Source organism: Chelon labrosus, assembly GCF_963514085.1.
Source record: "Chelon labrosus genome assembly, chromosome: 4".
Classification (NCBI taxonomy): domain Eukaryota; kingdom Metazoa; phylum Chordata; class Actinopteri; order Mugiliformes; family Mugilidae; genus Chelon; species Chelon labrosus.
Window position 1 is genome coordinate 24,672,739 of NC_140340.1, and position 60,181 is coordinate 24,732,919.

The 60,181-nt window shown below is 42.4% G+C and overlaps 9 protein-coding genes across 11 annotated transcripts; 3 read left to right on the top strand and 6 right to left on the bottom strand.

Annotated features, from left to right (window-relative positions):
* Nucleotides 1–266: 266 nt before the first annotated feature.
* Nucleotides 267–2,223, bottom strand: LOC311486819 (blue-sensitive opsin-like; the record flags this gene model as incomplete). Its single annotated transcript, XM_084542833.1, has 5 exons — nucleotides 267–368; nucleotides 714–953; nucleotides 1,330–1,495; nucleotides 1,593–1,761; nucleotides 1,845–2,223. The coding sequence occupies 5 exons, from the start codon at nucleotides 2,221–2,223 to the stop codon at nucleotides 267–269; spliced, it is 1,056 nt and encodes a 351-aa protein (XP_084398959.1).
* A 1,003-nt stretch (nucleotides 2,224–3,226) lies between these two features.
* Nucleotides 3,227–6,282, bottom strand: LOC311486820 (blue-sensitive opsin-like). The gene is made up of 5 exons (XM_084542834.1): nucleotides 4,637–6,282; nucleotides 4,385–4,553; nucleotides 4,130–4,295; nucleotides 3,736–3,975; nucleotides 3,227–3,470 (listed from the first exon to the last, which is right to left on the bottom strand). Exons 1-5 carry the CDS (start codon nucleotides 5,013–5,015, stop codon nucleotides 3,369–3,371), a joined length of 1,056 nt encoding a protein of 351 aa, XP_084398960.1. The 5' UTR covers nucleotides 5,016–6,282; the 3' UTR covers nucleotides 3,227–3,368.
* Nucleotides 6,283–10,255: 3,973 nt separating this feature from the next.
* Nucleotides 10,256–24,032, top strand: hcfc1a (host cell factor C1a). 2 transcript variants are annotated; one of them, XM_084542820.1, is made up of 28 exons: nucleotides 10,256–10,462; nucleotides 11,638–11,838; nucleotides 12,383–12,531; nucleotides 13,339–13,499; nucleotides 13,609–13,817; nucleotides 14,021–14,105; nucleotides 14,230–14,336; nucleotides 14,436–14,615; nucleotides 14,704–14,946; nucleotides 15,068–15,216; nucleotides 15,310–15,492; nucleotides 15,584–15,808; nucleotides 16,174–16,278; nucleotides 16,380–16,596; nucleotides 16,805–16,941; nucleotides 17,036–17,183; nucleotides 17,314–17,534; nucleotides 17,797–18,622; nucleotides 18,842–18,984; nucleotides 19,181–19,315; nucleotides 19,425–19,638; nucleotides 19,866–20,141; nucleotides 20,227–20,333; nucleotides 20,425–20,559; nucleotides 20,651–20,836; nucleotides 20,961–21,258; nucleotides 21,355–21,418; nucleotides 21,515–24,032. In XM_084542820.1, the coding sequence occupies exons 2-28, from the start codon at nucleotides 11,643–11,645 to the stop codon at nucleotides 21,552–21,554; spliced, it is 5,139 nt and encodes a 1,712-aa protein (XP_084398946.1). In that variant the 5' UTR covers nucleotides 10,256–10,462; nucleotides 11,638–11,642; the 3' UTR covers nucleotides 21,555–24,032. The 2 variants fall into 2 exon arrangements, with proteins under 2 accessions (XP_084398946.1, XP_084398947.1); XM_084542821.1 differs by having other exon boundaries at nucleotides 18,845–18,984.
* LOC311486824 (ras-related protein rab7) lies at nucleotides 23,831–26,199 on the bottom strand. Its single transcript, XM_084542840.1, has 5 exons — nucleotides 26,080–26,199; nucleotides 25,673–25,799; nucleotides 25,369–25,587; nucleotides 24,060–24,185; nucleotides 23,831–23,958 (listed from the first exon to the last, which is right to left on the bottom strand). Exons 1-5 carry the CDS (start codon nucleotides 26,136–26,138, stop codon nucleotides 23,872–23,874), a joined length of 618 nt encoding a protein of 205 aa, XP_084398966.1. The 5' UTR covers nucleotides 26,139–26,199; the 3' UTR covers nucleotides 23,831–23,871.
* A 4,028-nt stretch (nucleotides 26,200–30,227) lies between these two features.
* On the top strand, nucleotides 30,228–35,541 carry gata1a (GATA binding protein 1a). Its single transcript, XM_084542830.1, has 6 exons — nucleotides 30,228–30,367; nucleotides 32,188–32,422; nucleotides 32,520–33,020; nucleotides 33,318–33,463; nucleotides 33,572–33,697; nucleotides 33,781–35,541. The coding sequence occupies exons 2-6, from the start codon at nucleotides 32,206–32,208 to the stop codon at nucleotides 34,066–34,068; spliced, it is 1,278 nt and encodes a 425-aa protein (XP_084398956.1). The 5' UTR covers nucleotides 30,228–30,367; nucleotides 32,188–32,205; the 3' UTR covers nucleotides 34,069–35,541.
* A 2,878-nt stretch (nucleotides 35,542–38,419) lies between these two features.
* LOC311486823 (bcl-2-like protein 1) lies at nucleotides 38,420–41,614 on the bottom strand. 2 transcript variants are annotated; one of them, XM_084542838.1, is made up of 3 exons: nucleotides 40,986–41,614; nucleotides 39,737–40,384; nucleotides 38,420–39,493 (listed from the first exon to the last, which is right to left on the bottom strand). In XM_084542838.1, the coding sequence occupies exons 2-3, from the start codon at nucleotides 40,250–40,252 to the stop codon at nucleotides 39,353–39,355; spliced, it is 657 nt and encodes a 218-aa protein (XP_084398964.1). In that variant the 5' UTR covers nucleotides 40,253–40,384; nucleotides 40,986–41,614; the 3' UTR covers nucleotides 38,420–39,352. The 2 variants fall into 2 exon arrangements, with proteins under 2 accessions (XP_084398964.1, XP_084398965.1); XM_084542839.1 differs by having other exon boundaries at nucleotides 39,737–41,614.
* A 112-nt stretch (nucleotides 41,615–41,726) lies between these two features.
* adnpa (activity-dependent neuroprotector homeobox a) lies at nucleotides 41,727–45,984 on the bottom strand. The gene is made up of 4 exons (XM_084542823.1): nucleotides 45,623–45,984; nucleotides 44,979–45,091; nucleotides 44,609–44,701; nucleotides 41,727–44,511 (listed from the first exon to the last, which is right to left on the bottom strand). The coding sequence occupies exons 2-4, from the start codon at nucleotides 45,084–45,086 to the stop codon at nucleotides 42,169–42,171; spliced, it is 2,544 nt and encodes an 847-aa protein (XP_084398949.1). The 5' UTR covers nucleotides 45,087–45,091; nucleotides 45,623–45,984; the 3' UTR covers nucleotides 41,727–42,168.
* A 215-nt stretch (nucleotides 45,985–46,199) lies between these two features.
* On the bottom strand, nucleotides 46,200–48,670 carry LOC311486827 (DEP domain-containing mTOR-interacting protein). The gene is made up of 9 exons (XM_084542843.1): nucleotides 48,585–48,670; nucleotides 48,294–48,472; nucleotides 48,066–48,189; nucleotides 47,633–47,811; nucleotides 47,264–47,476; nucleotides 47,042–47,179; nucleotides 46,857–46,927; nucleotides 46,581–46,685; nucleotides 46,200–46,493 (listed from the first exon to the last, which is right to left on the bottom strand). The coding sequence occupies exons 1-9, from the start codon at nucleotides 48,665–48,667 to the stop codon at nucleotides 46,368–46,370; spliced, it is 1,218 nt and encodes a 405-aa protein (XP_084398969.1). The 5' UTR covers nucleotides 48,668–48,670; the 3' UTR covers nucleotides 46,200–46,367.
* Nucleotides 48,671–50,961: 2,291 nt separating this feature from the next.
* Nucleotides 50,962–52,744, top strand: mafbb (v-maf avian musculoaponeurotic fibrosarcoma oncogene homolog Bb). Its single transcript, XM_084542835.1, has one exon. It carries the CDS (start codon nucleotides 51,212–51,214, stop codon nucleotides 52,184–52,186), a length of 975 nt encoding a protein of 324 aa, XP_084398961.1. The 5' UTR covers nucleotides 50,962–51,211; the 3' UTR covers nucleotides 52,187–52,744.
* The last annotated feature ends 7,437 nt before the right edge of the window (nucleotides 52,745–60,181 follow it).

Sequence of the window (60,181 nt, forward strand, 5' to 3'; positions counted from 1 at the left end):
AGGCAACCACAAACTACATACAAGACTCCTAAGGAAAATGTATACAGCAAAAACAGCAAATGTTGAATCCAGTAAATTTCTTTATTTTGCATTTTCAAAAATACACAGACTCGACAAACATGTTTGCATTTTATTTTTTATTGTTTCACTTTTCAGATTACATATATTTATATACTGAATTGAATTGCAATGATAAAGCACATGTACATTCATTGTTATTTACAGTCTTCGAACCACTTGTGGCACAGAAAGTGTACATGTGCATCCTAAGCAGGCCCAACTTTGGAGACTTCAGTTACTGACTGTGTTGTTGAGGAATCCTCCTCACCTCCGCCCATCCCCAGCATCGCCAACATGCACGAACGGAACTGGAAGGGACAAAAACACATCGCTGAAACTGTGGAGCTACGCTGAATTTGTAGAATGGCTAATCATCCAGCAAAAAACAGTCTCCCTAAGGCAGGCCTATCACCTAGCTGCTTATGATTATGCTTATCCCTCACTTATCTTTATCAGGACGCACACACATACAGTAAGTAATGCACACCTCATTAAACAGTGAAAAAGTAATTTAAGACTAAACTGTCAGCCTGAAACAGACATGTACAGGTGAGATACCATGACTGCAGATATGCACTGCACTCAGGCCAAAGGTCGGTGGGATCTCAGATTACTTAATCCACTTTACAAAAATGTGTGACTTTTTAACTGACCTGTTTATTAAAGACAACGTAGATGACAGGGTTGTAGACTGTGGAGGCCTTAGAGAAGCAGGAGGGTATGGTTGCCAGTCTCAGGTCGAACGTCTGCCCACGGTTGTTCACAACCCAAAGAGCAAAGGATGCATAAGGCATCCAGCACACCAGGAAGCCCAGCACCATGACGACCACCATCCTGGTCACCTCCCTCTCTGCCTTCTGGGTGGAGGCTGACTCAGCTTGGGCCTTCGCTGCCTGTTGAAAGAGGGAGGTTTGGGTAAAAACATGCCAGTATGGCAACTGCGGTGACTGCACATGTACACGGTTAAAGTTAATAGTTTTGATCTTAGAAATCCTGCTTGTTAGAGCCATGTCTTTATCAATGCCACAGTATTGCAGGCATTATGAAGACTCACACAATCAGTTAAATCATTTTTGTAGAAGCAAGTGAAGTGATGGATTTGGCTTAAATTTTGGATTTGATGCAAGATATTATGACATGCACGCAACTATACATGTTGCTTATTCATAAAAAAAGATGTTTTTCAGTATTACGAGAAGAGGCTTTTCACTCAACAAAACTGATGGAATTGAAGCTTCACATTAAACTTATTTTTTCATTTTGTCTCACCATTTTCAGTGTAATGAGGAGCTGTGAGTAGCAGAAGATGATTGTGGCAAAGGGGATGGCAAAGCAGAAGCCAAAGAGAAACATCACATAAGATTCGTTGTTGTATTTGTTGCCTGTGGTGTACCAGTCTGGTCCACAGGAGCACTGCAGGCCCTCTGGGATGTACCTGGAGAGATGATCACAAGCACACTGAGTGGACATGCCAGCCTTGCCTTGGCAGCTGTGATCAAGTGTGTGACTAAGTTTCAGTTTCTGTTACCTACCTGCTCCATCCAAACAGTGGAGGAACTGAGGCCATCAGTGCAAACACCCAGGTGAATCCACAGCATGCTAGAGCATGGTCAGGCTTGAAAGCAAAGTTACCAAGTGGCTTGCAGATGACCAGCCATCTTTCAAAAGCTACCACAGCTAGAGACCACAGGCTAACCATACCTGGAATGACAGACAAGTTAACCCCCTTTTTAAGTATAAATCAGTCCAGGAAAAATTTGTTTGTACTACAACTTTAGCCTTACCTCCAAGTGTCGCCACAAAACCTTCAATCTTGCATGCTAGTGGTCCGAAGATGAAATATCTTGAAGCAAAGGAGCAGCAGGCAGTGAAGGAGCCCACACAGGCCACAAGAAGGTTTGCCATAGCCAAATTCACCAGGATGTAGTTGAGGTGGGACCGAAGCTTCTTGTACTTCATGGTGCATGCAATGGTGAGGGCGTTAATTCCAGTGCCGACCACAAATAGGAACAACATGAATCCCGCCATCATGTAGAAGATGCCCGAACCCCCCAAGTGGTCCTGAGGAACCAGGAAAGGGCTAAGTGCTGTGATATTGTCAGTGTCCAAAGCAACCGGTATCCAGAAGTCTTCCGGCAGCTCCATCCCACGAGTGGACCTCATTTTATTTTGTTTGTAGAAATATTTTCCTCACTGATGTTGTAGTTCAAACTGTGTGTCACAAATACTTAAATGAATTACTGTGTGCCACAGTGTCACAATCTTTGCTCTCTCTCTCTCTCTCTCTACTGCTCCTGTCGTGTATTGATGTTTATAAAGGGCCCCAGAAGAACACTTATCCCCATTATCAAGTTAGCCTTTAATTGATTAATTTATTGGGCTTCATTAATTAACTAAGTCTTTTAGTGGTTTCCACTTCTTGTTGTGTGCCGTCACACCAACAACTGAGGACAACCCAGGACAATTTCTGCTGCTGTTCCATTCAAAACAGTGCTGCATATGCAATAATTTTGTTATTTGAGAGACACAGGCTGCACATTTGGTGATGTTTAAGTTTTTTCTAATTGCTGCTGATGAAAATGAGTGCTGAAAGTTATCAACAGCCTCACCATACTGGACTCATAATACAAATTTCAGGACTGAGTCCTTTGTAGAACAATGATCAACATGTGAACGTGACCAGCATCTGAAATAAGAAGCACACACAAGCATGCATGGCCTTGCAAAACTGTGGAACAATCTGTTCCAATGTCCACCCTTTAGCATATACTTACAACCAATCTGGACATCAATACCTGGTTAAACAGGTTAATCCCACTTTCTAAAGGAAGAGCTCAGCAGGTCTTTTCCTGCTAATCGGGTTCCCAATAACATTATGTCTGATAATCTCACTCAAAGCAGAGGGTAATCCACTGTTCTGATTTAACACAAGCTTTGTGTTACCTCTTTGGCATCCTGCCTCCGTCACTGAACTTAAAAGGCTGATGCTGACTGTGAAGTCACAGATATTGATTATTTGTCATTTAGACAGACAGAATGGAAAAGAGCAGTAAAGTATCAGTATATTGGGGAGGCAAACGTATCAAACAGAAATACTAATATAATATTACTGAACACCTTTGGCTGAACATTATTTTATTTCTTTTTTTAAATTTGCTTTGCAAAAGAAATGTGTAAATCATTCCATACATGCAATAACTATGAAATCTATTGCCCAAAACATCATCATGTGCACATATTTACAATACACAAATTCTCAGTCAGCTGTTTAGCAGTCGTTTGAATAAATAATAACATGGATTTCCAGTCTAAGCGGGCCCAACTTTGGAGACTTCGGTGACTGACTGTGTGGTTGATTCTTCATCCTCACCTCCACTCATCCCCAGCATCTTCATCATGCAAGAACGGAACTGAAAGGCAGAAAATAGTTGCTATTGATATTATCAATAGGTAAAATGTCTATGCATGTTTACTCCAAGTGATTGCTTCTTAGGGCATTTTGTGCATTGCTTCGAACAAGAAGACATTTACATGTAAATCTGCCTTGAGTTAATAACCAATCATGCGTGCCTGAAGATTGTGAAGGCATGCAATTTTTTTTTCTGTCTTTTCTGCCTCCCCTTAACTGTGATGGGATTTCAATATAACAGTAATGTAAAAATGCAGCCATCATACCTGTTTATTAAAGAGAACATAAATAATTGGGTTGTAGACTGTAGAGGACTTGGAAAAGATTGCGGGGATAGTAGCAAATCTCAGGTCGAAAGGCTGCCCGCGATTGTTCACAACCCAGAGAGCAAAGACGGTGTAGGGTGTCCAGCACACCAGGAAGCCCAGCACCATGACGACCACCATCCTGGTCACCTCCTTCTCTGCCTTCTGGGTGGAGGCTGACTCAGCTTGGGCCTTTGCTGCCTGTTGAGACAGAGCAGCAAGATGCCTCGCACTGGATTCTACATGTTGATATCCACCCTTTAGTGTATACTTACAACCACCTTTATGTTTTCAGAGCTATAGTTTGTAATCATCAGCACCAGTAAAATGTTTTGTTTTTTTCCTTTTGTCTCACCATTTTCAGTGTAATGAGGAGCTGTGAGTAGCAGAAGATGATTGTGGCGAGTGGAACGGCAAAGCAGAAGCCAAAGAGAAACATCACATAAGATTCGTTGTTGTATTTGTTGCCTGTGGTGTACCAGTCTGGTCCACAGGAGCACTGCAGGCCCTCTGGGATGTACCTGGAGAGATGATCACAAGCACACTGTGCATCCATAGTAACTTTGCATCCCGGCTACTGCAATTGTATGGCTGCGTATTTGGTACCAACCTGCTCCATCCGAACAGTGGTGGAGCTGAGGCAATCAGTGCAAACACCCAGGTGAATCCACAGCATGCTAGAGCATGGTCAGGCTTGAAAATAAAGCTACCGAGTGGCTTGCAGATGACCAGCCATCTTTCAAAAGCTACCACAGCTAGAGACCACAGGCTAACCATACCTGGAACAACAGACAAGTTAATCCCCTTTTTAAGTATAAATCAGTCCAGGAAAAATTTGTTTGTACTACAACTTTAGCCTTACCTCCAAGTGTCGCCACAAAACCTTCAATCTTGCATGCTAGTGGTCCGAAGATGAAATATCTTGAAGCAAAGGAGCAGCAGGCAGTGAAGGAGCCCACACAGGCCACAAGAAGGTTCGCCATAGCCAAATTCACCAGGATGTAGTTGAGGTGGGACCGAAGCTTCTTGTACTGAACAGTGCATGCAATGGTAAGCGCATTGATGAAAGTGCCCATAACAAAAATAAGAAACATGTACACGGCCATTATATAGTAGGTAGTTGGGTTTGCTAGATGGTCCTGGGGAACCAAGAAAGGGCTGAGAGCTGTGATGTTGTCCGTGTCCAAAGAGACAGGGATCCAGAAGTCCTCTGGAAGCTCTGTAACACGGGAGTGCTTCATTTTGCCCAATAAGTGAAGAATAAAGAAAAAAAGATTGAAGTTTAGCTCAGCGTCGTCTGTAGGTGCAGTATGTTGGTGCACTATGGCAGCATGAGAAAGACCTTCGAGTAGATTTATAGGCCTTACGGACACGACAATTAATTAATTAAATGATTGAATAATTAATTGTTTGATTTACTCAGCAATGGGGAATCAACGCTTGGAAGGAGACAATGCAGCTGCTAAATAGAGGAATAAAAACACAAAACCCATTAAATGGTTCATGGGGGTGCATCTGCCATTTCCTGCTCGTACCTCTTTAGTGAGAGACTATTTCATATTAAAGGGCATGATACACAGCACACTGACACACCCCAAACTATACATTTGTACTGACATAAGCATGTATGTTTGAGCAAACAGTTGAAGTTAGGCTTTTCGTGTCCAGAGATGCGTTGGCTCCACTATGGAGGGATGCTGTTTTAGGATCAGATAATCCAGGGACCCACGCTATTACAAGTGCTAATCATAATCTGCTCTGCGTTAACCTGCTTCCTGTAGAATTAAGGTGGGATGATCTCTACCTCCATTATCGTATCAGGATTAGAAAAGGATTACCCCATGTGCATTGTGGATCTACTCACTGGACAGTCTTAGCATTGTTCCAGAATCAAGCGTTGTGTTACGGTGTCACGCTGAAGGTCACTTCCGCCAAGGCAGGCAGGTACAGATAAATATCAGATTAGTCAAAAGACATAAGGAATATTATTATTATAGCCGAAACTTTCTATCTGCCCAGTTCCTGGACACACACACATTTCTCATATGCTGAATAAAATTCAATATAGTCATGAATTATTTGCTATGGAGCCTAGCTATCTCAGACAGAAGAGCATCAGACTTTTAATCTGATGGTTCAGGGTTCAAGTCTCTGTGTCTTTGTTGCTGTGGGGTAGTGCTCCCTGTATACACTGCTGTGCGAATGAATGGATGGGTCACATGCATGAAAAGAATTTCCCTATGTGGGATCAATACAGTACAAATAATAATGATAACTGTATTCAGCTCAGCTACCATATGACCTATGTGGGTCAAATATCTAAAGCAGACAGATAATACAACAGTACATGCAACTGCCTCCTTTATTCTGACAGATGGTCATAAGAAGAGACTTCTTCCCCTCTTAGGAAATGTAAGTAATAAAAGGATGCTCATTTAAGTGTCTGTGCATACAAAATTAATATTAGAGTGGCATCATTACTATTATTGTTATTATTGATATTAACCATTATTGATGTGCATGTTGCAGTTTCTCACACCTCCAATTCAATTCATTCTGTAGACAGGTTTCTGTTGCAAAACAGTGGGCATGTAGTACTTACACAAATTAATAATAATTTGTCATTAATAATGCCTCTTCAGTGCCTGTAATGGAACATATTGACAATTTGCCTTCCAACTTGTTTTGCTCTGCAGTTACTACTATACTATTTATTATGTAAGAAAGGGACTTAGTATGTCCCAGTACATGGTATGTCGGATGCACTACACCAAAAGTACCAGGACCAAACTGTTTTCAGGCTATTCTGACCCACGAACCAAACACGTTAACTTGGTTCCCTCATGTAAATTAAGTTTAAATAATTCAATACACAAAGACCCCAGAAATCATTTATGAACTCGAAGATATTTGTTATTTGGTGGCACTGGAAACAAGTTAAACTGAAGATATAACGCTTGCTTTTCACTCAGGGTTCAGCAGGATGTGGTCTTAGATTAGTCCTGACCATTATACACTGTGGAGAAAAATACACAGCAACACCAGTTGACCCATGTTAGCTGTGAATTTAAAATCCTACATTAATGGCAAAAGTAATGCTGAAACCCCATAGGGAACAGACTTTCAGAATAAAATCTTTCTATATGTCATTGTTTTAACGTGTCAGCAGGTTAATGAGACTTCAATCTGAGTCTTCTGCAACAGCTTGAGTTCAAAAGCGATTAGTAGCAGACAGCACACGGGCTTACAAGAGCTTTAGGTTGTGAGTTTGTTTTTACATCCTCCCGACTACCAGTAGTTCAATTTTGTCCTCTGTGGAGGGCAATTGTAAACCTCAATATCTTCCATTTTTTCAAAAAAAAATAAAAAAAATAAAAAAATGTTTTCAGTATTCTAATTACCTTACAAAGATTGGTGAATTTAAAAAAATGTGATTGGACAATATTTTTTTCCTGGTAGTCAGGAGGATATTTAGTTCATATCTAGTCTTAGTCACAATGACAGCTTGCGCAGCAAACGCAAGGTTTCACAAGTTTACAAGATGCCTGAAACAGGTCAGTTTCCACAAGAAGATGGGAAACAGCTGACTAAGTTTCCAAGAAGTATGTACACAAGACTGCGAGATTTGTTTGATTTAATTGTTTAGACTTCTGATTGTACAACCTCATCTTTTTTGTTTTCATTTGTGACAAATCTGAAAACAGAATATAAGTTCTGACAACTGGTTTCACACAATGTAAGAACAAGAAAAAAGACTGATCTGCTGTGATGGACAATGGTGGGAAAACACATCTTGTCAGCAAACACCCCGCTGCCATAACTCTCGACCCATGTCACCTGTGTGGTTTTACATTATGATATGTTTAGGCTTTCAAAGCTCCCATTATTTCCTCAGATTATTTTTGTTCCTACTGCAGCTGAGAGCAGTATGGAAGGTCACGGTGCTTGTCAGAGCTCCACTGACCTTTTTAACGCTCTGCTGTACTATCTCACTCTCCTGTTCTTTGATTCAGAACTAGTTATTCAACCACCATTCAGACAGTTGCAGTTACTTCTGATTAAAACAAACTAAATTAACTTTTCTGACTTTTGTGGTCCATAAATGAAAAAAATTATCAAAATGAAAACATCACATTACTTTACATCCATCACAATGATGTGACTGAGTCCACCATATTTTTCGTTTTAAGCCAAAAAGGTTTGGAGGTTTTCAGTGTAAGAACTGCTTCCTGCTTCCACTTAAGTTGTGTTACGTGTTCCTGGAAATTTTCAGCCATTTATCCAGCCATTATTATCCAGCCAATGACGTGCCTAATGAGTGTCTGATCTGTCTGACTGTGCCTTCCAAGACATAATCCTTCTCCTACATAACAAAAGTGAAGCACACTGACATATATGTCACTGACCTCAATTTTCTTTTCCTTCACTTTTTCTGAATTGGAAACGTTTTTGAGCTCACTTTAATTTTTCCAGTGGAAAACATAAACAGTCTTATTTGGTTTTGTGGCAAAATATAATACCTTTTACTGTGTCATATCCAGCATTTACATTTCATGCTGACTCAGTGGACCAGTCTGTGGTTCAACCCACTAGCTGTAAGAAAAAGGAAACATCTGCACATGGTTGCTACTTGTTCGTTTCTTTTCCTTATAGATTTAGGTGAAATGAGAAACCAAGTCAATGAACCACGAAGTAAGAAAGGGAAAATGAGTTCTAATATTAGAGGTACATATTTGAAGGTACATCCTCAAGGGAACTCTATCTTAACTGTAAGCATAGATATGTTAAATATCATGTAAACATGTATAAGAAAAAAGTGTTTCTCCTAATGTAAAGAGATCTTTACCAAACAGAGGCTGAACCTTAAACACCACAAAACTGATTGAATGTGCCTTATCTTTACTGTGACCCTTTTATTATCCAGTAGACGTGCAATTAACTGTGGAATGCTTCGTCATTACGAACATTAAACAACTAAATTTAAGGGCTCTCCACACATGGTATATATTTTAACTGATGGGTGATTAGACTTCCTGTCAGGGCATTGTCTCTCTAGCTTTCTCACAGCATTTAGGGTGAGACAAACAAATTACATACTGCATTTGTTGGTACAAGAAGTCCAGTGACCTCACATGATTCCCAACAAAGGAATAGCTTGTTTGTGTTTTGTTATTTTTTTCTTCATTTAAGTGACAGCACACAAAAGTCACTTCTCAAGTATGTAAATGATAAGAGCAAAAACCTTTTGCTTTCCTCCTGTTATAGTTGTGGATTGTTTCTTCATGGGAAGCCACACAAAAAGGAAATACAATCCAAGTGTGCCATCTAATGGACTAAAATCACCTTGCAACAGCTGCTTTTTCTAAACAACATTGAATATTTGAGGGAGACAGACAGTACCGTGTAATGTAAATATATTAATGGGGATTATGTCTGTCATTCAACCAATAAAAAATACAATCAATAACAAAACTAAAAAAACTTTTTAAGTCTAAATTTTTTAAGGTCAGAGGTCAAGTTCAGCTACTCTGAAGTTGTGGCATAAATGACAGATAAATTAAAACTATGTAGTTATTAGCATACACCTTGTATGCACATCAAACAAATACCAACAAGTCAGTTGGTAAGTAGTTTTTACTCATTGGACGGATGTTACTTTGTGTCCACCTCCTTTGTTCCTTCAATGAATCATCACTATTGTCTCTAATTTGTCATGGTTAGACTTCCTCAGTGATCACCTCTAAACTGTCTTCTTACACAACAGTGTATGGTTAATTTAAGGGGGATTACAAGATAGAAGGGAGGCCTGTCAACGCAAGGAGAAGAGTGAATGAGTTTGTACCACAACAAATGACTTAATGCCTCTTACAACCACATTCAGATGGGTTACATTTCTTGTAATGTGAGGTTTGTTAGTGAGCATAAGTTAGTCGTATCTTTTTGTTTTCCAATTTAAAAAATAATAACTTCATTTAGACATTGAGAGCAATATGATGTAGTAGCAGTGTTGACTATTTTCTTGTTTTTTCAGTTTGCCTCCAGCAGATAATGTAAAAACAGGGACGGTTTTGTCAATGATGCTGATGATTTTGTAGTAATGCTGTGTTTATATCAGTGGAGGGCGCACTAATGGCGGACGTGGGCGTGTCAACTTTAATATGTGCTAGCTTTAAAGCTGTAAATTGGTGCACATACAGTATTGTTGTGCATCCATGGGCTTAGCTAACTGGGTTCAGACACGAATAAAATGAGTATCATCCACAATATATTAAAATAAAACGGACCCAGAGCGGATGTCGCCATCTTTAGTAAGGGACAATAACCCTACTGCTATAATACAACTTGATATAAATTGCTTAAACTCGTGATACGGCTACTTTTTAAAAATTTCGCGTGCCGGTTAAAATAGACGCTGATAGAGGACCCCAATCACCGACTCACAATGGCAAATATCAAAACGTGTATGTGCGTTTTTCTTTGAAACGGTCAGTGAGCGGGTCTCTGTCGCCATGTTTAGTTTGGGTGACGCCAACTCTCTTCCATTTTCCTCCGCCTCTGGTTGTCAAGAAGATGGCAGCTTCCAGGCAGGCATGAGAGGAAATACTTCTTCACAAATCGAATGAATTTGGATTATTGCCGCAAGATTAGAGCACATACCGGTGTTTTTGCAATTACTGCATCGAAATAGGTGAGTAGGACTCTTGAGTATTTGTGCTTTGTTTGGTTTGTTATGTTTTGTTGTAGCAAACCGCCCGGCCATTTTTCTTGTGGGAGCTGTAGAAGTAGGCCGATAGTGAAAAGATGGCTGCTTCCAGAGACGGCATGAAACATAATAACACTGGGTTTATGCTGTTTAACTTATTTTAGCCGCGTTTTAATAGTGCTGTTGCAACTACATTTGTTCAAGGTAAATTATGCATGGCAAAATAACGCGAAACTGATTTGAATTTAATTGTGAAATTTGCCGACGCTTTGACAGATGCCAGCCGATCAGCTAACGCTATTAGCCTCGGCAAATTAGGTTGAGCAGCTAGCCGCTAAAGCTAACGGAGCACAGCTAACATTAGAATCAAGTTAGATGATACGATTGTACGTTATATTTTACTATATTTTAGCAGATTATTCGATGGGGGTTAGGGAGCGCCGTTTTCACAACACTTACGACTGTTAAAATTGGCGTATGATTCTTATTAAATATCAATAATTGTGTTAAAGCGGTTGTCAAGAATGCTAAGCTTGCTAGCTACAATATGGCGACTCCCAGAGAGGCATGAAAATAGCCGACGCTTGCTAACGTTTTTAACTGTTGGTTAAGTCGTTGTTGCAGCTATGTATTGTTTTGCTTAATAGGCCTACTATATATCTATTGAATTTGATTTTACTGTAGTGTATTTTTTTTGCCGGTGTAGTGGACTAGCTATCGTGTATTTTTCTTTTTCATTCGCTTCCGCCATTTTTCAGACGGGCAGTAGCGTTAGCGGGGGTTTGTTTGGTTGCAAGATGGCTGCTTCCATGGATTGAATTCAATGGTTAAAAACAACTAAGAAAGAAACTTGCCAACTGGAAAGATTTAATGTATTTCTTAGCACAACTGTAGCGTCAAGTCCGTATCAAGGACTACAAACCGGGAGGTGCTCGAAAGGTTTTGTGATGTTTTTTCTTTTGGGGTTGAATGTATTCATTAACCAAAGCTAACCGCTAACTATTAAGCCGTCCAGCTGCAATTACAGCACTAACAGTTTTAGAAGTTGGTTACACTACATTTTTAAACGCTGCTGTTTTATTTCTATGGTTGTTGATGTGGAAATGGAACAACTCCCCAAGCAGCCAGGACAAATGCTCTTTTATTATTCCCTCCGCCAGAAGTCATGTCTGCCCCTGGCTCCGCGGTGTCTGGGACCACGGCGTCGGTTCTGCAGCCGCGATGGAAACGGGTCCTGGGATGGTCCGGTCCTGTTCCTCGGCCCAGACATGGACACAGAGCTGTGGCCATAAAGGAGCTTATGGTCGTCTTTGGCGGTGGAAACGAAGGAATTGTGGATGAATTACATGTATACAACACCGGTAAGCATAACTTTTAATGTGGAGTTTGCCGATTTTTCTCTCCCGAAGACATCGTGTTTGTATTAGTAAATCTGCAAAAATGAACGAGGTTGATGGAAATCAAGTTAAAGAGGTCTTGGCTTAAAACAAAGTTCAGTATTTATTCGTGATGTGCAGAACTAAGTAGCGCACAGGCCTCAGTAGGCCAAACAGACCCTTGTTTGATTGAAATTCGCGCCCTCTGTCGGTGAAAGGGTTTTAACACATGACAAAAAAGGCGGGCTAAAATAAAATGGATGATGCTGGTTGGTTTAAGAACATCCTCTGCCCCAGTTTCCCGCACAGAAACCAATAAGCACAAAGTCAACTAATATTGTGTGTGTATGTGTGTGTTTCCATCCTTAAATGCAGATATTGGTTTATCTTCCAAACTTGATATTATGTTTGTTTACAGTTTATTCAGAGCCTTGTTTAGGCCATAATTCTTTCCCAGTTTTGAATCACCTGACATAGATACACTCCCTAATGTAACCTCATTGTTTTTTGATTGTGCTTTAATTTCCAGCAACAAACCAGTGGTTTATCCCAGCGGTCCGTGGTGATATTCCCCCTGGTTGTGCTGCATATGGTTTTGTCTGTGATGGCACAAGGTTGCTGGTGTTTGGCGGAATGGTGGAGTATGGAAAGTACAGCAACGATCTCTATGAACTACAGGTAATAACCTCGGTATTTGTATTAAAATTTCACATGACGATAACATAATGCTTCTAAATTAGAACAATAGAAGTTATGTAAAGTGTTGTTTATCCAAGTTTTCTGTCAGTAGCAGGCAGCTATTATAGGAAAAACTAGAAAACATACTCTGCATAGTTTTGATGTTATTTAATAGTCTGTATTCATATGAATGTTTCACTGCTGCATGTTACGGTGCTCTGCCCACCGCATTGCTATAGAAGGCCAAAGTATGTCTATGATCAGTATTATTGAAACAATTGATTCTGATTTGTGAAATGCAGAGAGGGATATGTGTTGTATAGTTGCTGGTGTCATTAAGTCTGTTAATCCTAACTGCATTGGGGAGTTATTCATATTCCACAAATCCTAATTGCTTAACAAAAACAACAATTCTTCCTCACGGTCTTGATTACATTTTAAACTGAGAGTGCAGTCACATTTGGAGGAGTTTACAGATCAGAAAAATGTGATGCCAATCAACCCAAGTTATTCTGCCTCTAAAGTTAATTAAGCATGTTGACGAGTACAAAGACAGTTACAGATGTGTTCTGTTTCTGCTTATAGTATGAAGTAGCTATGTCCCAATCAAAGCCAGGTAATATAAAGTGCTTAAACAACAACGTCAAACATGAATGAAATAATACAAAATTAACTACATGCTTTGTGGGTGGGTGCGTATAGTTTACAGATAATTATTACAAGATTGTCAGAACAAGAAATGAGGTCAACTTGTGACATGCTGCGACATAGTCAACGGATATATTATGACGTTTGATTCTGTTACAGGCCAGCAGATGGGAATGGAAAAAGTTGAAAGCAAAGAACCCGAAGAACGGTCCTCCTCCCTGTCCTCGTCTTGGCCACAGCTTTTCTCTTGTTGGCAACAAATGCTACCTATTTGGTGGACTTGCCAATGACAGCGAGGACCCAAAAAACAACATTCCCAGGTACAGATGTTTTCCAACAGTAGCTCGCACAGCCCTCTGATGCAACACTGCTTGAGATTTTACTTTAGCCCGCAACCTGAGTGTGACCGTTTGTGTTTCCATTTCTCAGATACCTAAACGATCTGTACACACTCGAACTGCGCGCGGGATCCAGCGTGGTTGGATGGGATATACCCATCACATATGGAGTTCTGCCTCCTCCCCGTGAGAGCCACACTGCTGTGGTATACACAGAAAAGACGAGCAGGAAATCTCGCCTGATCATCTATGGAGGAATGAGCGGTTGCCGTCTTGGAGATTTATGGACACTTGATATTGGTAGGCTTCAGAAATGTAAATAGAATATATCAGCACTTAGGGACAGTTATGTTATTTACACCCAAAACAAAGAGAATTTAATGTTTCACCATTTAAGTCCCCTGGATCATGAGGGGATATGAATGTAAAACAATGCCTGGCTGAATTTAAGAATACATTCCTGTTGTATAGAGAGTTAACAGGCTGTATGTCACTATTTCCAGATACCCTGACATGGAACAAACCATCAGTAAGCGGCACAGCGCCACTTCCACGAAGTCTTCACTCGGCAACCACCATCACAAACAAGTAATACGACTACTACACACGCCCATCAATGCAATGATTTTTGGTTTTAATCATTGTTTGAATTCTTTGTTGAAAAAACTATGTCAGCGGGATCTCACTGTGGTTTCAATTTCTCTCTGTGCAGGATGTATGTTTTTGGAGGATGGGTTCCTTTGGTAATGGATGATGTCAAAGTGGCCACACATGAGAAAGAGTGGAAATGCACAAACACTCTTGCCTGCCTAAATCTCGGTTTGTCACAATTTATTTTTTAAATTTATTATAATGAATATATGAAATCTTGAGTGACTTAGGCTATACCAGTGTTAACAATTGTTACTGTTTTTGTAGACACCATGTGTTGGGAGACAGTGTTAATGGATACTCTTGAAGACAACATCCCCAGGGCCCGTGCCGGCCACTGTGCTGTTGCCATCAATTCTAGGCTCTATGTTTGGAGTGGCCGTGATGGTTATCGTAAAGCTTGGAACAACCAAGTCTGTTGCAAAGACCTCTGGTACCTGGAAACAGGTAGGTGTCCTGTGCCATGAGAGACATTAGTGGTCTTGGTTGTCAAATACTTTCATTTTTGTTGAATTTGTTATTTTCCACTTCACAGAGCGACCGCATGCCCCTGCCAGGGTTCAGTTAGTCCGTGCCAACACAAACTCTCTGGAAGTGAGTTGGGGTGCAGTTTCCACAGCTGATACTTACTTGCTGCAGCTGCAGAAGTATGACATCCCTGCAACTCCGGCTGCAGCCTCACCAGTCATGAGCGCAACCCCAACGCAGCCTCTGAACTCTCCAAAGAGCCCCGCACCAGCCACTGCAGCACCCTCTGCTCAGAGCTTACCACAGACGGGTACTATACTAGTCACTCTTAATTCCAAATCTATCAAGTCCATTGTTATCACTGTACCAGGAAGCCCAGTAACTGCACAAAAACACACAAATTCTAATCATTTGCTTCCCTTATTTTACAGCTGTTCTAAAGGTTGCAGCTCAACAGTCTGCCACAGGCGCATCTGTTGTCACAGTTCGCCCCAGCCATCCGGGGAAATCCCCTGTCACTGTGACATCTCTTCCTCCAGGTGTTCGAATGGTTGTGCCTGCCCAGACCACCCAAGGATCGGTATGAGCACATGAGCATGGTTGAGATTAGGTATGAAGTATATTTTCAAATGAACAAACATGCTTACCAGTACTTTATCTTTACTTTTTTTAGCCAATTGGAAGTAGCCCTCAGATGAGTGGCATGGCAGCTTTAGCTGCTGCAGCTGCAGCAACACAGAAGATACCGCCCTCTTCTACAGGCACCGTCCTCAATGTTCCCGCAGGTGCTACCATTCTCAAAACAGTAGCTGTTTCCCCTGGCTCAACCACAGTGAAAATGGCTTCTCCAGTCATGGTACACTTCTTAACAAGTCTTCTCATTTCCAGTATATTGTGTGCAGTCCAGCAATCACAAGTCAGTTGTTAAAACTATTTTGTGCTTGTAGGTCAGTAACCCGGCTACTCGGATGTTGAAGACTGCTGCGGCGCAGGTGGGCACAGCAACAGCGTCCTCTCCAACCACCACAACCAGACCCATCATCACTGTGCACAAGTCTGGTGCAGTCACAGTGGCTCAGCAGGCCCAGGTGGTAACCACTGTGGTGGGAGGAGTCACCAAGACCATCACCCTGGTCAAGAGTCCCCTCACCATGGGCAGCAGTGGCACTCTGGTAAGTACACAGGAAGCCTATACCACAATGTATTGCTGAAATACTACCCTTTGGTGTTTCACTGGCACTCTGTCAATCATGAGGTATTCACATTTTGTATTTTTTGTTGTTTGGTCACAAGATGGTGACAACTCTATTTTGGACCAGTAGAGGAGGGGGTAAAGGTTGGCCTAACGTGACTGTTGGACAGCACTATTAAGAAAACAGGGAGCATGATGATAGTGATCTGCATGACTGTCAGTCAGTTTTGGTTAGATTTATTTATAGAGCCACAGCTTTAGTGGTCCTCCTTCCCAATGTCCTCCCTGTGCTGTCCAATGTTTTCTGGTGACTCATGAACTTGAGTCTCTCTCCTATGTCGGCAGATCTCCAACCTTGGCAAGATGATGTCTGTGGTACAAACCAAGCCAGTGCAGACATCAGCTGTCACAGGCCAGGCTTCCACTAACCCTCTCACACAGATCATACAGGTCAGCTATCTGCATGAGTGAGGAGGTAGCTTAAACTCCTGAGAAAGGCACCAGATGTATTTTTCCCAAATGATCTCCCTAACATGGGCCTTTCTTTCCAGACAAAAGGTCCCCTCCCTGCTGGAACCATCTTGAAGCTGGTGACTTCTGCAGATGGCAAGCCCACAACCATCATCACCACGTCCCAGGCAGGAGGCACAGGAAACAAGCCTACTATCCTCAATATCAGCGGCGTCTCTCCAACCACAACCAAACAGGGCACCACCATCATTAAGACCATCCCCATGTCGGCCATCATGACCCAGCCTGGAGCTACAGGTCTAAACTCAGTTTACAGTGTTAGAACTACATAAGTGCACAACATGCACATAAAGATGTGTCCTAAAAATAGTTGTGAAAAGTTATGTTCCAAGAATTATGGAAGATTAAACAAAACAGCGGACTAGTGATGATGTCTTTTTAAATTGAACTTTTGGCAATTGGTGATGAATGAGGGTTTAATGCATAGATGTATTTGTCCTTGCAGGTGTGACAAGTAGTGCCGGCATGAAAACACCAATCACAATCCTTACCACAAAGGTAATGACCACTGGAACTCCTGGTAAAATCATCACTGCAGTGCCCAAACTTGCCACAGCAGCTGGTCAACAGGGACTGACACAGGTAAACAGACAGACAGTGAACTAATCTTTGTACTTAATTGTGCAACCATTTACATAGTATCTGAGAAAGCCTAACCTGAATCATTTGCCTCTAGGTGGTTTTGAAAGGTGCTCCGGGGCAGCCTGGCACCATTTTGCGCACTGTGCCCATGAGCACGGTGGGTGGTATGCGTCTTGTTACACCAGTGACCGTATCTTCGGTGAAACCCACTGTCACCACTCTGGTTGTCAAGGGGACTACTGGTAAGGATAACTCTTCCTATGATTTGTTTTTAAGTGAATAATTGTTGGTTGACATAGAAATGTTATTGTCATAGATCTTGTACCTTAAACAATGTTCTGTTTTCATCGCTCAATGCCTACTTCCTTACAGGGGTCACAACTCTGGGCACAGTCACTGGTACAGTCTCAAGTAGCTTGGCAGGAGGCACAGTTGACACTTCCAATGCCTCTCTGGTTACTCCCATCACCACACTGGGAACCATTGCTACCCTGTCCAGCCAGGTCATCAGCCCATCTGCCATAACTGTGTCGACTGCTCAGACTAGTCTGACTTCTGCCTCCACACTGCCCTCCTCTACTATCGCAGTGCAGGTAAGACCCAGCAGCTTCAGCTTGCCACATATCTATTTCAGTCATTATGAAGGTACCACAGTAGCATGGGTCTTAAGCTTTAATCACTATATAGTGACTTGAGAAAGTGAAGGGGTTCCTTTCTATTGCCCAGAACGGTTAAATATAGTTGGTGAAATAAATAACAGAATGTGACCTTTGTAGAGACAAGAAAATAAGAGTTTTTGAGGATTTAACACACCATATTTCTTGATGATGGCTGACATTGCTCTATGCTCTTCAGAACCAGCCAACCCAGGTGACTTTGATCACAACTCCAAGTGGTGTAGAAGCTCAACCAGTACAGGATCTACCTGTGTCCATCCTGGCTTCACCAACCTCTGAGCAGCCCAGCTCCACTGACGCTGGAGCTGCTGGAGAGGGCTCTGGGACCGTCACCCTGGTCTGCTCTAACCCGCCCTGCGAGACCCATGAGACGGGAACCACCAATACAGCTACCACCTCGTCTGCCACCATCGGAGCAGGACAGGTCTGTTCTAACCCACCTTGTGAAACCCACGAAACCGGCACCACCAACACAGCCACCACCTCCTCTGCTACAATTGGAGCAGGACAGGTGTGCTCTAACCCACCATGTGAGACCCATGAGACTGGCACCACCAACACAGCCACTACGGCATCTTCGAACATGTCTGCGCTACGCATGTGCTCCAACCCACCGTGCGAGACCCATGAAACCGGGACAACTAACACAGCTACCACAGCCTCATCTAACATGGGAGGAGTCCAGCAGATGTGCTCCAACCCGCCCTGTGAGACCCATGTAACGGGCACCACCAACACATCCACCCAAGCGTCATCCAACATGAATGCAGGCCAGACGGGCACCGTACAGAGCGTGTGCTCCAATCCACCCTGTGAAACCCACGAGACAGGGACCACCAACACGTCGTCCACAGCCACCTCCAGCATGGGAGGAGAACAGACCAGCACAGCAACGGGACTGGTCCAGAGGGTTTGTTCCAACCCACCCTGTGAAACACATGAGACTGGGACCACCAACACAGCCACCACTGCCACCTGCAGCATGGAGACAGGCGATGACACAGGTATACAAACATACTGCATACACTGGCACACAGTTCACCAAATATGTGTTTCAGCCATACTTCTTAATAAATTAATCTTTGGTCATTGCAACGTCTTTTCTACTAACAGAAACAGCAGAATAACATCTACAAGTCAGCTGGTTGACGTTTGTGTTGCATCCAGTAATTACTGGAATTTGTAAGAATTCAATTTTAAATTATGTTTTTATTGCTCATCAGCAGCCCAGCAGACTGAAGAAGGAGCAGAAGGTACCAGCAGCACAGAAGCAGCCTCTACCACTGCAGCAACTGCAACCACCACCCAGGGCAGGGCCATCACTACTGTGACTCAGTCCACACCAGCCCCTGGACCCTCTGTACCTGTAAGAATTCCACTCAATGCCTCTGAATTAGTAGCCGGTCTAAACACTATTCCTGAGTGGTAGTGGTAATAATTAACTCAGCAGATTTATATATTGAGGCTGCATGTCGTGATCTGATGCCATAATGTTAGAGAAATATTTGAATATTTTTCTCTCATTATGAACCTTGCTTTGTTTTATATCTGTTTTCTTCTAGTCGATCTCATCGATCACAGAGGGAGTGAGCACTGCTGCCAGCTCCACAGAGGAACCCATGCAAACTGATGAGGCGGCAGCAGCAGAGGCTGCACCTGCAGAGGAGGGAGCCACTGCTATGGAGACACAAGCAGAGGTGAATAAAGTATAATGGTTACGTCCCCCTCATTTTGAAATTCAAATCAATTCAGTCATGTAGTTTTTTTGCACTCATTTGATGGAACTGTTGTCATGTGTTCATCCAGGGAGAAGGGGAAGCAGCAGCAACGACGGCCTTGAACCTACCCTCAGAGCTGATGTCTGAGGGCCAGGGAGCCACACTAATGGTGACAGGGCTGTCGGATGAGGAGCTAGCTGTGACTGCAGCAGCAGAGGCAGCTGCTCAGGCAGCAGCCACTGAAGAAGCTCAGGCCCTCGCTATCCAGGCTGTTCTCCAGGCAGCTCAGCAAGCTGTAATGAGTGAGTAGAAACTTTGTGTAATAGGACTTGGTTACACCTTTGAACAATACATCTTCAAAGTCTGGCTGTAAAAAAGACATGATGGGCAGATTCCTTTACTTCCAAGCTGTTAACAGCAGAATGATCCTCAGCAGAAACATTGTTTTTTTTAAATTGTTGTTTTTTGTGTTTTGCTATGCAACTAGCATGGAATCTAAACCTATTGCTATTTATTTTATTATTTCCAGATGAGGGTGATGCTGCTGGAGAGAGCCAGCAACCTACCAACATCCCCATAATGCTGACCCAGCAAGAGCTGGCAGCACTAGTCCAACAGCAGCAGCAGCTGCAGGAGGCTCAGGCTGCAGCGCAGCAGGCCACCGTGGATACAAGTTTACCCACCGAGGGTCTGGCTCCTGCTGATAGCCTCAACGACCCCTCTGTCGAGAGCAATGGACACAACGAAATGGCTACCACAGTCACTAGTGCTGTGGCTTCTCTCCTGCCACGTACCACTGCTGAAAGTAAGCCTTGTGCTTTTTTCCTTTACTTTGGATGTTTGGTAATACAGTATATTAACTTTCTTGTATTGCTCTCTTTACTACACAGCACTCGCTCCATCAAGTACATTTGCACCCTCTGTATCGGTGGCAAGTCCAGCCAAGCTGCAAGCTGCAGCTGCTCTGGCAGAGGTTGCCAATGGCATCGAGGGAGAGGTGAGTCATTGTAGTGTTACTACTAAACATCTGATTGATTCAGTCAAAGAAAAATAATTATTATTGATGTTATGTTTTTTCTTTCATACAGAAGCAAGCCCCTCAGCCAACCCCAGTGAAGCCTGTAGTAAAAAAAGAGAACCAGTGGTTTGATGTTGGAATTGTCAAAGTGACAAATATGGTTGTCACCCACTTCTATGTGCCAGCAGACGATTCTCAAGGAGATGTAAGGGTCTTAAGGTTTTCCTTTCATGCTCAGTTGCCTGTGTGTTGGGGTGTTCAAAGAATCTCTAATTCTTTTGGTTTTGGTTTGGTAGGATGACTCTGGTATTATGCCAGACTATGGTCAAATGAAGAAAATGGAGTTGCAGCCTGGAACTGCTTACAAGTTCCGTGTTGCTGGAATCAATGCATGTGGTCGTGGATCTTTCTCTGAGATATCTGCGTTCAAGACCTGCCTACCAGGTTTCCCAGGGGCACCTTGCGCCATCAAAATCAGCAAGGTAAACCCAGAATCCCTTCCACTTGTTGTGCACACAGGTGTGCAAAATGTGACAATGTGATCAGCTGTTCTGTCCATTGAGCCTTTCAGGCATTAAGGAGTATATGTCCCATGTCGCTCAACAGAGCCCAGATGGTGCCCACCTGACCTGGGAGCCTCCCTCTGTGACGTCAGGAAAGATCATCGAGTACTCTGTGTACTTGGCCATCCAGAGCAACCAGACAGCTGAAGCCAAGGCTTCCACCCCAGCCCAGCTAGCCTTCATGCGTGTGTATTGTGGACCCAATCCCTCTTGCTTGGTGCAGTCATCCAGCCTCTCCAACGCCCACATTGACTACACCACCAAGCCAGCCATCATCTTCCGCATCGCCGCCCGCAACGAGAAGGGCTATGGTCCTGCCACTCAAGTTCGATGGCTGCAAGGTAAATGCAGCTTCTCAAACTGTGAAAATACTTAATATTACTTAATGAGCAGTTCATTGATGGTTATATTCTAACAAACTTTTTACGCTTTGATAGAATCTGGCAAAGATGCCTCTTCGGCAAAACCGGCCCCCAAAAGACCGGGCACCTCTCCCGATACGTAAGTACAGTATAATTTGTGTTTGACATATCCCACGCCGACAGCAACAAGTTAAAACATGCTGTACTTATTCTGGTTTTATGTGTCCTCCTGCAGTAAGACTACTGGTCCAAAGAAAGCAAGAACGGACCAGTGAGGTTGCCCAGAGACCCCTCCCAGTCTTTTGTCCTTTTCCACTCGCTGTCCTTTTATCAGGAAGACTGACCTTCACCCCTCCTCCACCTCCTCATCCTCATCCTAATTTCATCCTCCACCCCCACGTCTCAGAGCAAGACAGCAATGGAGGCAGAACAACCATATGAAGCCGAGATGAAAGTCAATCTGAGAGATGTTTCTGTAGATAAAAACCCTCCTTCCTCCTCGTTCTTTTGGTCGTACTATTTTTAGAGCAACACAAACCTAGAAGCACATTATCTTTTTCAGTCACACCCAACTCCATCCTTTAACATCTATTTTTTTGGCTTGTTTCAGTAGTTGAACAGTATAGAGAAGCATTTACATCTTTCACAAACTGGGAGCCAGCCTGAGCGCAATGTTACCTTTTCTTCTTTTTTCTTTTTTTGTCTGTGTTTTGTGAATTCTGGGGGGATGTAGAGAAGAGACTACATGAAATGATGTACAGTGTTGAAAAGGCTGTGGAGGCATTAGTTTAGATGAGAGGAAAAATCGGTATGGAAACAAATAAAGCACTTGTCCTCCACGAATGAGGACATCCATTTTTTTTTTTCCTTTCTTTTTTGCTCAAAACAAATTTGCTTCATCAAGAACCAAGTCTGTACAGTCATCGTACTGGACTCCAGTCTCCTGGTATTGTCATCACTGTGCGCTTTTTACCCCAAGATGAGGACTGGTGGCCGACACTCTTTGAAGTGGACAAAAAAAGAGAGAATGGCAAAGCAAGAGATTTGTAGAGAATGAACGACAGACTTTGCTAGGACTGAGAATTGCAGCACACACAAAAAAAAATCTTGCAAAATCTTCCCAAAAAATTAGCAAGCAATCTTTTGTGTAGTTTATTTTTGTATTTTTTAAGCTTTTTTTTTCTCCTGTGTGTATGTGTATGTTGTGTGCATTTTTAAAGAAAAAAAAACATCACTTTTTTTAACTGTTGTTCATCCCCATAGTTTGTGTTCGTGGACAGATGGGTGGCTGTGTTGAGGTTGCCACTATATTTTTAAAAATCTTCATTCAGTTGGTTGTATGTTCTTGTTATTAACAGATGGCAATGAAAGAAAGACTTTTGTATTTGTTCCAAGTAGAACCGCCGAGGTTATAGGACTGAAGGGAACTTTGAAGTGGACCCAGGGAGAGGAGAGATTTTACTTTGTTTACTACTCAACGTTTGTGTTGCTTCATTTGCCAAACATGGAATTTCACAGGGTATGAAGACAATTTAACATCGAACCCTTATCATACCTTTCACCCATAACATTGAGATCAGTTGTCCGACGCTTTTTATGCTCATGAATGTCGTCTCTCACCACCCCTTCTTTAATTTTTAGAATGGCAAATTATATCAGTAGACCAATTTTTTTCCCCCTACCGTATTGATGTATGTGAATCCATTTAATAATTTTTTTTTTTTTTTTTCTCCTTCCACGGCTCTGTATTTCAGACTACAGACGGTGTGCAAGCTAACTGTGACATGTAAACCCGTATGTCTTTGAATGGGGATGTCTTGGGAAGAAAGCTTACATAGCCGGAGTGTACTCACTTGTAAATTAGTTCGTTCATAGAGCAAGAATAAAACAGACAAAAAAAAAACATCTTGGCCTTTTATATAATTACCTGTAACAAACTGTTTTTACATGTTGGTCATCTCTTGATTGCCTTTTGTGTCTTTGCTTATAAAAGAAACAAATATATATATATAAATATATATAGTCTCCCTGATTGTTCTAATTTGCTTCTGTCGAGCTGATTCACTGTAGTCTGAATCACTGCTAGGTTCATTACAATACAGACTTGTACAGGGAGGAGGTTTCTGACTGGACATGAGTGTATATCTACTTTGTAAGGGCAGGTTCAGATGTGATGGTAACAGTCAGGAAGAGCAGAGCCAAGGCGTCCGCTTGCCAACCTTTTCTATTCGGCTCGCGCCTTGGCCTCCGTTTGTGATTCCTCCCGATTTCTTTCTAGAAATGAACTTTATCTTCATATGCATTCATAATTTTGTGCGTGTCGGTGTGTCTGTTGAACAAAACTAGACATGCATGCAAAAGCAGTGTATTTTAGTAGTGATGCCTTAAGTTAGACCATAAGCTGAAGGTTCTCAAAAAAAAAAAAAACATTTAATGAGTTTGTTCCTCTCTCCATGTGGTATACAATTGTGTCCTTTCCTTCCACAGTACCTTTGCTGGGTCACTATTTTTGCACCCTCGTTAGATAGGTCATCATCAGCAGTGCCGAGGTCTCTCTGAACTTTCCCTCCCGCGCTGGGGCGAGTGCTCCTCTCAGCACTCACAGGTGTTGTGAGTTTCTCTCGGCTGTTTGCAGGTTATCTGGAAATGTCCTGTATTTTCCAATGTGTGTTTTTTGTACTGTAGGGAGTAATGTATCTTTTACCATCAAAAAATAAACATGTTAAACATAAACTGAGATCTGGCGTCTTTTTTTTTTTTGTCTTAAAACATCACCTCACCTGTTGTAAGCCGCCCTGAGCCGCTTTCAGAAACGGCTTCTCCACGTCTAGATCCTCTTTGGCGCTTCCCTCAAAGTATTCTGCTCCGATTTCCTCACACCACTGCAGGACCTTCCTGTGAGACACCTGCAAGAAATACAACACAAACTCAAGCCACAAACTGGCTCTATAACAAAGATCCTCAATGAAACCACATAAGGAGCTTGCAGGACTGATTTAAAGTCAGTCGCCTGGTTATTATGTTGGCTGCAATCCTTTTCGTTAAATCTTCAGTTTAAGATGCTAAACACTGTCACATCAGAGAAACTGTAACTAGAGAATGAATAAGATTAATTAAGATTCATTTTCAGCCAATCATCTCCTCACCGTCTAATTTTGAACCTACTTTTATAGTGCTTCAGTTTGCTGTGTTTCTACACAGTTCTACATTTGTACACAAAGTACAACTTATTTCAAGTCATTTCACTTTTTCACACCTGGAAGTTCCAAGTCAAAGCATCTTCAAAAGTTAATGTTAATAATGACTTCTAGTAAACCTTCCACTTTACTCACCCAAGTGTTGTTTATGATTTTACTGTAATTTACTTTGTGACTGGCTCATTTCATTCTTCAGTGAGAAAAACACTCAGCAGTCTAGAGCTGAATCAGTTTGTCTACTGGCAGAGAAGAGGAGCCGTTTTGACGAATGAGATCTGTCGTTTTTCAAGCAAATACTCTTTGGTACCAAATGTAAATATTTGCTAGGTTCACAGTCATCTATGGCCTACTGGTTAGCGCTTTGGGCTTGTGACCGGAGGGTTGCCTGTTCGAACCCCCGACCGGTAGAAGGCTGAAGTGCCCTTGAGCAAGGCACCTAACCCCTCACTGCTCCCCGAGCGCCGCTGTAGCATGGTAGCTCACTGCTCCGGGTTAGTGTGTGCTTCACCTCACTGTGTGTTCACTAGACCAAATTCCTTGTATACACAAGTATACTTGGCCGACAGACACTTAATTCTAATTCTAATTCTAATAGTAGACAAAAAAAATGTGTGTTTTGTGACAAATCATGGGAATTTTCCCTAATTTCTGACATTTGCTACACTGAAAGCATCACACAAACACATACGACAAACATGGCTAAAGAGCTCAATATAAACTAAAGGTCCTAAAACTAGATTTAGGCACAGGGTCCCTCTACAAGGCTAGAGCCACATGATGAAGGACTGAGAGCCAGTCATAGCTGATCATCTAATCCAGAACAACACAACTGGAATGAATTCAATTACAGGACATAAACCAGAGGCCTGCTCTTAGACAGGCTTTGACTGACCTCCCGGTCGCACAGGTCAGTTTTGTTGCCCAGTACGATAAAAGGGAAGTCAGATGGATCCTGGGGCTCTCCCTGAATGAGGAACTCCTTCCTCCACTGCTCCAGGGCTTCGAAACTGGCCTTGGATGTGACATCAAACACCAGCATGCAGCAGTGGGCTCCTCTGTAGAGAGGTGTACCCAGAGACTGGAACCTCTCTGTGCCTGCTGTGTCCCAGATCTAACACACACACAAGCAAAGGGAGGGGATTTATTGTCAGATTTCTGCGTGATTGTGTTTCACTGCTGCTTCACGGGTGAGCTACCTGCAGGGTGACTGTGTCTCCATCTATGTTGACGGTCTTGGAGAGGAAGTCAGTCCCTATGGTGGCCCGGTACAGGTTGGTGAAGCGGTGGTTGACATATCTGTTCATGAAGGAGGATTTTCCCACCCTGAGTAAACAACACACGTGTCAGATAAAGGTAGCTTACAAAAAATACCAAACACAGTTCTCCACAGGTTATACTGGAGACGTTTAGCATTCATCTAGTGTCACACTGCGCTGTTAAATACGAACTTTTTACGCGTTGGTGATATCCAGTGAGAATCACGCCTCTGTGCACTACGTGGAGCCTACATACTAAATCAGAGTGGCAGTATATGAAAGTGAAAGTCTAGACCAACCAGTACATTTAAAACGCTTCAGTTAGTGAAATAAAGTGTTGATGTTACCCGGAGTTTCCTATGAGGATTATTTTGAGGGTGACAGCAGTGTCCCGTCTGTCAGTCATGTTCAGACCCAGTCAGGTTTGTTCCACCGGTGCTTCAGCTGCTGGTGCCTTCAAGTGCTCCTCGGAAATGTCCAGTTCATCGACGTGCGTCATTATAGCGAAAGTAATGCAAAGAAATACACTATTCTAACTTTGAAAACGGTTTCTGTTCAACTGTTAGGGAGAGAGACACAGAGAGAATTCATTATATTTTATTCTGAATTTCAGTATCGATAGTGTAGCTCTTTAAAGGCCCAATAGGTGGCTACAACTGTGTATGACCTCTGTGGCTCTTAGGTGTCCTACGCTTTTGAAGGCATCATCTGACATATTGTTGGCACATAGTTGATCTCTGTCCTCTTTGTGTCCATATAGATCCAGAGACACAGCTGACTGATAGTAGCTCATAATTCTGAAAGTATAATAATTAATAGACACAAAATAAAAATAAAAAAAACACACACACTTAGAGCGTTGTGTAATAACCCCCATACTTATTCCCCCATCTGCCTACACTCAATAGACATATTTGCACTATCATGGATACCCTTTGCACTATTGATAATCTATGCTGTTTTAAAATGCTGCTATTCCACACTGTGCCAATTACATCAATTAGTGTACAACTGTGTGCTTTTATTGTATATATTGTATTTTATTGTGTATGGCTGCTATAATTTTTTTTTATATATCTTTATGCTGTTATAGTTTCTATTTTTATTGCTCCTGAACCAAAGAGCTGACAAACTCCATTCCGTTGTTTTTCGCCGTACAATGACAATAAAACGTTTTACTATTCTTATTATAAGTAAAAATATATATATATAAAATTAATATATACAAATAAAAATCTATTAGGATGTTATTTACTGAAGTTCATGTCTCTATTCTCCACTAGAGGGCAGTATAGGCCTCAGGTGATTCACCTTTCCTCACTAATACCATCAGGCGGTTTTACTTTCTGTGTGTAAACTGCTGTCCTGTTTTTCAGCTGAATGTGAAACTGTGTTATTTAATGAAACTTTAAATATGCTCAGATTTCATGTCAATTTGTAGAAAAGTAGGAAACATATAAGAGGCAAAAATCAATTTTGTGATGTTTCAGCCTTTCCTAACATTCGAGTAAAATAAGTAAGTAATAAACAGCTAACACAATTAAATAATCAAGTTTCAGCATTTAGAATGTGAGTATATCTCATCTGTGTGGAGATCCCACGTTTCTCAAAGATGTCCAGTATGTGTCTTTTACAATACTTACATTAGTTGTGATGCTGACTAAAAATGACACTTTTGGAGTTCTTGGATGGCTTAAATGCTGAGAACAAATTGTATGTGGGTAAATATACTTTACATATGGCAAATGAAGCTGATTCGATTAGATCATATCATTTCAGTGATGAGCAGAAAACAGCTAATACACAATACATGGTGTATTACAGTCAGTTAGTTCATGTGGAGTGAAGTGATTTTTTCCACCATCAAAGCCCTGAAGTGTAACATTACAAATAATGAATAAAATTACTGCTGCCCACTAAATCCACAGTCACACACGGAGCTTGACAATAAGAACAAGTCGTCAGAAAAGTTCTTAAGCTTAAGTTTGCAACAAATAAAAAGTAATCAGTAAAAACAACAAACATCAAATATTGCTTTCACTCAGCTCACATTCGTGCAAATCTGTTTAGACCGTCAGAGGTGCAGCGTACTGAGATTACACAAAGTCAGCCATGGAAAGAGCATTGATACCATAATTATAGTGCCGTGCTTTATTAGTCATTGCAGAGACACACACTCATAACATCACGTGGAGATCTTGCCAACTCATGTGCCAAGAAACCCACTAAAAAGGTAATCAAAGCACAGAAAATGTATCGCTGGGGAGGACAGTGTATGCATTTATTGGTGGGTGTGTGTGTGTGTGTGAGAGAGAGAGAGAGCGAGAGAGAGAGAGAGAGAGAGAGAGAGAGCTCTCCTGGGTATAGCACTATTACTGCAGTCCTGCATTGCAGAGATAAGACCACCGCCTTCACAGAAGCCAGTTTCTTGGGAATTAGAGAGCTGTCCTCAAAGTCCACTGGTGACACACAATGCCATCCATCACCCAGCAACAACGGGCTCACACAACTTCCCAACTGTCCAACAAGATGCTCCAAACTGCTTTTGTTGAGATACCGTCAACAGAACAAGCGTGCGTCTCTGTCACTGTCGGTGTGCACACAGACCTGAGTTACACGGCACAACCACTGACATGCCTTGAGGCCTTGTCTGTGTAACAGCGGGCGGCGGGCATGCAGCCTAATTCCTGGCCTCCTCCTTTCATCTTGATAACCTCTTATCAGAGCAGAGCAGCCCGCCTAAGCAGCGGCGGCAGCCACATCCCTGCCCAGCTGTCCACACTGCCACAGAAACCTCATCTCACTCCCTGTGTCAGAATACTGCACTCATTCACACAGGCTGCTGTGTTCATTTCATTCCCATTTACATGAAACCATAACTGGAAACAAAAGCGTTTAAGCCAACTGGAAAAACAAATGAATTTAAGTAGATAACACAATAAATTAGCATCCCTCATTATCTTTCCTATCTATGCTGTTCATGCCTGCATGCCACAGGCAAGGTAGAGTTCTCAGCTGCTCAGATCTATGAACTATACATCTATAGATCCATTTATTTTTATTTGAGATAGAATTTATAGAGATGAAGACCAGGGTTGTAGTCAGATCTCTAACCTGTCTGTTATGGTAGGTTGTATTATGAAGTTATTGTTATCATTGTGAGTTTGATTGTAAGCTGATTACCCAGTAGCCTTCCTTGGTGTCTATACATGTTACAAGTTTTCCCTAAAACAAAGACAGACCAAGTGTCCTTAGTAGCCCTGAATAGGAGAGGTAACTTTAGTACGACTCTTTGTTTCCTGATACCCATCCCTGATACTCAACAGTTCTGTGGAGTTGACCTTGCCGACCTTTGCTATTTTCAGCAGTTTATTTCTGTTGGTGTTGGGTGAGAATTATGTGTTAAGCAACCGAAGCAAGAGTGGGATGTTTAGGGAAATGGGTAACTCTGTTAAAATTTTGTGCCACAGTTACTGCGAAGCACGTATTGATTTGCATCTGGCCTAACTGATAGAAGTTTATCTGGGTCTCACTGCCTTGCCTAGTGAGGATCATTTCAATTTAACTGCTGTGGGGTTTTAAATGGTGGAAAAAGGCACAGTGTTGAATAAAAAAAAAAAAAAAAAAGAAAAAAAAGGGCACCGATTCATCCCAACTGTTTTCCTCCCCTGATTTCCCTGAAAACTGTAAATGAACAAAGAGAGAGGAAAGTTAGGGAGCTGCTTTGACTATCAAATGACTGAGACAGTGTCAGGCTTGTGCGCTGCCAGGCCGTGTCCAGACCATATCTCACCCCTATGATTGCAGCTCCTTTCCCGATTTGCATTACTGTGTTCCAGTCCAAGCTTTGCTGGACCACAAAGAAATTGAGTCTTTGCATTTTATATTTGCTTTGTTCAAATGTCTGTCAAACTCTTTTCCATGTGGGCTTGCTCTTATCAGTAGGCACATTCAATCAACAGACAAAAAGCTCCCATCCTGGGTTCTCTGCCCTGCCTGGAACTTATGCCCTTTTTATTGCATTCACATCTGCGCTTGCTTTAAATCCTACACATAAAAATACATAACTCAACCCAGGCTGCTTATGTCAGTCCATCAGCTGGATGTACTGGTTTGATAATGGCCTTGGTTTGGTGCTGATACGCTGTTTATATGCGGCGCTTCCTATGTGGAAATCATCAGAGATACATACATGTTATCAATACTACACAAGCAGCGCACACAGCCATAAAGGAAGAGCAGAGGAACTAAGATTTAAAGCTGACAACTTCACCTTGCGTGTATGCTTCAGATGCCACAAAACTCTGATAAGACGAAGATTATTTGTATTTTGTAGATAAATTGCACTGCTAAATATGATTTGGAATTCATGGGTGCCTGTAAAATACGTTACATCGGCCCTCATGCAAGCTCTTTCTCTCTGGACCAAAGAGGTGTGTCTTTTAAAAAAGTTGTCCCCAACCCCTCCCACGGACTGTCTCATAGCCCTAAACTTTGCTGGTGGTTGGAGAAGTTGCTCTTGTAGCCATCAGCCTACGCTGAGGTAGACAGTCGAGCTGGGCCAACTTCCACTGGTTCTACAGTTTTGACCCGGAGTCCCTCTGCTCTCCTCGCTCATTCGTGGCATCGTCTCAGGTAGGTGACCTCTCAGCTCTGTGACTCCTTCAGCAGGGGCCCGTGTATAATCTGCTTTATCTGTGATGAATAATTGTGTTGGTGGTGCATTTGAAACTTTCACTGGAGTGGATTCTGATCACCTCAGGCCATTTATTGCTTGATCGATTGTGACTTGTAGAGATACGAGAGGTGAGAACTTTGCTTTGACATGACACAGATTCCGTTTCATTTTCAATGGCAGTGACGATTCTTCTCCAATTTGGTATTTTATTTAAATTCATCATTTATCCTTTATTTAAATTAGGTTTCCAACAAATTTCCATAGATCTACACAACTGTAATTCTGGTTTGATCATTACATAACTGGTAGTTGAATTAATTTTTTCCAAAATAAAACAGTTAGTCCTGCACATTAAATTAAATTAAATTAAACATCTAATTGTTTTCTACATATGTACAGATATAGATTTTAATATATATATACAAGATTTGAGTAAGAGAAATATATTTAGGTGAATCAACTGTGTGTTTCTTAAAGGGTGGTGAGTTTAAAATGATTTTTTTCCTGCCGCCTCTTTTTGTTTCTAGTCTAGTCTGATCAGCCTCATTCGATCGTCCCTCTGCAGCACGCCGCCTCACTCTGCTGTGTTTTTACATTTCTGGTCCAACAAATTTCTATTAATCAGATGAGATCAGGGTCGTGTTGTATCAGTGGAGGTGGCTATATTTAGCATTATAATAAGGCCGTCTATCAGATTTTCTCAGACTTTATCAGACACTATCAGCCTCTTCTCTTTCCTCTTCGCTTCCCTCTAAAGATACTGAGCGAGAGTGGCCTTGGTTGTTATTACAACGCGCAGCGTATTACCGTAACATTGTGCAGTATCATACCCATTTGAGTCATGCCAGTGTTGTAAAGCGGCAGCCTTGTTATGAAAAAGGGTAGCAAACGGGCTTTTCAACTTCAACAGGCTAAAGATTGGATCATGGCTTTGAGTTATTTTTGAATAAAAATTGAAAATATGTTGAAAAAGAAATAATTATTTAATGACACCAGTTCAGACTGGTGTATGAATCTCTCATAATCCTCTGAGCAGTGTGGTACACTATTGTGAGTACTCTCACTTAAAATATCTGCATGCAAACACAGCTCGGTGTATGTGTGTGTGTGTGTGTGTGCGCGCGTTGTGCTGTTTGTCCACCCTGCAGGCATCCCTCAGGGCATATCTTTTGCATTCCTCTAACTGGCACACCTATTGTATTAAGGCCACTTAGTAACTGTTTGGTCACTGGCAGCATCACTACATTTATAGACCCATTTATTTTTAGTTTTTACTTTCGGCCACAGTCAAATGAGGATCCTAGAAAAGGAAGTTCAAAAAGGCGTGCTGTCGAGAGATCTTGTCCCTGATAACTTCAAGTCTCGCTGGTTATCGAGAGGTGAAGAGCTTGGTGATAGAGCATCTGCTTCAATCAAAGTCAAAGCCTCTGTCGTCTGAATTAACACAGCTGAGCCGTGTCAGTAAACATACGGAGGATCTGGCTGTGTGTTTTTTTTTTCTTAGACACAATTTCAAGAACAATTTCAGGACAACAAAGCTGAACAGATGCACATACAGTATATATACACCATACAGAGTCTCTGTGTGTCAACTGTACACACAAATGCAATACAGGAAAGGTGTAAAGAGTGCTGCAATAATTAATGAATTACTTTAACTACTGGAAATGAACAGTCAATCAAACAGTTGCACACAAGTTTTGCTGAGCAATTCTGGGAAAACACCTTTTAGAGACTAAACAATTCAGAATAGTTACAAACTATGGTCTTTTCACAGGCTGAGTGGTTTTCTATCATGATGGATGATTCTTCAGAGCAGTCCCACTGGGTGTCTCCAGCTCTCCTCAGCTCAGACCCTCTAGCCAGTTTCTCCTCGGATCCCGGCCTGCTGCCTCCAGGTGAAGAAAGTGAGGCCTTCTTCTCCAGCCAAGACACCGACTACACCGGCCTGCCCTCTTTCTTCCCCAACCCGAGCCACAGCCGAGCGCCTTCCACCTACAGACACAGCTCTGGTCAGTGTCTCCACCCACTGTCACGCAGCAAATCCATCTCCTCACCCATGCTCTAAATCATGATCTGACTTGCTCTTTCCTGTCCCTCTTTCCAAAGTTCGAACAGTGTTCAGCTCACCTAGTTTCCTCAGCAACCTCCAGCTGCTGGATGGGCCGCCCAGCCACTCCGTGAGCTCACCCTACAACACCCCGGTGTCCACTTGGAGCAGCAGCCCTCTCACCAAGACGTCTCTGCACTCACACACTCCCACCTCGCTCTACACCCCCGGAGTCACCTCTTCTTTTTCCACCTCCAGAGATGGATACTCGTCTCCAAGCAGAGAGGGCAGGGAGAGCCCCCGGTTTCAGGAGGCTCTGAAGGCCGAACGCCTGAGCCCACTGGGAGGGCCAGGGGCCAGCAACAGCTTTCTGAACCTGACCCCTGCAGCTGGGAGTATGTACACTCCGTCGTCCCACCCACACATGCTGAGCCCTTACAGCTCATACATGAGCGGCCCACAGGAGTACAGCTCGGCTGCCCTCTACTCCAGCCCTGGAGCATGGATCAGCCCCTCGTACTCCCCGAAACTCCGCAACAAGATGAGGATATCCACTCCAGGTGAGGATACACTGAGAGAAAACACCACCTCTAATGCGATGGAAAGTTCATTTTTGAGTTTTGAAACATTGTGTTGTGGCTGTTCTGGAGATTTTTATAAAGTCAACATATCTCGGTAAATGGGTAGCTGCCATGGAACCGTAGATGGTCAGAAATGTTAAGAGCAAGAATGTACTTTCTGTCAATAAAAGTGCTCATAAAATGGAAACTCATAGCTACACTTACGTCACAATTGTGAGCCTGCAAATAAAATAATAAATTATCCAGTGAGTGATGACTGTCATTGACTCTAAACAGAGGCCAGAGAGTGTGTTAACTGTGGAGCCACAGCTACCCCTCTGTGGCGCCGGGATGGTACAGGCCACTACCTGTGTAATGCCTGTGGACTGTACCACAAGATGAACGGCCAGAACAGACCTCTAATCCGGCCCAAGAAGAGACTGGTATGACACACTGAGACGTCCCTGTCTTTGCTCCCTAGTTAACCATTAGATACATCACCTGTCGCTGTCAGAGTAGTTCAGAAACCTTGATTGTTTTTTGTGTTTCAGATTGTCAGCAAGCGTGCAGGTACCCTGTGTGCCAACTGTCACACAAGCACAACAACACTGTGGAGACGCAACGCCAACGGAGAGCCTGTGTGTAACGCCTGTGGACTCTACTTTAAACTGCACAATGTGAGTCAGTCATCCGGATAAAACTCACAATGTGTTTTTTTATATAACTGCTCCAGAGCATTAAAATTTCTTTCTTTCCCCAGGTCAACCGGCCTCTCACGATGAAGAAGGATGGCATTCAAACTCGTAACAGAAAAGTCTCCAACAAGAACAAGAAGAGCAAGAAGGCCGCCTTGTTGGAGCAGTACTCGGATGTGGCTCAGCCGCCCTCCCTGGAGGACAACGGTGGGCCTTACTCCCTCGGCCCCGGGACTCTCCTGACCTACAGCCACGCGCCACACCTCATCCCCACACCATCCCCCCTGCACCCCTCCGCCGGCTTGCCGTACACACACCACCTCAACACTGGCATGGTGCCCACTCTGGTGTGACGTAACCGAACAGGCCCCTGTACATAAATATATTCAGGAATCAGCGTGCTTGTTAGTTTGCCAGTTATTTGTGTGGAGTTGTACAAATCTGTTTCTACCATGGATGTCATGTAACCAGAGCTTTCTGTTTATTGTCACTGTATTTCATCATAAGACATATTTTGTTGACATTATGTTGATGAGATAAATTCAGTCACACACTGAGGTTGCTGTACATATAAACACTGATAAGGGGATTCTTTCAGCTGTAAATACAAACACAAATCTGATCTGACTGCCGCATCTGTGTGACAATCCCTCTGTTGTTGAAGCTATATTCTAGTCTTGTGCTTTGTGGGTCTGTTTTGTATTTGCATAATTGCTATGACCATATTGAAACCCTACAGAGAAAATAATAAAATGCGTGACTTGGAGTCCTGTTGGACTTATGAAGGCTTTTGTTTTTGTTTGAATTGTCAGCTCATCTGCTAAACTCTGTGACCTGACCGCAGTAATACCTCCTGAGTGGTGTTATTGTACTCCCCCTGCTCAGGTACAGTGGTGTCTTTGTGCAGGCGGCGCTCAGACTTTGACAGTGTAATTGTAGGTAGCGGGTATGCAAATAGTCCATTCCGCAGAAGTGACAAACACTCAACTAATGTGAAACACTTATGCCTGGTTTTATATTTAGACCAGCACTACCAGCTGCTCATCAACACAAAGTAATGTTTGTGTTTTTAATTATTACTCATCACTGTTAAAGTGCTTAGAAGGGGATTTCCTTCACACATCAGTTTTCCATTTTCGTGCCACGCTTGAATGCACAGATCAGAACATCACATCACAGCTCTTCATGTGTGTCTTATTTCTTCCTAAATACATAAACTGAAGAAAGCTGAGGAGTCAGTGCTCCTAGATTGTGAAATGAACTGGGTTTCTTTCCGTCATTTTCTTTCTTTTCCTTTATTATACAAGATAACATTAAAAGTAACATTAAATTTGGACATTTAAATTTCCCTCACAACTTACTGCAGGTTCCTGTTCTGCTACACACGAAGCAATAAAACAATGACAAAAACATGAATTAATAAAAATGAACACAACACTGACACTTCATTGGAAACAACTAAGTGGAGTGAGTAAAAATATGCGATTTCTATCATTGGTTGTAAGTGTGTCATATGCCGGTTTGAAGTCTTATTACACTGCAGATTTTAGTGAAAGTATAATCAAATGATCTGCGTCTGGATGTGCCTGTGAAATGGATTTGGCTTGTGTTCTCTGTGTCATTACAGATGATCAGCATTTGGATTTTTTACTCAAGTGAAAGAAGCAATTTCACTTTTTTTTCTCACCGCTGTGTAAAAATACACCAGCATGCAAAACATTGCATTCAAAAGTACTACATACGATTTCCGTTTGAGGATGAACCCCTGTCAGAGCTGCATGGTTATAGGCTATATGACATTAAAAGTTGGTTGTTATACTGGTTAATTAATGTATGGTTGCTTCTGTCTTTGTTCTGTGTTCTCTAACAATGCATGATCTATTATTAGCCGATATATTTAAATATTTTAATCCTACAAAATTTAAAGCAAACTTTAGCTAAAAATAAATTGGATCAATTTTGTGCAGTAGACTCTGAAATGTATTGGATGAGAAGCATGTACAAAAATATGAGTCTTTATGTTAAAGACTATGTCTTAATATTAGGAAATCTTATTAAAATATAAGTGTGATTATTCAATTTTCCTATAATCTGAGCTACTGTGATGTTTATAAAGAGGAATCCCACTCAATAAACCAGAGGAGGTTGTTCACGTTAATCACACTTGTGGCCAAATTTTAGTAGATTAGATTAGATTAGATCAGATTAGATTAGACTGTTTAGGTAAACTTCTGTGACAAAACTTTGCCACACAACGCAAAAACACAATCCCGCTGAACTGAATCCATTGGTATTTCCATAACAGTTTACTAAAAATGTCATGCAGTAAACACAGCACAGTAGCATGTATGTGTAGTGTGTTTTTATGCTGAGCAGCAGGGCAGGGGTTGCTCACTCAGGACTGGGGGATGGCTGATAAGTTATCACTGAGGCCACAGACCCCAAACCATCCACCTGCTGCTGGCATAGCCACTCTCACCCTCCCTGTCAGTTAGTCAGTGAGGGCCACTTTGTGCACTAACAGTGCAACAAAGACAAATAGACATATCACCGGACTCATCTGAAGGCCGGCAAAGTGCTGCTTCAAGTACCTGAGCGCTCACTTACTTTACTCACAGGTTTCAAAACCAATATGATGGGACCTACGCTTTATTTACCATTCATCTTGTACCTGCGTTTGTGTGTGTGTGCGGGCGTGTGTGTGTGTGCGCGCGTGTGTTTTCATAGTCGATCTGTGCACGGTTCACTGCAGACGTCAAGGAGAAATAAGACTTTCATTTATGTTTTTGGCTTCATCTTGGTGAGAGTTGCCCTGTGAACATCTGGGCCCACCACCCACTGCATGACACGCACCACTGAGTGGATATCTGATAAAGTGTTAAACAGAACTTTAGATGATAAGCATTTTAGGAAAGTTAATTATCAACCCTATAATAATCCACTAAAATTGTTTTTCTTCTTGGTGCTAAATTTCATTAGCAGTCAGCCATCACATGTCTTAACCCCACTGATTCCCTGTAGACCTTGATGATGGAAATCAATTTTCACAGAGTGACATGAGGGAGAAACCCCCTCATGTCACTCAGTAACTGAGGCCTTTTATCATATCTACTCAAACCTTTTTCTAAACCACACTAAAGAAGAGAAAACCACTCAATGTTGACCTCCACAGGACTTATCATAATGAGTAAAACGAGAACGAGAAAAGTGTATAAGAGAGAAAAAAAAAGGAAAAAAATCAAGATGATTAGGCAAGCACATCCATAATTTATACTCTTTTCCTCAACTGTCTCTATCTACTGTTTATCTGTTGCAGCTGTCGGCTCTGCTCTGGGGAAATGGCAACAAATGACAGGGATAGATTAGCAACCACAGGCCTGCTCCAGCTCACTCACAAGGCCATCCGTTAGTGGCCTTCTCTCTCCTGCCACTTCAGGGCTTTTCTCTTTTCCATTTTCAGCTTGTTATATCCTCCAGAGCAGCAGAACATCCTTGTAGACTCTATTACAACATGAGAGACATTGAGCAATAGCGTTGTAAATTGTGTTTTATTATCAGTTTAAGTGACTCTATGGGATAGATTTAACACTTCCCTGGGCTAATTCTGTGTCTGATTTGGACTTCCTGGAGGATTAATGGGAAAACAGAACATCACATCAGAACATCACCTAACCACAATAACGGTTAGTTCCACAATACATCTAGTTATAACTCAAATTCAACTACCACAGGTTCATGTACAGTGTGTCTATGAAATATGTGGTACACGTGCACCCCCACGTGGCCAGAGGACGACACTGCTGCTCCAGTTTTTTTCCTAACTGACGTTGTGCACAGGATGTAAAACCCTGAACACTGCAGTTCAGAGATAACATGCACTTATGTGACTGTGCGCTCTGTTCATCTACACAGCTGGAGCACATTATGATGGTCGTGAAACTGAAATTAGGACAGAACAGTGCATATTTACTCTTTTGAAACCGAGAATGTTGAATCAACAAGATCCAATAAAGCAAATCATGTAAACTGGGTGTTTATTTGAACACATTTTAGGAATATTTTAGGCAACACGTAATATATTTACTCTCTTTTTCTCTAATACTCGAGATTTCAGTGTTATTTATAATATATTTCACTAATATCCTCATCATTGCTCTGAGCTATATATGGGAGATATACACAGCCATAACAATATGACAGGTGAAGTAAATAAGTTTTTCTCTATATCATGGCAGGGTCCAAATTGCAATGGCTAGACAACTGGGTCGGAGCATCTCCAAACCTGCTGCTCTTGTAGTGAGTTCCCAGCCTGCAGTGGTCAGTACCGATATAAAGTGGAACAAAGAAGGAAAAGCGCTGTGAAACAGTGACAGGTTCACGGGCGGCCAAGGCTCACTAATGCACATGTTGAGTGGCCTGTGTGTTTGGATCCAAAATATTCATGCCGGCTATGAGAGAAAGATGTCAGAATACGCGCTGCATCACAGTTTGCAAGCATGAGAACTGGACCACAGAGCACTGGAAGGAGGTGGCCTGACAGATCATGTTTTAATTTTACATCAAGTGGATAGCAGGGGGAACTGGAGTCGTTTATCTGGGAAACACCAGGTTGTCATGGGGGTGTGCTTGGTCTGCAACAATGTTCAGGTGGTGGTATGCATTTTTCGTTTTTTGGACAATCCATACAACCAAAGTAAACGAAGACACGAGCAAAACATAAATATATTTATTTTTTTTAAGCATGCCTTAAATTCCAGCACAGCCAACACAAGGAGCTGAGCATTACACAGTGAAAAGGAAATATAACTTATATATTCTGTCAGCTGTCAGTTTGTAAGTCATAAAAATTGGTCCTTAATGCACAAAGTAAAAAATAAAAAATAAGCAGGCTCATCAAACCAGCTGCATCTGTTTTACGGTCTTTTTAGCTTATCAGGTTCATTTAAAGCACTTCCAGTCTGTGGAGAGACACTCTCTGAATTGAAGCTTAGGGAAGATCTTTTCATCCTATCTCTATTGTTGTACAGTGAATATCGGCTATTCCTGCTGCTCTCGTCTCTTCTGCTTGACCACAAGCTTTCAAAATCACTTATTTCTCGATATCAACACGTTATCCAATGATTTGAGCCAATCAGTCCCAAGTCCATGTTCACTGTAAATCTCTCTTTCTGCTTTCAGTTTATCGCGCAACCCTCCTCCTTTTCTATCTCCACTGTATCCTGGTTGTCTTGGGGGTCTTTATCCGAGGTCTTAATCAGCCATCTGCTAACTCTGCACCCACACAACAAGCATCTTATCTCCTGTACCTTTCTTCTTTCTTTGTCTGGGACTCGGCCAAAAATACTTTTCGCATGCTGATGTTATTGCAATTAAATAATTAGATCTGTACTTCCATAAGATATCACCTTATTGGAATACTATACGTTAAAAAAAAATAAAAAGACATTGAACGAAGAGGGGTGAGAAGTATAACAGCTCCCCAAGCTACATATTACCGATACTCTCACACACTGCTTTAGCCTATCCACATTCTGTCAGTGCACAAGCAGACTGGGCTTCTTATGTAAACATTTCAGTTTTATTCATGTTGGCGTAGCATTACGCAGGATGTGTCGTGATGAATGGGATGCCGCACCTTCACAGTTTCTTAGCAATGAACACACCAGCCAGCACTCCTGTTAGCAGCGCCACTCCAACTAGCAGCCATCTCTTCACGGTCTCCCGAGATCTTCTTGCTTCTGCGACGGCACCTTGCCCAAAAAGCTCAGCAAAGCAGTCCTGAAATAAAAAAAAATAATAACAACAATAAAAATTATTTCAAAAGCCTACTGTGTGAATAAATGTGAATTTCAATTTTACAATAACACCGTAAAGACGCTATATTGAGTCAGTGTTGCCATGGCTAATACACAATCTGCTTATTACAGTCAGCATCGGTGCACGTGTATTGGATGGAGACGTCCCCACACAGTGTCACAGTGCCTTATATAGCATATTGATCTCCATCTCCTGCTGACTCACCCATCCTCCTTGGCTTTCAATCCAGTTACTGATGTTTTCATCTAGGTACATGGTCATCCAGTCTGCGATGCGGGGAACCACCTCGCTCATATTCTTCTCAACGCATTCCACACAAAGTACACCACCAAAGACAAACAGGCCCACGATACGTCCCCAGTTGACTCCATCCTTGAACACCTCGTCCATCACGCTCTTAAAGCTGTGGTAGGCTGTGTCAGGTGTAATGTCAAGCTGTGAGGAAAGGTCACTAAAAGCTTGTGTGAAGAGAAGTTCGAACTCACTCGCCGAGTCCTGAAGAGCTGCTTTTACAGCCTCTATTCCACCCCCTGGAGGACAAGATGTCCTGGGCTGTACACCCGTGTTGTTGACCAGCAAACCATTGCTGGCAGCTGAGGTGGCCTTGTCTTCTTCGGTCCTTCCAGCAGCACCTCGTGGTCTCAGCAGACAGGTGCGGTAGTTCCTCTGAGACAGCCTGTTGCTAATAAAGAACTCCACCAGCTCTCTGTTGTTGTACATTATTTCTACCCTGTGAACCTCAAACACACAGCCAGCCTAATCAGACACCATGATTTCTCCAACCATTCTTCCCAGTCCGTCAGCCATCACATTAGAGCGGTTTCACTTTATGTTGCAGCCACCAACAGCAGCCTGGAACCAGAGATGATACAGTTACACAATTTCTTTTAAACACTTTACAGCCCATGCAGCATATCCATCTCTTAAGAGTCCGATTGTTTGAGTTGTGTCTTCCTTCCAGTCTGGAATCATTTCGTTCCCTCACATTATCATTGCTGGCCTCTGCAGTTGATTTACACAAGGATTTTAGGTATTAGCCGTGATTACACCCAACGATATTGTGTAAGACGATGCAAACTTTCCCAAATGTACAAAACTTAAGGGAAAATAATGGACAAATAAACATGTCCAGATATTTGAAAATAAGCGCAACACTGAAGAATAACGTCAAATATCAGCTAATGCACACTAGCATTAGCTAACTGGCAGCATTTCTAGCTTAGCATCGTGAGGTCCAATAATATCAAATCATAACGGTGTGTTTCATTCCAGATATGTGCGTCTGGATGCCAACTTTAAATCTCCATCTACATATAACGCAGTTAGGTACAACCTATTTTAGCATAGTGTGCTAACTAGCTGCTACACTGGCCACAGGAAACGCTCCAAAAACAACTGCAAACTACTTCCAAGGAGCTGATATGTGGTTATCGTTACTGACAGTAATACTTACCGCCGCAATACGGTTGTTTTCCGGTTGAGAATGTGCCTACGGAGTTACTAAAAGATACTGCTGTGAATGCAAACGCGACATTTTTGCAGCTGCAGACTCTGTGGCCTGAATAGAGATAAACGCTGGCGGTTGGCCAATTGTGTTTCCGTATCCGCCTCCTTCTGATTCTGAACCAATCAACGAGTTAGACACCCCGGAAACGAGGAGGTCCGCAATATGACAACAAAAGCATTGTAAGGCATGTAACTGTGTACTGTATGTTTTCACAGTAACTTTCACATTCACATTTCTGGACTGGCTCCGCATCTGGTGAATGAATATGTTAATTTAATATTAGTTTTAATAAGATAATAATTTTTACCGGAGCCCAGTAGCTTGTAAAGCATTTGAAACTATTACATGTTGGTAAAACAAATTAAGTTTGTTCACACCGCTTTTGTGACTTCATCAGGAAATGTAGCAATCAGTGGTAAGTAAGAAGTTTAGTAATGTCAACGTGAGAAGCTCAACACTTTTATTTGAATTAGATATCTATAACACTACCTATAAAATTTTGTTTATTTGTGAAAACATATCCTCTCCCACTAACTATACCCCATCTGGGTAGACTTATCTGCCATTACTTTCCCTCTCCACATATCTATTTTATTTAACTTTAAAACCTCCATTGTTTTCCTTACAAAATGTTTGAAGATAGCTTCTAGAAGAGAAGATCTGGTACAAACGATAACTGGCACAGACTGGCTGCCAATAAAATGCTTTTTATTAAACAAACATATTTATTAAAACGTGTACGTAATCAATTAACATATCCTACATTTCCTAGATGTGAAATGACAATATCATACAGGTCTCTGCCACAGTTGAAGAAAACAATATGGAAGTATAAGCATTTCATATATGCTGTGACAGTTAAAACAGTGAATAACGGATTGTATGAAGAAACTAACTGAGAACAATGGCTAACATATATACAATGTTACTTACATACATCATATTTTTATGCACTAATCATTTTTTTCTTCATTCCAATATTGGTTAGGAGGTCAACGTCTGGGGTTTTAGTTACCTGTGCAGTTTGACCAAATGTTTGTGATGTGTAATTGTCCAAGTCAGCTATATTTCTTATGCACTCCTTTAAAACTGAAATGTTAATCAACCAAGGCACACTAATAGCAGGAATCTAACAGAATGTCATCCAGGCATTTGCTTTTCCATCTTTCAAAGAGCTCTCCTTCTCCTTAGAAGGTCCATCCGTGTCTGCAGGTTTTGTCTCTTCCGTCAGGTCCACTGGCTCCATGGACTCTACAATGGACTCTACATTCTCATGCTGGTTTGTGACATTTCCATTCTCAGCAGGTGTATCCTCTGTTTCTGGTTCACTGTCCAAGTCTATGGAAATAATCTCTGTGCATGTGCTGCGTTTTGAGTTACAGTTTTGTGTCTCTCGCTGCTTGCTTGGCATAGCAGACTTGATGCCTCCAGACCTGCCAGTCGAGAGGCCAACAGACTTGGTTTCCTCAAAAATTAAGTCATGCTTAACTTTCTTTAGAGCCTGCATGTCAAAACCGAGCAGCACTGACATCTTTCTGGTCTCACAACGTTTCTCACACATCTTGCGCTTGGCTGAAAAGTGACATGCAATGTCAGATTTCCAAAGCCAGAGACTTGCTGACAGCTTCTCCTCTTCTTGAGGAGAAGGGTACGGCCGTCGGTTGAAGTATGCAGTCAGGAAGTTCTTCCTGGCTTCGTATGTCTTGTGCTCATAGCTTCTAGGGTCCAGAGCAAGGCCATCAGATTCAGCTTGATTTGCAAAGGTGGAGCCAGAAATCTTACTGGATCCCTTGTCTAGTTTTATCTTCTTGAAGTTGGGTGTGGCCTGCATTGGTGGCTGCCTCTTGAGAATGCCAGCCCCGGATGAGTTGAGAGTCAAAGCAGACTTGAAGCCTTGGTTTGCCTGGTTCCTACCTACTGCCCTGCACTGCACAAGATGCAGTGTGATTGTTGATGCTACCATGTTACTGGTGTACACTCCTAAGCAGTGAATGCACTTGTATGTCATCTTTTTTTCAACAGGATGCATTGTTTGGAGCACTTGATGTCGCTCCCTAAGATGCATGGACAAAGCATCAGAGATTGGACCTTTGAGGATGGTGAAACACAGAGGACATACTGTTTTCCCAACATCACTGTTGTGAATTTCTGAATGCAAACTTTTACCAAGTGCATCACTTGTCTTCTGAATTGTTCTAGGAGAAGAACGCTTGGCAAGAGGTGAAAGGTTATTCTGAGCAGGTGCAGACTGATCTTGACCATTGATAGGTTCCTTCATGTTAAAAGTTAGAACAGCGAGCTGAACGTTACTGGACTTATCTTGTTTAATGGTGAGGTCAAATGTTAGAGGCGATGCACCTGGTGGTCCAACAAACTCTTCAGGGTGAGCCTGAGATACATGCTCCATCATTTTTTCAACATTGTGAAAAGCGGAGTGGCACTGGGGACAAGTTAACCCATGGATTAGCATGTGGTTAAGCAGTGTATCACTGGGAAGATAGCGATTGCAAAGCAAACACTTGCTGGTGAAGTTGTGGATTTTCATGATGTACTTGGCCAGTGCCCACACTTTTTTTGCCTTGTGTGCACTCTCAAAATGAGCACTATAAAGATTTTCAGGAAAAAGCTCATTGCAAACTGTACATATCTTCCACTTCTGTGTTTGGGCTGTGTTAACACCAGCAACACTATTTTCAGGCGCATTGCTGTTGCTAGGAACCTTGATGCGCAACTGACTGGCTGTGAGGGAAGACTGACTTTTAACAGCAGGACCCACTGGCTTTAAATAACCAATTACTGATTGTGCCATTGGCTCGGTTCTAAGTGTGTGGCCCCTAGAAATTATCATAGGAGCTTTCTGAGACATGACTGGTAAGGGCTGAGGCCTGGAGACAACAACATTAGCATGTCCTATCATGGTTGTCACTTGAGCACCAATGCGCTCGTGGTACTCTATAACATGCTGTACTAGAGCCTCGTAGCTCCGAGTGGAAAACTGGCATCTTTTACAGAGGATGTTGTTGCCATTAACAGAATTAGCACCATTTTTGACAGAGGATTCAGAAACCATACCAAGATATGGTGAAACAATATGCTGAAAATGTTCCCGGTAGATGTGCCTTCTCACAACATTGTAGAGCGTGTCTCGGAACGTGCATTTTTTGCAAAAGTACATCGCTTTCTCCACACCATTGCCCTGTCTAGCTCTATCAAGATAAGCTTTATTGTCCTTTGCCACCACAGTTCCAATAGAGCTCCCATAATTGTTCCGCGCTGACCTGGGTATGTGGAATATTTTAACGTGCGTCTCCAAAGTTCTCTTGCTTGCAGTGAACGCACAGTACGGACAGTTGAGCAGGATCTTACTGTCAAAGAGTTTCCTGTGTACATTACGAAAGTGGTTCTTGTAGCCTGAGTAGTATTTGGAAGAAAATGGGCACTCTGAGCAGCAAAATGGCTTTGAGCGATATTCCTAAAAGACATCAGGGAAAATATAGTGGCATTAAGAACAACGTGGGGATTTGTGCAGAAGAATTTAAAAAAGGCTTTCACACATAAATAAGATTTACCTGTGTTTTGGAGTATGATGGATCCCATGTGCAGATATCAAGGCAGAGACTTCCCTTTACAAACTGATCATTTGGGCAAAACTCTTTGAACTCCTGTGGCCAGAATAAAAAAAGATTGAGACATGTGTGTTATTCACAGTAAATCTGGCATATGAGACTCTCAGTGTGGTCAGGAAAGAGCTAAGCTGCTTCTCCCTTCACATTTGACATAAAATCTCTTCTAAAGAAACACACACAATTATAACATTATCACAACTGTGTTTGGAAACACAAATTATAATCATCTGTTAGGTCTACTATAAGTCAAGTTTCACAATTTAATTTCGACTTCCTATTGTACAACACATCCAGCGCGCCATAATACACTCACCTCTGCTGCCTCCTTACAGAACTCCAGTCCAATATCTCCAAGTGCTATTTTCACTTGTTTCCTGGCTCTTCTGATTCTTGTAAGGTTATTCACTGGGAGCTGATACATCTCTCCTGACAAACACAAAACACGTTACTGATCGTTTGAGGTGGTTTCTTCTTCAGACAAATCACAGCGAGACGATTCTTCTTTTGTTGTGTTATGTAAATTAACACTGTCGTCCAATCATCGACATCATAACAGACTGACTTCATACGGGATGGCACACCCTTTGAACAGCCTTCATTCAATAAATCACAGCCAACACATTAACTTATAAGGTCGTTATCTATGTTTACAGCTTTAGCTTGATCTGCCCGGTACTGTTTCAGTCCTTGCTCCAGTTCAGCCCTTAGACTGAGCGCTGGTTTGACCAGAAACCCCCAACCACAAGACACATCCATGACCTTTACGGTCTCAGTGATTTGGGGAGTCCGCGTGTATGGTATATGTTGTCAGCTTTATACAGAAGTATTCATGCATCAGCCAAAATGAGCAGTTTCTTGTCGGCTTGGTCACATACTTAGCACAAAAGCTAACGATACATGGCCGGTTAGCGTGATTTATTTTTTCACTTATGAACTCAAAGAATGCTTTGTACTGACCTTATTATACGTTTGGAGACCGGCTTTACAATGTCTGTTTTCACGACATTAACAAATAAGTTATCTTGGCTGGTCGGGACGTGCAGACTGATGGTGATGTTCGCTCTCTTCAACGCCGGTGCGTCCTGATGCTCACCAACTCCCAGCTAACTAGCTAAGCTAACCAGTTAGCAGTCACATCTGCCTCGCCGCAGCTGCTAGCTATGAGGGGGGATGACTGAACAGAGTGGTGTACGATTCATGTAAACAGCACGCCCAGAAAGTGGTGAATGCCAGGACCATCTAGTGCCCTCGGAGTGTCTCTGTAATGTGCACCAGTGGACAGGCCAGCTTGCGAGCTAACGCTATATATTCAGAGTGAACGGCTCTCAATCCAAAATGGCGACCACAAAAAGACGGAAGTCGTAGTAGGGAGCAGTAGGGCAGCGGCGGGAATGACCCAAAGTTTGTGTTCATTGTGATAAAAATAACGATATATTTTCTGTGATTAATTAATTGTTCTTTAATTCAGATCAATAAAAACACAGCAGGCTCAATACCATCGCACGTTAGCCTTCTTACTCTTGTTGCAGTCAATACACCGTAAATAGGCTGTAGATACAATTTACCACATGGAGATGTTCTTTTGTTTTCTATACATGAACTCTGGCCACATAGTATGTAATGCAAATATATTAAAATATTTTATATTCAGCTCTAGCATATACAACTGTGTTCAGAACAATAGTTTGACTTTATTATGTTTTCATTCTAGTGGCTCCATAACTTCCAACACAACAGTGAGAGGTCCTGTCATCACTAGTCTGGAGACGGTCTTGTAGTTCAGGTGAAGCACACACTGTCCATTCACCTGGCACACAAACTGCTGCACCTAAAGAGAAGTATGTCATATATGTTATATTTGTTCCTAGGTGTTAAATATGTGTAGTTTACAACATCAGATTTAAATATGTGAAACCTTAACTCCAGCAGCTGCTGCAGGACTCCCAGGGTCAACAGCCTGCACATAACAGGGACGACATCCTCTGACCACAAAGCCCCAGCCCAGGGCGTCTCCTATCACCTTGGATCATGGTAAGACAACTTTAGGATTTCATTTCTTTTGCTTACAATTTAAAGGTTAAGTCTCTAAGAATGTGTGGAGCTTATTTCTACTGTCGGGTTATACTAAATCCATACAGTTTAATGAGAGGACATAAATGTTGTTAAGTAGCCCATCATTTTCATAACTCACCGTCAACACTTTCTTGATGAAGGGTGCACCAGGAGCCAGTAACTCTTCACATGTGACATTTCTTTTAAGGACTGTAAAACCATTAAATTGATATAATTTTACATACGTTTCACAAGTAAGCCCCAGAGTAGTAAATACAAAAACTTTATTGTCATTTTGAAAGATCTGTCAGAATATTATCTTGCCTGATTTAGGATTAAATCTCACTACTGAGGCTGAGGTAATTTGAACAGGAGGTGGAAATCCAGCAGAGTGAAGCTGAAGGGAATTCAAGCTGCCTCGACGTCCACTGGTGACTTGTTTCAGGTCTTGACTAGAGCCCACTGTTATTAGGTCAGTGGGAAAGTTATTATTCAATTATAAGTATTCACAAAAAAGTGCATGCAAAAGTTGCAGACCGTATTTACCAGAATGGAAAGCAGTGTTGTGCTCCTGGGGTGGGTTTTTGCGTAGAACAAATGGGCTGTCGGGGTGGTTGTCCTCCTGTGTCGATGCCACCACGCTCTCATCACTGTCTTGCTCCCTTTCGCTTAACAGCTCAGAAAGGCGTCTGCGCCGACGAAAGTTGATGCAGAACTGATAGAGTAGGCCGCTGTCAAAGAAATCGTGCTTCTTTGCCACTAATGGTGGGAGTGAGAGAAAGAGCATGAAACAAGAGTGGAACATGTTTTAGATTGAAGTGCATTTGCTCCTGATTGCAAAAGTCCCAGATGGCCATCCACTGCTGGTAGTCAGTAAAAGACGTACATCAAAGGGCAAACGAGGGCTCCTCTCACCATGCTGAATGATGCCATGTTCCTGCAACGCGCGGCACAGCTCCAGTCCCCGACGCCTGCTCTCTGCCTCTCCGTTCTGAAGGAGCCAGTCAATAAACTGGCAGCCAGGGAAGGAGCGCTGATATGTCACACCATGCTCCTCTCTCAGCTGTAGAATGGAGTTCTTGTCCGCAATAAGACTGAAGGTGAAAACCACAGATCAGGTTTCTCATGACATGCAAATAACTTAAGAAAGAAAGAAACTAACTTAAGAAACACATGGGAGGTACTTTAAATCATTAAATTATTTATTATTTATATTACCAAAATACGGTGCATATATGATGAAAGAGTGCTGTGTTTCTGTATGGGTAATCTTCTCTCTGGCTTATTGATCATGTTATAGTATGATTGACAGTCAACAGACTTCCAGTGTAAACACAACAGCTCTTACTGTTCATACAGTCGCTGTCCCCGCATGAAGATTTTCACCTCTGTGTTGAAAGGAAATGTGCCATCATCTTTGCGGAAACGGTACAGCAGTTTGGCATCCTTGAATACAAGCCTCTTGTCACAGACTAAAAAATGCAGCATGCAGTTTAAAATAAGTCCTGAAAGATACAGTAACACTTTTTGCATTCATTCTCTTGCCGGTTGCTCTCCTTGGTGCTTTGCTTCTTACCGTGGTGAACAATGTCATGGTCCATGAGGTGCTGCATGAGGCACACAGCAGTCACTCGATCTGCAGCTTCCTTGTGGCTCACAAGCCAATCTATAAGCTCCTGTGCCACAAAGCAGTTAGGATACGTGCGCAGGTGGTAGCGTCTGTCCTTAATTAGCTTTCCATCGTGAAGCCTCAACCTTGAAGTGGCATTCAAATCAGCCATGAGCCTTAAATTTCGCATTAGTCATGTGTCTGACATTAAACATGTACTTTGCCACAATCATTTCCCATCACCTGGTTCCTCCATACCTGAGCTGTTCTCCTGCGATCATGACTTCAGTCTTATGTTGTCGAGCCATCGTTTTTCTCCTAACGCTACTTGTTCGCTCCATGTTTGTTATCGGTGGACTAGAGAGTAAGTGAAGCTCACTCTTATTCGTGGCCCTTTGTGTTTACAAAATAGTCACTGAAACACACAGGCCCTCCTAGACATGTGGGATAGATGTTGTGTATACAGAAAGAAAGAGTGACAAAGACATAAAGCATTTCAGGCAGTGTGCCGCAAAGAGAGGGCATCTCGACTGAAGTGTTGACACTCTGCTTTAATGTACTGCTTTATTTATACGGAAACTCTCACTAGCTGTTCTGTTGGCAGTTTTGATCATGCGCACTGTATGATATCCTTCATTTGTCCACTGTTATACAGTTGTCACTGTATAAAAGCACTAATCGACCCACTACAGCCATGGTAATGGATGGTTAGTGGATGTTTTGATGTAGACCATGTTTTCTGACAGGTTTTGTTCATTTTGATGTATTTTTGGAGTATTTTACTATCTGCAGCACGAAAAGGGAAAAGGAAAGAAAAGAAGGGGTCAGTTTCCCAGGAGACATGAGGTTACGTGTCAGCCCGTTAACATTGGATAAACCTGTATTAGGTCACGTTCTAAAGGTCACAATATGGTTGTCCGGCAACACAAAACTAGAAAAACGTGCTAGTAGCAGTACTTGTGTTCTGTTGTCTAACACAGTTCGTAGTGGATGACGATACATGTCATGCAAAGTGGCCCTTGGGATATAAAAGAGTTCATCCTCACAGGCAGCTCTTCCTGCCAGCTACATACCTTAGCAGACCTGTGGCACTGAGCAGACCTTAATCCCAAACCACCTCGACCTTTATCTATAGCTATAAAGCAGCTGTTCGATTGGTGGAGATTGTAAAAGGTTTAAATCCATGTATGTCATGAAAGTGAGGCCTAAAGTTTTCTAGAGCTGTTGATGATGTGTAAATCTTTGTCTTGATTCTGTTTATGTATGCATGTTGCGAAACAAATATAATCACACAGGCTGTTAGCATCCTAGCATCAGCAGTAGCTATACCACATGGCTTCGCCCTCCTTCTACTGTCATAAATCCTGTCATGTGTCTCTGACAAATCCTTGCCCAGTCACTCTGTGTCCTCTTTTTTCCTCTTCCTTGCAAATAAAACTGACTGAAACAATGCCCGACTGTTCTCCGATGGCAATTTCTATTGGTTTTGGCTTGAGTCCTTTTATCTTGTCAGTGAAGCTTTCACTGTCTTTGGAATAAGCGCTGCCTGAACAGAGTCACTTTAGGTCAGGAACATCGCTTAACCTTTCGATGTCCTGTGCTGCTGCATCACTTCTGGACACTCAGTTGTTCATTGTGTCAGACTTGATGCTGACCTGTTATCAAGGGATTTCTAGCAGGATGCAAACCATCCTCGGCGACTTCTCCGTGAGGTGTTGTGCATCTGAAATCTAGTCTCAGTGCATTCCTGATACCTGTTGTGAAATTTCATTTAGGTTATTTATCCACATTTCACCCATGTTCATGAACTTACAGACTGTGATCATTCATAATTGAGTAACTTGGAATAATAGAGGGAAACTTGAAGTCCCAAAAACAAAATTAATCAAACAACAAAAGACAGTTGACTTAAGATATTAACTGTGAATAAACACAATTGTATATTCACTTATAAAACAACCATTTATGCATCGGTAGTGATGTGACTCTTGCAGTGTAGGACCTTGCCCACAGGGTGTCAGTATTTACCTGTGTACTAACCATGGATACTCTTGCAGCCTCCTTTTTGTCGTTTATGTGATATCAGGCTGGCATCACTCATAAATAATCACAAATTCAGAACTTATTATAAGCCACTATTCACCAAGTTAATGCTCAAAGAAAAGGTATACATTTCAAATAGGCAAACAGTTTGCCCATGTGTTTATTAAGTAATACCAGACAAGTATGTCTTGTACATATTTTACTTGCCCTTATAGATAGATAGATAGATAGATAGATAGATAGATAGATAGGTAGTACTACATCCAAACGGTGAAGTGGGATACATCACCCTGAATGTAAATAGGGGGAAAGTCAAGCAATAAAGAGAAAACAGTTTTCAGAGGAGAATACGTGCCGCTGTGCAGACATGTATAGGTTTTGGTCAAATAACAGTCACGGACAGCTCGGGGTGGGGGTGTGTGGGGGGGGGGACTCATGGCAGCTTTTATGCAAATAGCCCTCTTGAGCGTGTTTCGATTGGAGAGCAGCGTGGAGGTGTAGTCTGGAGGCGTGACATCATGCCAATGCAGCTTTATGAAGAAAGTGCGCTTATCCTGAACAGGCAGAAGTGTGTCCACTCCTTTGGCAGCAGCGCATTTTTAGTTTGTGGCTCCTGAAGCCAAACAAGCTGCGAGGTGCAGAATCGCAACCCTGTACAGAGTTTGAAAAGGTGGCAGCTCGTTTTGCAGTGATTTTTTTCCACGTGTGTGATTTTTCTCCCAGCTGACATCAGAGTTTGGAAGTACTTCCAGTTTTTTTTTCCAAGTGAGTGCGATTTATTGACTGCATGAAATATCAGTGGACATTTGGAGCTCTTTAAAGAGACCAGCTTGCCATTTAACATGACCGCCGAGGCGCATTCGCATTTGCAGAAAACCTCCATGGATTTCGTCAACGACTTTGACTTGATGAAGTTCGGCGTCAAGAAGGAGACGATGCAGGGGCTGGATCGCTCTTTCACCGGTCTCTGCAGCCAGCTCCAGAGACCAGACTCCGTCTCCTCCACTCCTGGCAGCACACCTTGCAACTCGGTACCCTCGTCGCCTCATCTCAATCCGAACGAGCAGAGAAACAACCCCGGGGGCGAGCAGTTCTGGGTACCCAACAACGGGGGCTACCCTCAGCAAATGTATCCACAAGCTTTTGGCCTGACACCCGAAGACGCAGTGGAGGCCCTCATTGGAGCCACGGCGCAGCAGGGACACCCATCTGCGCCCCACGGCCACCACCAGCCACCTTTCCAGGCCGACTATGAAGGGTACGGCCACCTGGGCGAACCTGTCCAGCACTACCCGGGCCTTCCGGGTCACCCCGACATGCAAGGTATCCCCAACAGTCACTGCCAAGACTCCTATCTGAAAGACGACATGGGGAGCTCGTCCCCTCAGTCGCCGGAGCAGGTCGTCGGTACGCACCACCATCTCCAGCAGCAGCACAGCCGCCACGACCGGCGATCCAACGCCGACACGCACTTCTCCGACGACCAGCTGGTGTCCATGTCCGTCAGGGAGCTCAACCGGCTTCTCAGAGGCCTAAGCAAGGACGAAGTGATGCGTCTGAAGCAGAAGCGCCGGACCCTGAAAAACAGAGGTTACGCACAGTCCTGCCGCTACAAGCGCGTCCAGCAGAAACACATTTTAGAGCACGAAAAGACGAGCCTGGTGTCACAGGTCGAGCAGCTGAAACACGAACTCAACAGACTGATGCGGGAGAGGGACGCATACAAACTTAAATGCGAGAAACTGTCCGGTGCAAACTGTTACCACGAAACTGGGTCCACCAGTGACAACCCTTCCTCGCCCGAGTACTTGATGTGAGTTTGTCGATTTTCTACAGGACTGATTCTTTTCCATGTGGAGGCATTCATGCTCGCCTTGCTATTTAATACACAACCCCACAGAGTTTCAAATAGTCTCGGACATAAGGACACGACGCAAATAATTGTAATAGAACAATTTACGAATGGAAAAATGCAATGAAGCATGCATGCAGGACATGTATGAGATGTTTTTATTTTATACAAGCATATCTGTATTTTATCTGAAATGACACACGTGAGGATGTTTGCTTTTATGAATACACAACTTTAATCCTTTTATTCAGTTACTGCTCGACCTTCATTTTGGTGATTCTGCTTTGCTTAGATTTCTGTAGCTGAAATTATATTTTGTGTTCATGCTTCCTTAAAATAGAAAACACACTGAAAAGAATGATGCTAGTAATTACACTTGTGTTATTTTTATAAAGTTGATTCTGCTGGACAGATGTATTCCTTATTTGCTTTTCTTTTTAAGATAATATACAATTATGCAAAAAAAAATATGCAAATTGTTTTTCCATCTCATGTTTTTTTCATTTAAGAAGGATCAATAAATCTATTGTGACTTTTTAAACATGTGTCTGATCTGCTGACAAAGTGCTGTCCTACGCAAAAACTGTCCATACAGTGAAACATATACTTAACATACACATCCTTTTTTTTAAAGCTCAGCTAACTACAGTTGCAGCTGGGATCTAGTCCAACATTTTATTGCAATCATATTCTCAATATAAAGGGAGAAAATTGCTTTTAAATCTCTAGACAAATTAAAGGAGATAAAGCCAACATAATATGGGCAGGTTAGCGCGGCGTGTTAGTTAATTCATAGTGTGTGTAAATATAAAAGAAAATGGATTTATCTATGCGCAGTGTAGCTATGATTAAGCAAAAAAAATATTGTCACCTCTATAAAGTTTTCTTGGAAAATTACACTATGATCTAATAAAATTTAAAAATCATTCAGGCGCATGGTTCACATTTTAAGAAGTCCACTTTAATTGTGTCATAAAATCAAATAAAAACAGTGTTGTTTATCAGTTCAGTGGTGAATGAAAGGACGAGTGGCGCTCTCTCCTTCCCTGACCTTTGCCCTTCATGGAGAGCTGCTTCCTGTGGGACCCCAGCATGTGAAAGCACAGGGGGCTAACTGGCAGGGGCTGTTGGGCACAGATAAAATGGAGTGGAAATCAGGCTTCCCCTCTGCTCTCTTCCTCAGACAAACAGATCACCTCTGCATTCATTAACAGAGGAAGAGCGAAACAACAACCACAGCACACTGTTCGCGCTCCTTTGGCCGGCTCCGAAGGATTTTTTTCTTTTTGTTCACATGATGTTTTTTTAAAATCCTCAAGCAAATTTCCTGAACACAGATCATTCTCGGTTCGAGACTACAATAATATTTGGATGACCGTAATAGAGCCAAGGCCAGTAAGATAATGCGTGATAAGTGGTCACATTGTAAATTGCGTTTATAACCTCTGTGATGGCCTGTGCACAAAAAAACCTTCGAGAGTTTTTTCACTGTCAGAAGACTTTGTCACGGCTCTCTCCTTTGCGAGAGTTTAGCCAGGCAGGTGGCTCGGTTAATGGCACCTCGCCTTAGCCTGGAAACCAGGTTCTCTTCTCATGTGTGACCCCTGACAGTTGTGACCTCATCCCTCTGTTGAGGGAAAGCAGCTCTAAAGTCACACCACAGGTGCAAAAGAACTTTCCTCCTAAAAACAGGCCCCTGAAGGTCGACCCGCTGCGCCGGGAGTCTGTGACGTAGACTTTGAGAACATCAACGACATAGGACACAATAACCATATGATTATGGCTCTGAATACTGCTCCTCAGTATTGTATTGCTGCTGGGAATCTTTAATTAACCCGGCGTGTCATATATGGCTTAAGACTACATTTATAGACACAGTTTAATTTTGAAATGTTCCATTTAAGTGGTTCCTTTTATTCTAAATGTATTCATTAACAGTAAATCTGCTCAGATGACTGTTTGAAAAATGAAATTCACCACCAATTTAAATAGCAAAAGATAACTCAGTTGCTTTAATTAAATGTTTTTGTTCACACAAATCAGTAATATTTTAAATTACACAATGTCAACTGTGCATCTCATAATCAGGTAAAACATTAAATGTGTAGAGGCCAAAATAATTTAACATTTAGAGTAATTCATTTTGTAAATGTAAATGTATATGTGCACAACACTAGAGAAAATTAAGAGCAGGGTTTTTGTGAAAATGTACATTTGCATGTACCTCACACCGCGCGCACTCTTTTGGTTTTTCGAACGTGTCTTTGTGTGCAGCTGTGTGTTTGCGTACTTGCGTATACATCACATGTGAATTTCTAAGCAACAGTGGAATAATACAGTAGAAGTGTTGGCGAGGAGAGCGGTTTGTGGTGCTGTGTGACAGTGTGCAGGGTGCCATTGTAGAAACGATTAGCCAGCTCTTTTCCCTTGCATGTGATAGGCTGGTGGGCCTGATGTGGGAGCCTCGCACTTCCCCCACACCCTCCCCTTCCTCCTACCCGCCACCAACACCCCGAGCCCACAGCGCCTGAGGCTGGCTACTGAGTCAGCAGGAGGGAAAGGTGTCTGCACGGCTGTGGCATCAGAACAAGAGAGAGAGAAAGCAAAATAGCTGGAGAAGGATAAAGAGCGGTGAAAACGGTTTAGAATAGACACGCTTGCATTTTTAAAAAGCAGGCCGAGAGAAGGAACTACTGCGTGAATAAAAGTCAGGATGAGATGATAAAGCAGGTTAAAAAGGAAGGATCATCATCTCATATATTATTTTAAAATCTCTTCTGCAGTAGGCTTTTAATTTTCTAGATTAAAAGGACAAGATGTCCATATAACACACAGTTTACACATAGAACAATGCCCTCAGAGTGGCTAGTGTTCAGTGGAAACACTCAAATGTGTTCATTAGAATCAGTTGAACTGGGTGCCAACCTCTTGGCCGGACGATGGGGTTTGCCAAGGCCTGGCTGCGTCTCAGACAACGGACACAGACAGAGGAATGCTGCAGATACTCACCATTGTGTGGAGAGAGGCAGAGGAATGCAGGCTGCCAGGCTACGTACACTAACACCAATGAACACAGCCAGAGGCCTCGAGCCATGAGGGAAGGCCAGGCCAAAAGAGCCCTCAGTCAAACATCAGTTACCGCTTCCATCTGTGATATCATACCCATCTCCCCTTGACAGTGTTGGTTTGGTCCATCTCAACTGTCTAAACACTAGTTGAAGAGCTCCTGACTGACTGTTAGAGATTAGATATGACATGGATGTTTTTGTCAATCATATAACAGTTATTTAATCAGCTGAGTAAATATTCTTCTGTTTCAAGCAAACACAGCAGAGCAGCCACTGAATTCTGCATTCACGCTAATGATTGTAACTAATCTTGTGTGGCTAAATGTCAGCTGACCAGACATTTGACCCCCAACAGCAAACCATTTCCAGCCCCAGCCAGTTCTTCCACCGCTGTTTTGCAACAGTTAAGTCTCATACTGGGTGATGGTCTATAAGAGAGGCTTCACGTGAAGTGCAGAGCAGAGATTGGGATGGAGGACAGGATGGACGAGTGGCTTCCTCTTTCACTTCCTATATGAGGGTCCAGTCAAGTGACTCTTTGTGAGAGTGTTGGGTTGTATGTCGCAGGAAAACGCAGCTTCGGTGGCTGTGGTTTCCGCTCAGGATGTCCAGTCCTTTCTGCGCACGGTTGTGACACTGTGAATCATGCAGCGATCACACACGCACACAGGCGTCTCCATGGACATGGCACTCACACACATACACAGACATGTGTATGCAAACTGCACATTGCCATGCATTTGTGCACTCTCTCTCACATTTTTTAGAAAAATGTGATCGTGACAATAATTATGTTTAAAAAAAAAAAGACATTATTCTTTTCCTCTGCTTATTGCCTTTGCTCCTGCACAGATTATGACGGCATTTTTTTTTCCGATTGCCACATCTCGAAAGATTCCACAGTAATTATGATTGTACTACTGGTAATGACTAAAGAAATCACATGACAGTCACTGAAGGAACCAACGGAGTGGATTAATGTGTAGCTTCAGAACTACAATAAAGCTTGTCTTGCTATCTTAGTGGCTGTAATAAGGATTCTGGCTTCCTGGGGACGTTGTGTTCAGCGTGTTTGTGCATGAACTCCCGGGGATCTGATTGGAAGGCCCTCTGATAAAGTGCTTGTCACGTTTCAGTGGACACCACTGAGAGAAGTGTGACAAAGTCCTACCATATTACAGACCCTGGACTTTGGATACAGAGCAAAGGGTGATCCACTGTATGTAATAATTATACAGGTTCCTCCCAGTGTGACAGAAGCCCTGTAAAACAGCCTGTTAAGAGAGGAGGAAAACAGAGAGCACACACAGGAATGCACAGCAAGGGTACATGAACTGAGCAGCTGATGTGAAAATGAGTCATCGTTTTATATACATCCTTATAATCTCAACACCTTAGCTTTCTGTCCAGCTTTGGAGACACGTAACATTCAGTGATTTCATGAGTGTGACGCTGCAAGTTTGCAGTATAAAGAAGAGAAGAGAAGAGAAGAGAAGAGAAGAGTCTTTCCCTTTCATTCTCTGCTAGGATTTCCTGTTCTTTTTTATGGGGGTCATGCAGCTGGCAGACGCCCTCCTGTTTCTGTCCGTAACGATGACAGCCGTCCATTAGTGCACAGTAGAAACACAAGCCACAGAGGTTAAGTCAGACCCCCCCTTCTGACAGCCGCTTTCCTTTCCACAGCCCCCAGACCTCAGTACACAACCTACCTATCTATAGGGGAGATAATTGTTGCTCTCGCTGATTAAGGGTCAACTCCTGCTCAGACACCAGTATGTGTGAGTTTAACACAACCTGGAAAGCAGTTCCAGTCCCCAGGGACCGTATTGTGTCTCTGGTCTATAGCATCCGGGAAAAGTAAAGGCGGGTGGGCTGGTTTTTGGGAAGAGCGCTGCAAAAAAATAAGCAGCTCTCACCTCTATCGGGAAAGGAAAGACAAGAAAGTACACATAAAATAGTTTTAAGTCAGAGCGTGTGTAGGAGTGATCGTTTGAGATAATGTCAGTCTGTTACTGTGAGTTTAAATGAGCGTTGGCTCAGAGAGTAGATGCATCTAATTATATTTCTTAACTTTTCTTAACACATTCTAAGAACATATAATCACAAATAACTAGGGAAGTAGATATGATCAGGTGAAGTGCTTTCAAACTGTCACATGTACCATTCAACACCCTCCTTCATCAGTTTCTGCGGGTGTTACTGACATGAGAATATGGCAGCAGTGTCATTCAGTTTGGTGAAGTCTAACAGGCCTCCTTGGAATTGGGTGTGTCACTCTCCCACTAATGTGTCATGTTATCATCTTCCTTGTGTCATAACTCTTCTCAGAAGCACTCTGCTGAATTTAAAGCCTTGTAATTTTTCCTACCAGCTGATTTTAGCGCCACAGTATCCCTCTGTGCAGCTGGAGGATTTGGCAGAAGATTGTTCACACACCCATTCTTTGATTCTTTGGCCATCTTTGTCATCATGTTCAATGTTAAGCCTCTGCTAAAATAACTGAGGAACAGCCGACTGCGCGCTGTGGTCAGACTGTCAGGGAGAGAGGCCTGAGATTGGCCGATGCAGAGCTTATAAGGGATCTATTTAAGGGGAGGCAGGCCTTTATCCTACAGTGAACCCATGTACTTGTTGTTTCTTTTTGTGGCTAAGATACAGGAAGTACTTTGTTCTGGGTTCTTTAATGGAAGAAGAAAAGAAGAAACCGTAACTTCTCGAAAAAATTAAATGAAAGGTTGCAAGTGAACAACAAAGTTTATTGAGGGTGTGATATGAATTCCCACTGAATTTAAGATAGAGTTCACTTGCAAGACAAAGAGTCGTTTGAGATCGACAGCAGTCACATGAATCTGACCCTTTTGCCTTCGAATGCAAGCTGGAAAAAAAAAATTATGGCTACTGGCAAGTAACGAACTGACATATATGCAATAAAAGTAGTGATCAATGATCAACTGATTTTGGGGCCTTGGGGGAAACAAGCTGTGAACACAACAAATGGAACATCACTAAATTAATCCTAATATGTCAAACCTGTTAGATAACTGTTGACTGTTTACTGATCCCTCCAATATGGAGTCGCAGTTCTTACCACGTAGCATATATTATAAGGAAGTATTCCCTCTTCTTTTAGGGCGTTTTTGGCCATATAGACGTTTTAGCTGTCAAGTGGTACACTGTGTTCACAGGCTAGCTGCTTGTCTGGACAGTGTGTAGCTGCCCTCTGTGTCTAGAATTGCTGCTGAACCACTTTAGCCATTTGATCCTATGTGAAAGTAAATAGATTTGGAGTCTGTCACAACATGAGTGGCTGTGTGAGGCTCCACTAAACTCAGCTAAGTCACAGAAGCGCTTTGATCTCATGTCAACATTCTGACATTCTCACAATGACAATGTTCACACATTGGTGTTTAGTGAGTATAATGTCTGTATATCCATGGTTAGGATCTTAGTTTAGTGTCACAATAGCGTGTCCACATCATGAGGGTGCTAGATGAAAAATCAGGGGCTCACCAAACTTATTACAGTTCATTGTAAGAAGGGCACAACTGTCTGTATATATGACCATTGACAAGCCCTCCGTGACCTCACCCGCAGGAAGAGTAAGAGTGGGTTTTGAGACTCAGTGTAGCGTCTCCAGCCGTCGCCACCTTCCTAATATTGTGTAGGTCTCCCTTGCGCCTCCAAAACAGTTGTGACTCATCAGAGAATGGACATGGGCCTTCTGAGGGTGTCCTGTGGTGTCCTTGATCATTCAGAGAGATAGAAGAGGTAGCACACCCTGTTGTGGAAAAACAGCTTTTATTTTCTGAATCTTAAAATTAAAAAGTGCAATAAACACAGATGTTCTATAGCAGTACAATGGCTGAACGCATAGTCCTGAGATAACTAGTCTGCCAGTGCATAAGAGGACAGTACTATTGTTAAGGTAATTCAAGTACAAACATATTGTTAGCCTCTTAGCATTATTGCCTCAAGTCATTTTTTGGCCACTGTTACAATATCAATAAAAAATACCAATGTGCTTGCTAAAAATTGCGTTTTTTCTTGTTTTCCGAAAACATTAAAATATGACTTAGGCAATTATGCTATGAGGCTAATTGTTACGCCCCTCTGTTTCCTCCATTGGCTGTGCAAGTCTTTGGCTTGTGATTAATCATCTTAACAAGCCACACCTGAGAAGACCAAATAAAGGGCCTTGTTGAAGAAGCCTGGGAGGATCACTTCAGCTGCTGAGGCTCGTTATGTCAGACCTGGTGTCTTTTTTGTCTTTGTTTTAAATTAAATAAACCCTTATTTTTCTAACTCCGTCATTTGTCTCCACTTTATGTTGCGCCTCTCGAGCCGGGTCGTAACACTAATGATGAGGTAAATCCATTGAGGGTGTACACATTTTGAAGCAAAATAAAATTTCAGATGTTAGACAATAACTTGCAGGCTTGCAAATTGAATAATTTGTATGTCCAGACAAGCCACAGGGCTTGTGGCTAGTGTTGGTCGGCTAACGTCAACTTCCTTAGCCGACGGCTAACGTCGGCTAACGTCAACTTCCCTTATCCAGTCTGAAGACTGAGACACACATTTTGAAAGACAGTCAGCCCGTACGAAGAGATCATGTATTTTAAATGTCAGATATTCAAATAACATCTTATCTTATCAAATAATATTTTAGTCCAGTCTCATCTCGGTATCGAAAAAAGACACAAATTTTGTCACACTTTTCATCATCAGATATTAGATTTAGCTTAGTCACAGAAAAAAATGGTTTTTGATGAATAACAAAACCCCAGAGTTTCCCCTTGGTCGAGATATTTAACTTAAAGCAGCGAATGTCAAACCTCATGGTAGCATTAGGGGACAAGTGGTGGATTTTAAATGAAACAGCTGAACATGAG

What these genes read in the sequence shown, in the direction of transcription:
- LOC311486820 (XM_084542834.1), bottom strand. Translation starts at nt 5,015, where the DNA reads ATGAAGCACTCCCGTGTTACAGAGCTTCCAGAGGACTTCTGGATCCCT. An exon ending in CCACTGTTCGGATGGAGCAG is followed by an intron (nt 4,296 to 4,384) that starts GTTGGTACCAAA and finishes TCATCTCTCCAG; the next exon opens with GTACATCCCAGAGGGCCTGC. An exon ending in ATGTTCTCTTTAATAAACAG is followed by an intron (nt 3,471 to 3,735) that starts GTATGATGGCTG and finishes TCTGCCTTTCAG; the next exon opens with TTCCGTTCTTGCATGATGAA.
- hcfc1a (XM_084542820.1), top strand. Translation starts at nt 11,643, where the DNA reads ATGTCTGCCCCTGGCTCCGCGGTGTCTGGGACCACGGCGTCGGTTCTG. An exon ending in GTCAACAGGGACTGACACAG is followed by an intron (nt 16,942 to 17,035) that starts GTAAACAGACAG and finishes ATTTGCCTCTAG; the next exon opens with GTGGTTTTGAAAGGTGCTCC. An exon ending in GGTTGTCAAGGGGACTACTG is followed by an intron (nt 17,184 to 17,313) that starts GTAAGGATAACT and finishes ACTTCCTTACAG; the next exon opens with GGGTCACAACTCTGGGCACA.
- LOC311486824 (XM_084542840.1), bottom strand. Translation starts at nt 26,138, where the DNA reads ATGACTGACAGACGGGACACTGCTGTCACCCTCAAAATAATCCTCATA. An exon ending in ATCCTCATAGGAAACTCCGG is followed by an intron (nt 25,800 to 26,079) that starts GTAACATCAACA and finishes TTGTTTACTCAG; the next exon opens with GGTGGGAAAATCCTCCTTCA. An exon ending in CTCAGGGCGGCTTACAACAG is followed by an intron (nt 23,959 to 24,059) that starts GTGAGGTGATGT and finishes TACTCCCTACAG; the next exon opens with TACAAAAAACACACATTGGA.
- gata1a (XM_084542830.1), top strand. Translation starts at nt 32,206, where the DNA reads ATGATGGATGATTCTTCAGAGCAGTCCCACTGGGTGTCTCCAGCTCTC. An exon ending in TCCGGCCCAAGAAGAGACTG is followed by an intron (nt 33,464 to 33,571) that starts GTATGACACACT and finishes TTTGTGTTTCAG; the next exon opens with ATTGTCAGCAAGCGTGCAGG. An exon ending in TCTACTTTAAACTGCACAAT is followed by an intron (nt 33,698 to 33,780) that starts GTGAGTCAGTCA and finishes TTCTTTCCCCAG; the next exon opens with GTCAACCGGCCTCTCACGAT.
- LOC311486823 (XM_084542838.1), bottom strand. Translation starts at nt 40,252, where the DNA reads ATGTACAACAACAGAGAGCTGGTGGAGTTCTTTATTAGCAACAGGCTG. An exon ending in TTGAAAGCCAAGGAGGATGG is followed by an intron (nt 39,494 to 39,736) that starts GTGAGTCAGCAG and finishes TTTTTATTTCAG; the next exon opens with GACTGCTTTGCTGAGCTTTT.
- adnpa (XM_084542823.1), bottom strand. Translation starts at nt 45,086, where the DNA reads ATGTATCAGCTCCCAGTGAATAACCTTACAAGAATCAGAAGAGCCAGG. An exon ending in TCTGTAAGGAGGCAGCAGAG is followed by an intron (nt 44,702 to 44,978) that starts GTGAGTGTATTA and finishes TTCTGGCCACAG; the next exon opens with GAGTTCAAAGAGTTTTGCCC. An exon ending in CATCATACTCCAAAACACAG is followed by an intron (nt 44,512 to 44,608) that starts GTAAATCTTATT and finishes GATGTCTTTTAG; the next exon opens with GAATATCGCTCAAAGCCATT.
- LOC311486827 (XM_084542843.1), bottom strand. Translation starts at nt 48,667, where the DNA reads ATGGAGCGAACAAGTAGCGTTAGGAGAAAAACGATGGCTCGACAACAT. An exon ending in ACATGGCATCATTCAGCATG is followed by an intron (nt 47,477 to 47,632) that starts GTGAGAGGAGCC and finishes TCCCACCATTAG; the next exon opens with TGGCAAAGAAGCACGATTTC. An exon ending in GAGATTTAATCCTAAATCAG is followed by an intron (nt 46,928 to 47,041) that starts GCAAGATAATAT and finishes ATGGTTTTACAG; the next exon opens with TCCTTAAAAGAAATGTCACA.
- mafbb (XM_084542835.1), top strand. Translation starts at nt 51,212, where the DNA reads ATGACCGCCGAGGCGCATTCGCATTTGCAGAAAACCTCCATGGATTTC.